The sequence below is a fragment of the Nannospalax galili genome, unplaced genomic scaffold (genome assembly GCF_000622305.1).
Source record: "Nannospalax galili isolate Female #2095 unplaced genomic scaffold, S.galili_v1.0 scaffold944, whole genome shotgun sequence".
Lineage (NCBI taxonomy): Eukaryota > Metazoa > Chordata > Mammalia > Rodentia > Spalacidae > Nannospalax > Nannospalax galili.
In genome coordinates this window covers 1,132,821-1,201,846 of record NW_008352899.1, presented here as the reverse complement: position 1 = coordinate 1,201,846, position 69,026 = coordinate 1,132,821, and the positions used below count along the sequence as shown (strand labels likewise).

The 69,026-nt window shown below is 48.0% G+C and overlaps 3 protein-coding genes across 6 annotated transcripts in view; 2 read left to right on the top strand and 1 right to left on the bottom strand.

The window, feature by feature from the left end:
* The window catches only part of Epha10 (EPH receptor A10), a 43,406-nt gene extending 15,739 nt beyond the window's left edge, over positions 1-27,667 (top strand). Inside the window, exons 5-17 of one of the 4 annotated variants that reach the window (XM_008850213.2) lie at positions 1-167; positions 9,037-9,170; positions 12,856-13,027; positions 16,191-16,299; positions 20,519-20,577; positions 20,696-20,821; positions 21,701-21,886; positions 23,212-23,273; positions 23,500-23,703; positions 24,001-24,150; positions 24,380-24,573; positions 24,962-25,117; positions 25,289-27,667. The exon at positions 1-167 is cut by the window's left edge and continues 202 nt beyond it. In XM_008850213.2, coding sequence (XP_008848435.1) covers positions 1-167; positions 9,037-9,170; positions 12,856-13,027; positions 16,191-16,299; positions 20,519-20,577; positions 20,696-20,821; positions 21,701-21,886; positions 23,212-23,273; positions 23,500-23,703; positions 24,001-24,150; positions 24,380-24,573; positions 24,962-25,117; positions 25,289-25,403 — 1,834 coding nt within the window. In that variant the 3' untranslated portion in view covers positions 25,404-27,667. Of the gene's footprint in view, positions 168-9,036; positions 9,386-12,855; positions 13,028-16,190; positions 16,300-20,518; positions 20,578-20,695; positions 20,822-21,700; positions 21,887-23,211; positions 23,274-23,499; positions 23,704-24,000; positions 24,151-24,379; positions 24,574-24,961; positions 25,118-25,288 lie in introns of those variants that run through there. The other 3 variants (XM_008850211.2, XM_008850210.2, XM_008850212.1) reach the window with 3 other exon arrangements.
* Positions 27,668-33,193: 5,526 nt separating this feature from the next.
* Cdca8 (cell division cycle associated 8) lies at positions 33,194-51,419 on the bottom strand. Its single transcript, XM_008850209.3, has 10 exons — positions 51,063-51,419; positions 50,824-50,952; positions 49,537-49,577; positions 45,988-46,060; positions 41,089-41,174; positions 39,244-39,308; positions 37,206-37,301; positions 35,845-35,971; positions 35,005-35,091; positions 33,194-34,001 (listed from the first exon to the last, which is right to left on the bottom strand). The coding sequence occupies exons 1-10, from the start codon at positions 51,154-51,156 to the stop codon at positions 33,957-33,959; spliced, it is 843 nt and encodes a 280-aa protein (XP_008848431.1). The 5' UTR covers positions 51,157-51,419; the 3' UTR covers positions 33,194-33,956.
* A 153-nt stretch (positions 51,420-51,572) lies between these two features.
* Positions 51,573-60,094, top strand: CUNH1orf109 (chromosome unknown C1orf109 homolog). The gene is made up of 5 exons (XM_017802511.2): positions 51,573-51,754; positions 53,050-53,327; positions 57,389-57,568; positions 58,731-58,849; positions 58,972-60,094. The coding sequence occupies exons 2-5, from the start codon at positions 53,053-53,055 to the stop codon at positions 59,046-59,048; spliced, it is 651 nt and encodes a 216-aa protein (XP_017658000.1). The 5' UTR covers positions 51,573-51,754; positions 53,050-53,052; the 3' UTR covers positions 59,049-60,094.
* The last annotated feature ends 8,932 nt before the right edge of the window (positions 60,095-69,026 follow it).

Below are 69,026 nucleotides of genomic sequence, written 5' to 3'. Positions count from 1 at the left end.
CTTCGTGCCCCGCCAGGCAGGGCTCCGGGAGCGCGCCGCTACGCTGCTGCACCTGCGGCCCGGCGCGCGCTACACCGTGCGCGTGGCCGCGCTCAACGGCGTCTCGGGCCCGGCGGCCGCCGCGGGAGCCACCTACGCGCAGGTCACCGTGTCCACGGGGCCCGGGGGTAAGGAGGCCTCGCGCCCCAGCCGCTGCAGTCCTCTACGCAGCCCGAAGCGCTCCGGGAACCCACGTGACCACCGCCCCTGAGCCTGATGACGCCCTTCCAGGCTCTGCTTGGTCCCCAAAGCCCCGAGGGAGGGACCGAGGATGCAGGCGACCCGTGGGTCCAGAGGATGGGCGTCCACCTGCACACACCTCTACAGTTTGCCATGCCTCTAATTTCCCTAGGAAAAAAAAGAGATGGAAAGTCTTTTGCCTTCCCTTCTCCACAGTTCCAGTAGGAAGCAATCATAGTTCTTTTCTGTCTTGCTGAGAAAGACTGGCCTCGTCCTCCCTCCATCCCTCCTCCATTTCTATAAGCCAAAAGGCTTTGCTGCCTCCACCGATTTCCAGACCCTGGAAAGAGCAGGGACACAGGCAGGGACAGAATGGCGGGGCAACAGAACCTGGAGTTGAATGAAGATTTGCCACCTTTGATACTACACCCTCCTCAACCTTGACGTTTACTTCTGATCTGTCCCTCCCCTGGGGTACACTTTCAGGTAATCCCCCAGTGCCCTTTGCATGGCAGATAAGTGAGCGCTGTGGCTTCTGGGTCTTTTTCCTATCTGAGGAGAAGTAATTGGTCAGTGACCCTCCTTCCCTGCCTTTGTTGGTCCTACATTGTCAGTTGGATTTCCAGAAGAGAAAGCCCAGGCTTGGGTTATTTTCATTCTTTCCTAAGTGCCTTGGGTGTATAGAAGTGTACACACAGAGATGTTTGAATAATTTCATAGCCTACAGATGATAATTAAAATTTAACTGATATGGATTTCTTTTCATTCAGTCTGGTTGGGGAACTGTAAACCTTTTGATCTGCCCTTCCATTTTTTCATTCTTGGGAGTTTTTCTCAGCTATTGCTTTGACTAGAACTTCTGATAGCTCTGGTATCTCTGAAGACGATCTTCAAGCCTTAGGTTGTACAACCATTTTCCGAGTCTCACATCTTGTCATTTCCTTATCGTTTTCCACTTTTAATCCCTTTCCTCTGCCTTTTGAAAGAGAGTCCCCAATCTGGTTTTCTGCAGCAACAGAGCTGTATTGTCTCTTTTGTGATTTAACTCTTGCTATCGCGTTTACATTTTTTAAAAAAATTAAGGACTGGGAAAGTAGCTCAGAGACCCAGCATTTGCCTGGCATGTATGAGGCACAGGGTTTACTCACCAGTACTGTGGAAGGAAGGGAGGGAGGGAGGGAAGGAAGGAAGGAAGGAAGGAAGGAAGGAAGGAAGGAAGGAAAGAAGGAAGGAATCAATCACAGCACTTCGGAGGTGGAGGCAGGAGTATCAGGAGTTCAAGGACATTCCTTAGCTATATAGTGGATTTGAGGCCAACCTGGGCCACATGAGACTTTGTCTTAAAAAGCAAAAGTAAAGGGTTGGAGAGATGGCTCAGCAGTTAAGAGCACTGACTGTTCTTGCAGAAGACTGGGGTTCAAAGCCCAGCACCCACATGGCGGCTACGAACCATCCTTAACTCCAGTTCCAGGGGAATCTGAAGCCCTCTTCTGACCTCTGCAGCATTGCATGACATGGGTTCACTCACATACATGCAGGCAATACACTCATACACATAAAATAAAAATAATAAATAAGCCAGGAGTGATGGTGCAATGCCTTTGATCCCAGCACTCAGGAGGCAGAGGCAGGCGGATCTCTGTGAGTTCAAGGCCAGCCTGGTCTACATAATGAGTTCCAGGACAGCTGGGGCTACAGGGAGACCCTGTCTCAAAAAGACCAAAAAATAAATAAATAAATATAAATAAATAAAATATTAAAAAAACAAAAGTATGTATTGCCAGAATTTTTTCTATTTATGACTATCTACTATAAAATCCCTTTTGGTATATATACGTAGGCAGAGTTTCATACAGTCAAGGCTGGCCTCAAATTCACTATGGAGTTGAGGATGACCTTAAATTGCCTCCTACCTCTATCTCCAGGTGTTAGAATTACAGGGGTACCTCAGTTTATGTGGTACTAAGGGTCAGAGCCTGTATGCTAGGCAAACACTCTACCAATTGAGACACATTTAGCCCCCTCCCTCCTTCCCCCCTTTTAAAAAAAGTTATTTTTATTTTATGTGTATATGTGTATTACCTGCATATAAGTGCACCTGTACCATGCAATGCCTGTGGAGGTCAGAAGAGGCTGTTGGATCCCCTGGGACTGGAGTTATGGATAGTTGTTAGCTGCCATGTAGATGCTGGGATTCAAAACCGGGTCTTCTGCAAGAACAGTGTTCTTAACCGCTTAGCCATCTCTCCAGCTCCCACCCCCCACCTTTTTTTTAAATGAAACTAGGCCATACTCTGAGCCCAGGCTGACTTTGAACTCATGGCAGTTCTCCTGGGGTGCTGGGATTACATTATTTTCTCTGTATAGGTATGGATGGGGTGTGTGTGCTATGGCACTCATATGGAAGTCAGAGGAAAATTTCGGGAAGTCTGTTCTCTCCCTCTGCCATGTGGGTCTTGGGGGTGGAACTCAGGCTTAGTGACGTGCACCTTTACTCTCTAAGCCAACTTGTTGGCCTCTAGTCTAGGAGCTTAGAGCAGTCTGGGCAACATAACAAGACTGTATCATTAAAAAAAAAAAGAAAAAAAAAAAAAGAGTTAGGCATGCTTGTTAATCCCAGGACTTGGGAAGTAGAGGCAGGAGCAACTGGAATTCAAGGCCAGCCTGGGATACATGAGACCCTGCTTCAAAATAACAAAAAAACAGCAGGGTGTAGTGGTGCATGGCTTGATTCCCAGGCAAGTCTTCATGAGATTGAGTCCAGCCTGGTCTGTAATTTCGAGTTCCTGGCCAGTTAAGGCTACAGGGAGATCCAACCCCCATCCCAAACAAAAAGAATCAGAACAAGAAAAAAAACAAAAAAACAAAACAAACAAAAAAAAAACCGAAAAACAACTAAACTTCCATCGACTACGTGCTGTTCTCTAATAGAAACTGTGCAATATGACAAAATAGACAAATCTTGTCTATGCAGTCCAGGCTGGTCTTTAACTCCTGATCCTCCTACCTCAGCTTCCTAAATGCTGGAATTACAGGCAATCACAACCATACCCTGCCTAAATTCATCTTTCAAGTGATGAAATGCAGTTAGACAAGGTCTAGAGAGAATGGTCTTTGAGCCCAAATCTGTCTGCCTCGAGAGCCCTGTGCTTTTAACCCCATGCCACACATGCTTCTGCTTCTCACAAACATCTTTCCAAAAGCCAGGGAGGGTATACACTTTCCAAAGTGCTTCTTCAGCATCTTCCTAGCAATTCTGACCTATTGGAAGGATGATGTTCACCCAGATTCCAGGAAGGCTAGTGAGCTTTTCCAGCTGCACTCCCTACATTCCTGGCTTGCACTCTATTGCACATTAGTATATTACCAATAGCTTGCTGAATTTATTTGATATTTTAAGATCTTACATATGCATTTATAATATTGGGTTATCTTTTCTGATTTATTAATAGAAATATATATATATATATATTTACTTTTTTTTTTTCCTTTTCTGATACTGGGGATCAAGCCCAGAGCCTCATGTATGCTAGGCAGGTACTTTCTGCTGAGCCACATCCTCAGTCCTCCTTTTAAAATTTTGAGACAGATTCTCATTACGTCGGCCAGACTGGCCTTAAACTCACTTTTTCCCAGGTAGGCCTCAAACCTGGCAATTCTCTTCCTTCAGCTTCCCGAGTAGCTAGGATTGACAAACCTGTGACATCAATCACAGCACAATTTCATTTTCAAAGATTGGACAAATTGTTTGATTGGTTTGGTTTGGTTTTAGGTTTTTGAGACAGTGCCTCCCTATAAGCCCACCTGGCCTTGATATCACAGACAGCCACCTTCCTCTGCTTCCTGAGTGCTGAGATTAAAGGTATGCACCACTACACCCAGCCATTTGTGGTTTTTGTTGTTGTTGTTTGTTTTTTTGAAATGTGGTCTCACTATGTAACCCTGGCTGATCTGCAGTTCACTTTGTAGACCTGCCTGGCCCTGAACTCACAGAGATACACCTGGCTTTGCTTCCCAAGTGCTGAGATTAACAGTGTGTGCTACCATATCCAGTCGAGATACACCTGGCTTTGCTTCCCAAGTGCTGAGATTAATACTGTGTGCTACCATATCCAGTCCACTTTTTAAAAGATTTTTATTAGCTTTATTTTCTGTTTTAGAATCAGATAATACTTCTTTGTAAAATAGAATAAGTGGGGGCTGGAGAGATGGCTCATTGGCTAAGAACACTGACTGTTCTTGCAGAAGACCTGGGTTCGAATCCCAGCACCCACATGGCAGCTAACAACTGTCCATAACTCCAGTCCCAGGGGATCTGACAGCCTCTTCTGACCTCTGAGGGCATTGCATGACACAGGTGCGCTTACATGCAGGCAATACACGCATACACATAAAGTAAAAATAAATAAAATTAAAAAAATAGAATAAGTGTTCCCATTGAGTTGAACATAAGTAAGATTTTTAAACAAAGAAGACTGCAAAACAAAACAGAAACAAGAACAAAAATCGAATTGGCCATTTTTTAAAGTTTTTTTGAGACAGGGTCCCCCTGTAGGGTTCAGCTGGCCTGGAACTCACTATGTAGACCAGGCTGGCCTTGAACTCACAGAGATCCTCCTGCCTCTGCCCCCCCCCCAGTGCTGGGATTAAAGGCGTGCACCACCACGCCCAGCTTATCTTTCTACTTTACAAAATATTTTATTATTTTTATTTTTTGCATATGAGTGTATTGCCTACATGTATGTGAGTGCACCTGTGTCATGCAATGCCACAGAGATCAGAAGAGGGCTTCGGATTCCCCTGGAACTAGAGTTGAGAACTGTTTGTAGCCGCCATGTGGGTGTTGGGAATCGAACCTGGGTCCTTTGCAAGAGCAGGCAGTGCTTTTAACCGCTGAACCATCTCTCTAGCCCCTCATCTTTCTATTATTAAAAATATGTTTATTTATTTGGGCATTGAACAGGGTTCTTAGACAGGGTTGTCTCAAAAAGACAAAAAAAATATTTATTTGTACTTTATGTGTATGAGTGTTTTGTCTGCATGTAAGTGTACCTGGGTCCTGTAATACTCTTGGAGGCCAGAAGAGGGTGTTGGATCCCCTGGAACTGAAGTTGGGGACAGTTATTAGCAACCATGTGGGTGCTGGGAACTGAACCTGGGTCCTCTGCAAGAGCAGCCAGTGCTCTTAATTACTGAGCCATCTCTCAAGCCCCATTCCCACAGACATCTTTTTAAAAGCAAGAAACATTTTTCAGCATCTCTACTTTTGACTGACGTCTTTTATTGGCTAGAACTAGATTATAAACCCAATATAAACAAGTATCTTAGAGCAACCAGAATTTAACTGAGTATCAAAAACAGAGCTCAGTCAATAGGGCAAGGGGACCCCGCTGCTGATAGGCTTCTCTTGTGGCTGCTGTTCGAAGCCCAACTTGGACTCCGGCTGGATTTCATCACAGATCAGCTGGACAGCAGGGGCTCAGGCTGAGATTTTTGTTTCATTTTCAGGATTTAAAAACATTTTTTTTGTGTGTATAAGATTTTGGGGGGCACACGTGCCATGCGTATGTGGAGGTCAGAGGATAACCTCTGGTGTCCACCCCTGACCTCTACCTTGTTGAGACATCTACCTGTAAACCAGGCTAACTGGCCAAAGAGCTTCCAGGAACACTGTTTCCTTCTCCCATTTCACATTAGGATTGTCGTCCTGAAGCTTTACATGGATTCTAGAGATTTGAACTCAGGTCCTTATGCTTATATAGCAAGTGTTTTACTCACTGAGCCACCTCCCTAGCCCTTTGTTCTCAGGCTCTATCAGGCTTTCATCTAATGTATCTCTGAGGGGCCAAAATGGAACCACATCCTACTGCGATCCCCTGGTCATTTGATGCTCTTGACTAACGCAGTTCAAAAATGACATTCCTAGTCTCTCCCTGTCTCTGCTCTCATCTAGGTCTACAAAGGGCTGTACCAACTCCTAGGAGGCTTCATCACTCCTCCTGCCTTTGTGCCAGGGCCACGTGAATTTTGCCTGAGGTGCTGCTGGGGGCAGGGGAGAGTACTCTCCTCAGAAGCAGCTGCTCAGAGTGACAGCTGCTATTGTCCAGTTCATAAAGACCTTGCTTTTTTCAAAGGGTCAGGCACTGGGGAAAGGACTAAAGGATTTTTCAAGTTATTTTTAGGATGAGAGGCAATGCCACTCTGTGGGCAGTGTAGCTAAGGGTTCACTACAGCCACACGGAGCCACCCAGTTCCTCTGGCTTTACTGAGGTAAAAATATGTCTCTTACTTCCCGTCCCCCAGTCTGTTCATCAGCTGTCCAACTGTGGGTTTCAGTTCTTTCTGTGTTCATAATCTTCACTGGAATCTGAGAGTGGAGATCAGAGCTACTACATTGGGTTTGCCATGTGCGACCAGAAGCCACATTTAAGCCCTTTCCAAAGAGCTAGCCCCATGTGCCCTGTCTCCATTTCTGCCCCATTGCTCTCTGATGTCTACTTTTCCAAACCCCTTCGTGTCCCAGAACCTGGTGCTGGGAAGCCAGAGGATCTTTTGGACCATCTTACCTGCCTCTTGCCAGCACAGGACACTTGCTAGTCATGAGCTCTCTCGATGGTGAACTTGAATAGAGCTCTTGACCATGTCGGGTCTGGTCCCAAGCCCTTCACATACAATACTTTGTGCAAGTCTTACAGCCAGATTCAGGGCTGGTGCTGTTTCCATTATACAGGTGAACAAAGGGAGACTCAGCAGGGAGCAGCAGCCGGGGGATCAAACCCAGAACCTCTCATGTGCTAGACAAATGCTCTGTCACTGAGTCCCAGCCCCAGCCCCAACTGAGAAACTTTCTTCAGGGTTCTCTTCCCTGGGCTTCTATGGCCTTGTTTACCTTGCTTTTCCTTCTGCCTCTCTGGCTGTTATGTTTGAGAAAGTATTCTACTATGTAGGCCAGGCTGGACTGGAACTCTGGGTCCTCCTGCCCAGTTTACGGGCACTGGGATTATGGTGTGAGTCTCCACAAAGGCTCTGTCTCCTCCGCAAGCTTTTCCTCCCTTCTGGGTCTCTTAGATATTTGTGTTTCCTGGCTTAGCTCCTCTCTCCACTGGTTGTTTCATGCAGGCTTCTTCTATGACCCCTGAGTTTACACCTTTTCCCCAGATTTTGAATCCTCTTTGATTCTGAATCACTTTGACACCAGTTTTTGGAAATGGCCTGGTTCAACACAGGCAAGCGAAGCTTTGCTCCCAGTCACCCCACAATCAGGATCTATGTTTGTGCATGTGACTGTTCACTGGGCATCATCGAGGCTGCTGGTCCACCGGTTCCTCTGCACATTGGAATCACGGAGAAGCTTTGAAAAAATACTACTTAAACTCAAGCCCTGCCCTGCAGAGGCCATGCCTTAATCATTTTGGATTGTGAGCCAGGGATCAGGTTTTCATTTTGTTTTGATTTTTTTACTAGTTTTCGAGACAGAGTCTTGTTATGTAGTTCAGGCTTGGAACACATCATATAGCCCAGGCTGGCTTTGAACTCATGATCCTCCTGCTTCAGCCCCAGAAGTGTTTAGACTGTAGGTGGGCACTACCAAGCCCTGATAGTATTTTTGTTGTTGCTGTTTTTAAATCATGGCAAAAAAGCCCACATTTTTAAAAGCACATGATATAAAATCCAGGTGCTGTGGCACATACTTATAATTCCAGGTCTCAGAGGTTGAGGCAGGAGAATAGTGTGTTTGAAGCCAGCCTGGGCTCCATAGTGAGACCCTGCCTCAAAAACAAAAACGATTTGCCTCAAGGTCTGGTAGCATCAGCTGTGTGTGCCCTGCTGAGCAGCTGATCCACATTTTGTGGAAACTAAACTTCGTCCCAGTTGAGCTCTCCTCTCCCTCCCTCCCCGTCCTCCTCCTCCCCTCGCCCCTCCCATTCTCCTTTCTGTTTCAAGGATTTGACTATTTTAGCGCCTCACATTTTAAGCATGGAATTCTGGAGTCTTTGCCTTTTAGTGACTGGTTTATTTCGGCTTCCTGACCTTAGGGTTCATCTGTGTTGTGTAGCCCGCGGCAGGGGCTCTTCCTCCGAGTGCACGCTGTGTGTATGCACGGCATTTTTCCTCATCAGACATTCAGACTGCTTTGTAGCGTTTTCTGTGTGGGGAGATCATGCCATCTTAGAGCAGAGATGAATTTGCTTATTGCACTTTGGGTGCCTTTTATTTATTTTTTTCTTGCCCAGCTGTTCTGGCTAGAGCTTCAAGTAGTGTGGTGACTAGAGGTGGAGGCAGTGGGCATCCGGGCCTGTCTCCCGATGTTAGAAGAAAGATGCTTTCACCATTGAGCTCGATGCTCACTATGGGCTTCCCCACGCGCGTCCTTTGTCAGGTTGGGGTGAGTTCTTCCATTTTGAGTTTGTTGAGTGTATTGCCCCATTGCCCAGACCATCAGATAAGTTAAGGAGGTGATCTCTCTGATTTCTTATGTCTCCAAGCCACAGAAAGCTGAGAGAGGCCGAGGGATTAGCACTACGTAGGATGAGGGAAGCTGGGGTGAAGGGTAGGCAAGCAAGGCTTTCCCAATTAGGAGGCAACAGAGGTGTGAAGAGCTGTGGCCCGGAATTGCCCTAAGCCTCTGGTCCCCGCAAAGGCTCTGCACCTCAGGCCCCGCCCCGCATCAAGCCCCAGCCCAGCGCAAAGCCACGCCCACTTTTAGCCCGCCCCCACCGTGCATGCCCTACCCTTCCTGCCCCCATCCTCCTGCTGCCCACTCAGGTCCTGTGGGCAGTGGGTCTAGGTGGAGCATCATTCTCTGCTCACTTTCAGCACCTTGGGAGGAGGATGAGATCCGCAGGGACCGCGTAGAGCCCCAGAGCGTGTCCCTGTCCTGGCGAGAGCCAATTCCCGCTGGAACTCTCGGGACCAATGGCACAGAGTACGAGATCCGCTACTATGAGAAGGTGAGTGCGGCCTTATGCCACCTGGAGATCGCCTGCCTCGCTCTGCCCATTCCTCCTTCCTCTTTCCGTTTCAAGCACAGCCCCATCTCCTGAGCGGCCTCCCTGCCTCACCAACTCCGCACCCTTCCTCTCGCCTCCTTCTTCACCCACCTGCAGCTCCATGTCTCCTCTCTGGCCTCTGCAGCTCCATGTCTCCTCTCTGGCCGTTAATCCCAGCACTTGGAAGTCAGAAGTAGGCTGATCGCTGAGAGCGCAAGGCCAGACTGTTCTATATAGTGAGTTCCAGGCCAGCTAGGGCTACAGGGAGACCCTGTCTCAAAAAGACCAAAAAAACAAACAAACAAACAAAAAAAACCTAAAAAAAACCTTGTTCTGGCACAGGTCTGGTTTTGTCTGGCTAAATTTATGCATACTATCTGCAGAACCCTTGTAAGAAAACACAGAGATACATGGTTTCCGATTTTACAGAGATACTCAACTCCTGTTGCCCAGCTGGAAGGTGTGTGTTCCAGAGTGCCAGCATGCATTGCTGTGCTTTAGGATATAAAGGATGTGGGCGGCACATCACTTATAACAGTATTAAAATATGTATACACTCATTATAAAATCCATAGAGCCATTTTTTATTTTTAAGACAGAGTCTTGCTATGTAGTCCTGACTGGTCTTGAACTCCTGGCAATCCTCCTGCCTCAGCCTCCAGAGTGCCAGGATTTTAGGTATGGACCACCCTCCCTGGCTTTCCATGTAGCAAACTGATCCTCACTAAGATACTTTTTGCTTGTTTTGAAACATGGTCTCTCCCTTGAGCCTTGGTTGGTCTGGAACTCAATATGCAGACCTGACTGGCCTTGAACTTTCCATGATCCTATCTGTCTCCCTAGTGCTGGAACTCCACATGTGCCTCACAATGCCTGGATTAGACTTTCATAAGATACTTTTGCTTTTGCAGGGCCTGGTCTCCCTCCCCACTCTAGGCTGGCCTTGAACTCCTGGGCTCAAGCACCCCTCCTGCCTTAACCTCTTGAGTAATGGACTGTAGATGTGCATCACAGTCCTGCCCCTCTTCTTCCTCCTGTTTCATTTGCTCCTTCTTCTCTTTAATCTCCTTCTCCACATCCTCTTCCTCCTCCTCTTTAACCTCTTCCTCCATAACTCTTCTTCCTCCTCTTTCATTTCCTTTTCCTCCTCCTCTTTAATCTCTTCCTCTACATTCTCTTCTTCCTCCTCCACATCCTCTTCCTCCTCCTCTTTAACCTCCTCCACCACCTCCTTTCTTCTGTCTCCTCCTTTTGGTGATTTGTTTGTTTGTTTGTTGTGAGACAAGGTCTAATGTGGCCTAGGCTGACCTCTTGCCTCCACCTCCCAAGTGCTAGGATCACAGATGTGTGCCTCTACTTTTTCTTCTTGTATGCATTTTTAATCTGTGATTACAGTTCAGCCATGATTTGACAAATAGCGTTATCTCCCAATCGATCCTCCCTTTCCCCTTAAATTTATCATCTTTAACTCTGAGATGTAATCTACTGTAAAGCAGTTCCTCACTTTATGCAAATTAGTTCATTAAAGTGGAACTTCTTCCCGTGTCAGAACTCCCCTTGCTCAGTGACGTGCAGGGCTTTGCTGAATCACATAACAGTTTTTGAGTACTAGAAGTCTGTTGAGGGGCTGGGAGATGGCTCAGCAGTTGAGAGCACTGGTTACTCTTGCAGAGGACCTGGGTTCAGTTCCCAGCACTCACATGGCAGCTAACAACTGCCTGTAACTCCAGTTCCAGAGGATCCAATGCCCTCTTCTGGCCTCCATGGGCATTGCACACATGTGGTATACTTAAATAATGCAGGCAAAACATACACATAAAATCAAAATAAATAAATCTTTAAAAAAAGAAGTCTGTTAAGAACTGTAACACTTGGGACAACCAGGAAAGAAAAGATTCACTGAGTCACTTCTTAACTGTATGCCTTAGGTGACCAGAGGACAAGGAACCACTGGCTAAGGTGGAGAACTATGGAGGAGGGGGAGGAGGGGGGGCTGGTATTGTATTCCCGAGGCATGTAGACCATCCAGGTGTATTTCTTGCATCGGGGGTGGGAGTGGGGGGGTGTTTGAGCATAGAGATGATAGCTAAAGGAGGGGTGTAGCCAGGCCAGGGCCCTGACATTTTAGGTGGCAGCAGTGAGGGACACTGGGAGAAAGCAGAGTATGCAACAGGTGCTTAGAAAAGACTCACCGAACTGATACTTGGTGATCAAAACAGAGTCCCAAGAGTCCCAAGGCTGAGCTGCTGGATGCTCCCCAGGTCCTAAATCAGGGAGTCTGAATATGCTGGGAACATAGACCCTGGAAAAGGAGAGCAAGCACCCAAGGTGCTGTATTTGAAGTGCTGCTGGGTCACTAGGATGACACAGGTTGTCTGAGACTCATCTCTGGAGCTATAGTGGTGTCTGTATTGGCCTCCCTCTGTGCCTCAGCCCAGCCCCCTGTGCCAAGAAGCTTGCTCATAGCTCCTGGGGCATCCCACCCCATCTCATCGGTCGTGCAGCCATTGCCTCTGTCTTTCCAGGTGGATCGGTTATTTTTCTTATTGCTTTGGCAGAATGACCTGAGAAAATCAACTTGAAGAAAGGGGTTGTTTTAGCTCACAGTTGGAGGGTACAGTCCACCATGGAGGGAAGGCATGCTGGTGGGAGTGTGTGAGACAGCTGGTGATATTACAGCTGCACTTGGGAAGCAGAGAGGTGAATGCTGGTGCTCAGTTCCCTTTTCTCTTTTCATTCAGTCCAGGACCCCAGTCCATGGGATGATGTCATCCACATTCAGGGTGGGTCTTCCCTCCTCAATTAAGTCTCTCAGGAAACACTCTCACAGACACACCCAGAGTGTGTCTGTGTGTCTGTTAGGGAATTCCAAATCCAGTCAAGCTGACAATAAGGATTAACTATCATGGGATGGGGAGATGGCCCATGCAGTAAAATGCTTGCTGCATGAGTGTGAGGACTTGAGTTCGATTTCCAGCACCCAAATACAAGCAGGGTGGTGATGGCGGTGTGCTTCTGTAACCCCAACACTGGGGAGATGGGGACAAAAGAATCCCCAGAGCTAGCTGGCCAGTCCGTCTAGCCAAATCGGCAGGCTCCAGATTTAGTGACAATACCTGTCTCAAAAAATAAGGTGGAAAGTGATTAAGATTGTTGACATCAACTTTTGGCCTCCGGGTGTATGCACTTGCATCCATGCACATGCACATGAACACACAGAGGGGGGTGGGAGAGAGAGAGAGAGAGAGAGAGTCAGATTTACTGTCATGGCTAAGATCAAAATCAGATGTCAGGTGAGAAGGGGATGGGAAAGCTTTGTGATCATCAAGGGCTTCCAACAGGAGTCAGTGTGAGGACTGCTGGGGTGCTGGGGCTCTGGCCCAGCTCACCCCTGGCAGCATCACCCCAGTGTCTCTGAGAAGGAGGCTCTGGCTCCCTCTTTAAAGTTTTTCAGACGGAGACAATGCAGGAATCCCTAGTGTGGGATGAGACGTGTGATAGAAAGAGGCACTGGGAATCCTGTGGAAGAAATCTCTGCAGTCTTGGGGTCAGGTTCCCTCACCCAACCTAAGGATGCGTCTCTCACTTCCCTTCCATGCTCCTCCTATCTGACTGGGTCTGGGCCTCACTCCTCCATCCTCCCCAGGGTCAGAGTGAGCAGGCATATTCCACAGTGAAGACAGGAACACCTGCAGTCACTGTCACCAACCTGAAGCCTGCTACCCGATACGTCTTCCAGATCCGGACGGCTTCCCCAGGACCATCATGGGAGGCCCAGAGCTTCAACCCCAGCATTGAAGTGCAGACCCCAGGTGAAGGTAAGCATTGTGTGCTTGGAGGGCACTGGGTGTAGGCAGGGGGTAGAGGTGAGGGACTGACGTGTCAGGAAGGGAGCTGTAGAAGAGCTGCATCACAGTACTTAGGTAAAGAATATGAGATCCACCGGCAGTAATTTGACTGGGCACCTGCCCTGGAGGAGTGCAGTGCAGAGGCCTGTGAATCAGCCACAACACCCCTCCCAGCAGGTGCCTCCTTCCCTAGAGGACGTGTTCCATGTCCTGTAAAACATCGTGGGTCCTCTATAAGACCCAGCCGCTCTCCTAGGAGGAGCCTAGAGTCTCCAGGTCACCTCTTTCTCAGTCTTTCTGGACCCTTCCCTCTCTTCCTCTCTGCCATGACAAGAGACTCACCTTGGGGCACTGTCCTTTTCCCTGACCAGGCTTAGTCCATGAAACTGACTTCCCTGAAGGGTAAGGGACGTGGGCAGGGGCAGGAGTTAGCCAACAGCAATTACCAAAAGAAACTGAGCCGTGCACATTTTTCGGTCTTTTTGAGACAGCATCTCCCTGTAAACCCAGCTGGCCTGGAACTCACTATCTGCCTATCACAGATCTGCCTGCCTCTGCCTCCTGAGTGCTGGGATTAAAGGCATGTGCCACCATGCCCTACTTGCACATTTTAAATGAAGGGAATGGAAGCTTGGTATGGTGGCACAGACCTGTAGTCTAGGCACTTGTCAGGCTGAAGTGGGAAGATCAAGAGATGTTCAAAGCCAGGCCTGGCTACCTACAGAGTTCAGAGTTGGCCTGGGCTACATAATGAGATCATGTCTCAAAAATAAATAAATAGGGCTGGAGAGATAAGTCAGCAGTTAAGAGTACTGGCTGTTCTCACAGGGGACTGGGGTTTGGTTCCCAGCACCCGCATAGCCCCTAATAACTGGCTGTAATTCTAGTTCCAGGGAATCTGGCACTGTCTTCTGGCCTCTATGGGCACTGCATGCACATGGTGCACTTACATGTATGCAGGTAAAATACTCATACACATAAAATTGAAATAAAGAAATCAAAATTAATATATAGCCAAGCTTGGTGGTGCAGGCTTATAATCCCAGTAGCTGGGAGGTAGAGGCAAGAGGATCAGGAGTTTGAGGCCAGCCTGGGCTACATGAGACCCTGTATCAAGACACAAAAACAGTAAGGAAAAGACAAAGGAGGAAAGAAGGAAGGGAGGAAGGAAAAGAGAGAGACAGGAAGGTAGGGAGAGAAGTGGTGTGTGAATTACATCTCAATAAAGTTCTTGTAACAACAAAACTAGAAAGCTGAACTTTAGACTTCCCGATCTTAAAATAGCCCTGACACCCTGGTGCTGTGCATCTCTATATGCTGTAGCGTCCCTCCCCTTTGCTACCCTCTCATTCCCTTTCAGGGCAAGTGTCTCCCTCTTTTGTTGCTCTGCCTGCTGCTGCCCCAGCCCTCAGGATCTCACCTCTATCTACTCTGAGCAGCTCATGAAAGTATTTTCCCCAAACAAAGGCAGTTCCCCTCTAAGAGGCATTCTGGCACCAGCTGTCAAGATAAGAATTCTTCCCAACCTGCTACATGACTCTAATCCAAGATAGGAAACACTGGGAGCCCAAAGGGAGGGAAAGATAAAATGTTGAGGGAGCCTGGGTTCTAGGAAGGAAGACAGCACTTCTTGTTGGAAGGCTTGTTGGTACCAGGCCTCTTCCAGCTGCTGGGAAGAGGAGATTAGGGCTGTGTTTTGAAGGCCAGGGGATATTAACAAGTGGAGGTGAGTGAGGAAGGCATTCGTGGAGAGGAGGCCATCTGAGCAAGGCCAGCCTCATACCCACTTCCTGTGTGCCGTGCTGCTCTCTGCCCTGTTGGTCCCCAGGCTCAGGCCATCCTCCTCCTCCCTCCCTCCCCGAAGCTTCTGCAGACCTTTCTTTCTACCCAGTTCAGTCTAGTGCATTTCTTGCTAGTTCTCCCCAACTTTCCATCTCAAGCACCTCCTCTCCATCCTCACTCCCAACTGCACAGGCTGCCCCATCTTTCCCTCTGTAGGCAGGAATCTGGCCTGCCACTCCTGTGAGCCTCAGGGTTAGGGTTCTTTTTCCTTAGCCTGCATTCCAGGCCCTCTAGTTGTGCCCCCAAGTTCCTCCCATGCCTTCACTATCCTGTTATGCTCCTCCTCTATGTAGCCCATCTTCTAGCCTTGAAGGACCACTTGCCATTTCCCAGGTCCCACCTGAGCCTGGGATGCCCCCCACCCCAGCCATTTCAGTCTTCAGGCCCAGGCTGGCCTCCGCAGAGCTTCCTCACTGGCCTCAGGAAGCACTGGCCTCTGCTCTACTACACTCATTTCCCTCTGTTTCTGCTTTGGGTTTTATTTTTCTTACAGCTGAATATTATTCATTTACTTATTTAGTTTTGTCTCCAGTCTTGGCCTGTGCACTTCTCCAGATGGATGGGGTCCTGTGGGCCTCTGTCCAATTTCTAAGATGCATTAGGCATGGTTTGGGGAGGTCACATTCAAATCTTGTGTTCATCCAAATGTGGTAGCCAGCACCTGAGAGATGGAGGCAGGAGAATCAGGAGTTGAGGGTCATCCTTGGCTACATATCGAGTTTGAAGCTAGTCTGGGCTATATGACACTGTTTCAAAAATAAAACAAAATTCCACAAAATCTTGAAGTCTCCACTTACTAGCTACATGACCTTGGACAGATTCGGTAACTTTCCTCGACCTGTGTTTCCCTGGCTATGAACAAGACAGTAATCCCTTACTGAACTGTTATAATGGGCCAGGATGGCATAGCTCAGGCACATAGTATCCTACCATGGATACAGGTGTGCTTAATGTTGGCTGGTATTACTGTTGGTGAATGTTCCAGATTGTGGGGAAGAAACTCCAAGTAGAGGCTGTACCCTGCAGTGCGTCTGTAAGTCTCTTGCCCCCTTGAAAGGCATAAAGGGAAGCAGTTCCAGTTGGCTGGACTCTTGACTCCTCTCAGAGCTGGGCTGCTATGGAGGGGCCCTACCCACAAGCAGAGGAGGTGCTGGGGACTAGTGCCTTTGTCAGCCCTGGTACCACTGTGGTTTCTCTGGGAAGCAGTGCCATGGGGCTGAGAGATCTTCCTATGGGTTGACACAGACGTCTGTCCTGGAGCCTGCCCAAGCCCCTCTGTTTTTCCTCCTAGCTGCCTCAGGCTCCAGGGACCAGAGCCCTGCAGTGGTTGTCACCGTGGTAACCATCTCTGCCCTCTTGGTCCTGGGCTCTGTGATGAGCGTGCTGGCCATCTGGAGGAGGTAGGTAGCTGATTCAATCCTGGTGACCTCTGGTGGGTCCTGTCCCCAAGCATATGAGAATATGTGCACACATGTACCTATCTGTGCACCTGCCTTGTATTCACACAGTTTACACACACAAACACACTGATGCATAGTTACAAATACCTCCACTGGATGTGCTTATGTCTGCGACCCCAGCACTCAGGAGGTGGAGGCAGGGGGATCAGGAGTTCAAGGCCAGCCTTGGCTACATGAGGCCCTGTCTCATCCCCCTTCACACACCAAATAAAAAGATATTCACGTGTCCACTGCAGCCCCTCCCCCATGTGTTGCTCATGCGCCAGCCAGTCCTGCAGCCTGCTCAGCCAGATGAAGGGGATTTAGCTCCTTAACTCATTAAATGTCAGAAGGCATCACAGAGGCTGGAACCAAGCTCCAGCTGCTCCAATGTGATTAGGGTTCTCCTGAGGCCCTTAGAGGCCCCCAGCTCTGGCCCCAGAGGGATCCAGAGGCTTCCCTGAACATAAGCAAAAGGAAGAAAATGTGTGGGAGAGAGGGGGACTGGGAGGGAAACTCATCAGCCTACCTCTCCCCAAGCCCCAGGAAAGAAGCTTGCAGATCAGGCAGGGAAAGGGTGGGAGAGACACAGCTGGAGCCTGGCTGGGTCTCCTGGAAAGAAGAGCTGTTTCCTTTGCACAAAGCAGAGGCGTCAGCAGTATGTCCCCCTTTTCTCCCCAGGGCTGCACTGTGATGATGTGCAGAGGCCCCAGGCAGCTGCAGTCTGGGGCTGTGGTGGGCAGAGCAGGTGGACTGGAGTCAGGAGCCAGGGAGGAGTGGGCTGGCTGTGGAGCCACATCTCAGCTGCCTGTGGGCAGGAGGGACAGCGAGCATCCATTAGATCCTGGCTCTTTGCATGCCTTTGATTGAGGCACGGATAGTGAAAGAGGAGAGGGCAACTCCTGCGGGTTTGGGAGCATTTCTGTCTGGACTAGGCCGGCAGGCTTCTTCCTCATGGCCCTTCACTTTCGGTCCATGCTGTTGGCCTGTTGGAAAAGCCTGGGCAGCTACTGAGAGCATCCCAACCTGGCTCCAGCCGTCAGAGCTGTGGAGGCCGGAGGAAATGGGGGAGAAGCGAGCAGGTTCCACAGCCAGGAGGCAGCTGCCGGGAAGTGCTGCAGAGGCCGGAGTCACTCCCAGTCAAACTGCCCTGAGGTGGGGAGAGCGCAGTGCTGATGGGCAGTGAGGCCCACTGCTGCATGCATCCCCAGGTTTGCCGACTTTGTGGCATCTCTGTGTCCTCTCTCTCCACGTTTCATAGAACCCACTCTGTGTCATGTCCTCACACCAATGGTCTTGGCAGACCTACTTCTCATTAGGGAGCATAGTCCTTTTCAATCCTGAGGCCTCTTAGACTCTGTGTGGTTCTCTCTCTCTCTCTCTCTCTCAATTTTTAAAAATTAGCATACTAAGTAATGGGTTTCAATATAACATTTAAAAAAATATTTATTTTTATGTATGTGTGTGTATACCATGCACATGGGTGCTCTTGGAAGCCAAAAGAGAGTGACAGTCCTCTGGAGTTAGTGTTATAGGTGGTTGTTCAGTGCTGGGAACTGAACTCTGCTCCTCTAGAAGAGTAACAGGTGCTCTTAACCACTGAGCCATCTCTCCAGCCCTCACTATAGCATTTTCATTCAGACTGTTTCATGGTTGGCTCTCAGTCCTACATTGTCTGTCCCTTCTGTGTCCACTTAGCTTCCCCTGTCTCTGTTCCTCTTCTCTGGATGTTCCCATCACTCATCACTCCAGCTAACTTCAGCAGCCACTGGGTGTCTTGCCCTGCTCCTCACCTCTTAGTTCTTTGATGTTTTTGTTCCTAAGGCCCTTCTGCTCTGGTTCACACAGCCTCCTGGCCATTCCCCTTGGGACTGCTTTGCTCGTAGATGCATAATGTGACGCCTGCACTTTGGGCCTGCCAAGACCCTGTCCTTGCAGCTTACTCTCTCAGCCATGTGGCACGCCTCTTCGATAGCTCCTCAATGTCTTATTTCCAAGGCTACAAACCTGCCTGCCTCACAAGCATCATTCTAGGCAGTCTCAGGCCTTCTACCCAAGATGAAGCCCCATCCCTTCTTACCATCTCAGGAACCCATTATTACTTTACCACGCTCCTTTCTTTCCCCCACACAAGAGCAGACATATAATGAGACTTAGTGTGTTAGCTTTCTGTTGCTGTGACAAAATACCCAAGATTGTAAACTTATGAGGAAGAAAAGTTTGAGTCCCAAATTTCAGAGGTTTTGGTCCATGGTCACCTGGCCTTTGGACCTGTGCTGACATAGTACATCATGGTGGGAGCTTGTAGCAGAGGAAGCCACTCACCTCATGGCAGCCAGGAAGCAGAGAGTCAGGAAGGGAGTGGGGTCACAATATTTTCCTCAAGGGCATGCTCCCATGACCCAGCTTCTTTCTCCTAGCCGCACGAACAAAGGTTCTACCACCTCACAGTAACACCAGGGGCTGTGGACCAAGCCTTTTAGCACATGAGACTTGGGGAACAGTCAAGATCTGCACTATACCAGTAGGCTCTACCATGGTGCTGTTAGGCAGGGCTGTCTTTATTCTGATTTTATTCAAGAGAAAACTGAGCCATCCAGTCCCACAGCCACTACTGAATGGAAATGCTTGGAAGCCCCGCAGTCAGACTGCAGGGGGCATGCGTGGGTACCCTTCCATGGCCACGTCTCCTGTGACACACCTGTCTTTTGAAAATTCCTAAACCTCCTCCTGTTACCTTCATGCAACCCCTGCCCCACTTTTTCCTTCCTTGGTTCCCATGACATCCCACCGCCCATTCCCTTCTCTGTTCCCTCTCCCTCGTGGCTTCCCTTTCTCCTAGCCAATCAGACTATTTCCTTTCCCTCCTTGCAGGCTCCCTCATCTCCCTGGGCAAAGTTCAGGGCCCCAGAGTTGATGTGTTTAGAGTAGACCTATCTTCCATGCTCCAGAAACACCCATAGGACTCCCTACTCACCCATTCCCCCTGCATCTCCCAGCATCCCAGTAGCTCAAATGTCTGAACCTGAACTTATTCTGTCTCTACTTGGTAATGGCTCCCCATGAGCTCATTGGGCAGTTCCTCCGTCTTCCTCCCAACCACCCAGCAATCTCCAAGCCCTTCTGGTTTCTGTCGTCTTCCTGTCCCTCCAGTTCTCTTATCTCTATCCAGGATTGGCCACCCCATACCCAAGCCATTGCCACCTCCTGAGGGAATTACTGAGGGGCTTCCTCTCAGCAGCTTGGGTCTTCTTTCTAAACTGCAAGCTGAATCAAAACAATCATAAGATACAGATTGAATTCAGGTACTCCCCAACTCAAGGTCTCCAGGGTCTTTCCTGTGCTCCTAGAACAAAACCAGAGTCTTCATCAGGGCCAGTGAGGCCCTGTCTCAGGTCCCAAAGGGCCTCGGGTCCCAGATGGGCCTCAGGCTGCAGATCCAGCCTGCCATTCTGTTGGTTGTGTTTCTGGTTCGGGAAGCCATCCTTGAGGGCTGGTTTAGGGGTCTGTGGTGGGCCTGCACCTGTGTGTTTGCTTTCCTGAGGGCAGGGTCTGCCTGTCATTCCCAACAGGACAGCATGGGTCTTCCAGCCAGAACTTGAAATCTTTTCATTTGTCTCAAAGTAGGAACACCAGGAAATGAAATGGGTGATGGGGTTGAAGGCTTAGAGATCTGGGCTGAGGGTCGTACATGTGTGGAGGCCACGTGGTGGTGGTGGTGAACTGCAAACTATGGAGAAGGAGCCCAGGCAGCAAAAAGTTGAGAAAAGGAACGAAGGGGAGGAAGGAAAGGAGGGAGGAGAGAAGCGTTCAGTGGAGATGGCTCTGTGGGTAAAGGTGTCTGCCACCAAGCGTGATGGCCTGAGTTCTATCCCCAGGACCCACATTGTGGAGGAGAGAACCAGCTCCTACATGATGTCTTCTATGAAACGAGTGTGGGCATACACATAAACACGCACACACAAGTAAGGGAGTAAATAAATAAGTAAATGTTATAAGAAAGATTACAGTGTTCAAAAAATGAAAAAGTGAAGCTTTTGAGACAGCAGGACAAAAAGGTCCCTCCCCAGGAGGGGTGCTGGCCTCTTCTTTCTGAAGGGACCAAGAGGTGCTGCCCTGGGTGCTGGTGAAATGGGAAGGGCTGGGGTCGCCTACTGAAAGGAGGACTCTGTCCCCACAGGCCCTGCGATGGCAAAGGAAGTGGGGATGCCCACGATGAAGAGGAGCTGTATTTCCACTGTGAGTTGTCTGTGCCGCACCCACCTCTCGCTTGGGCCCCTTCATGGCTGTTGCCTCTGGCCACCCCAGCGACGGAGTCCCCTTTCCTCAGGCTTTCTTTCTCCCTCTGTGTTCTCAGTCAAAGTCCCCACACGTCGCACATTTCTGGATCCCCAGAGCTGCGGGGACCCGCTGCAGGCGGTGCATCTGTTCGCCAAGGAGCTAGATGCCAAAAGCGTCACTCTGGAGAAGAGTTTGGGAGCAGGCAAGCCTGGACTCACCAGGGAGCCCCACCCACTTCATCATCAAGTCTTAAAAGCCCTGCTTCTTGCCATCCCCACCTCTTTCCAGCCAGTTTCCTCCCAAGTCCCCACCCCATGGCTGGAAGCCCCACCTCTGCATTAAGGGCACCTGTCTCAGAAAGCCCCTCGGCCCCCAGAGTAGTCAATGGCTCTACATTTCCTCCTTCTTTGTCCCCAAAGTCACTTTGAGACTCCTGTATTCATGCCCTTTCCCCGTAGCTTCCCCAGGTGGCTCTCAGTTTAGTTCTAGGCCTTCATGGGACAGTGGAGAGGGAGCTTTACAGCTTCATGACCACACACACCTGCAGTCTAGCCATGGACAAGCTGGGTCATGAGGGGCTCATCCTCTTCTGCTCTGAACTGCAGTTGCTTATCATAACGGGGCATGACATCTGCGATTTACAGGGCTGCTGTGGGGATGTCCCAGAGTCAGGACAGGATCTGGCTGGCTCTAGAAGGGTCAGTCCCCTGTCTGCCTTTGCCCATCCACAGCCCTCAGTTCCTTGTGCTCAGAGGAGCTGTCGCTCTTCCTGGGACCCACTGGACAGAAGCCAGAAGGCAGAATAGATGTCGCTGTCACCTGTCTTTTGCTGGGTTTATGGGCTTTTGATGGGCTGGCACATGCAAAGTTCTCTTTAAAGATTTGGAAAAGGAAAATGAGGCCAAGAGGGAGAAAGAGATGACGCCCAAGGTTACATTGCTGGTACTAAGGGTGCTGGGATTCAAACCCAGGAACTTCACACAGCAGGCCAGAAATGACCCAGCCTGCTCCATTTGCTGTGTGTGTGTGTGTGTGTGTGTGTGTGTCTGAGTGTCTGAGGTGCTGTTTCCTCACATCACAGGGCGATTTGGAGACCTCTGCTGTGGCTGCCTCCAGCTGCCAGGCCGCCAGGAGCTGCCAGTGGCTGTGTACACACTGAGGGACGGCTGCTCTGACTCTCAGAGGCTTAGTTTCCTTGCTGAGGCCCTCACCCTAGGCCAGTTCGACCATAGCCACATTGTGCGGCTGGAAGGAGTTGTCACTCGAGGTAGGCCTGGTGCTGTATATTCTCCTGCCCAGCAGGGTGGGAGGTAGGCTATTCCTCCCTTATGGGAAGCCATGAGGGAGATGAGGACACTTAAGTCACTTTCACTTTCTTGCTGACCCAGAACTGGGGGGAGGTAGATCACTTTCACCTTGAGTGATCTTCCTTTTTAAAAAATGTTTATGTGGGTCTGGAGAGATGGCTCAGCAGTTAAGAACACTGGTTTTTCTTGCAGAAGACCTGGGTTCAAATCCCAGCACCTACATGGAAGCTAACAACTGTCCATAACTCTAGTTCCAGGGGATCCGACAGCCTCTTCTGTCCTCCATGGGCATTGCATGACATGGGTGCACTGACCTATATGCGGGCAATACATGCATACACATAAAAATAATAAATAAAATATAAAAAAAATATGTATGAAGCTGGGCATGGTGGCGCATGACTTTAGTCCCAGCAAAGGCAGGTGGATCTCTGTGAGATTGAGGCCAGCCTGGTCTACATAGTGTCAGACTAGCTGTGGCTACAGGGAGACCCTGTCTCAAAAAGCCCAAAAAAAGCCAGGCGTGGTGGCACATGCCTTTAATCCCAGCACTTGGGAGGCAGAGGCAGGTGGATCTTTGTGAATTCAAGGCCAGCCTGGACTACATAGTGAGTTCCAGGACAGCTGGGGCTACAGGGAGACCTGACTTAAAAATGAAAAAAAAAAAAAAGACAAAAAAAATTATGTATGGCCAGGTGTGGTGGTGCATGCCTTTAATCCCAGCACTCGGAAGGCAGAGGCAGGTGTATCTCTGTGAGATCGAGGCTAGCCTGGTCTATGTAGCAAGTTCCAGTTCAGCTGTGGCTACCCTGTCTCAAAAAGACCCCAAATTTTTTTTTATTTATATGTGAGTGTATTGCCTGCATGCATGCAAATACACCCATGTCATATAATGCCCACAGAGGTCAGAAGAGGGAAGCCCCTCTTCTGGGATCTCCTGGAACTGGAGTTACAGACAGTTGTTGGCTGTCATTTGGGTGCTGGGAATTGAACCTGGGTCCTCCATAAGAAAAGCCTGTGCTCCTAAACGCTGAGCTATCTCTCCAGCTCCTTGAGTCATCATTCTTAGCTTATTCATTGCAGCTCTGATCTCGGCCTCTGTCCCTCTACATACAGTTGACTTTTGTGTTCCTCAGGACAGGGGAATGTTGGGCTGGCTAGAGGGTGGCAAGATTAGGAAACTTGGTTTTGACTCTGGCTATCCTGGCCAAGGTGGGGCCTGGTGAGGAAAAGGTGTACACACAGTTCCAGCCAGCAATTTATCGTGTCCCTATCTCTGGCACAGGAAACCCCTTGATGATTGTCACCGAGTACATGAGCCACGGGGCCCTGGATGACTTCCTCAGGGTAAGTGGGCTGAGCCTGGGGGTGGGGATACTAGTGCCTTATTATTCTCAGGCCCTCCTTTTTCTCTTGGAGCTTAGAATTGACATTGCTCTCACTGGCCAAGCTGACCTGGTGCTCACAGGGTACACAGAAGCCCAGAGGGGCCTAGTGGCTTCCTGGGGGCCACAGCACCAGGCGATCTGAATGTGTGGCCCTGGCCTCAGTTCCCTCCACCCCCACCCCACAGCATCACGAGGGACAGCTGGTGGCTGCACAGCTGATGGGATTGCTGCCTGGGCTGGCATCAGCCATGAAGTATCTGTCTGAAATGGGCTACGTTCACCGGGGCCTGGCAGCCCGCCGTGTGCTTGTCGGCAGTGGCCTCATCTGTAAGATCTCTGGCTTTGGGAGGGGGCCCCGGGACCGAGCAGAGGCTGTCTACACCACCATGGTAAGAGACTTCCTTCCCTAGCCCCATCTGCTGCTTCTGTTGTCCAAACCCAGTCAGTCTTCATCTACCTATTTTGCCTCCTTCCCTGATGGTGGTGGTCACTCCCCATCTGGCCCCTCCCTGCTTGGTGGTCCTGAGACATTGCCAGTGGGTACCATCCCAGTGTCAGCTGTCAGTTGGGCTGTCAGATGTGAATCGGGGAGTTGGGGAGGGGGGAGATATGGGGCTGGATGTTGGGGGAGGTGACCTGCCTGTGACTCAGTGCCTTCTTGCCCTGTCCTGCCTGCCCACCCACAGACTGGCCGGAGCCCAGCACTCTGGGCAGCTCCTGAGACACTTCAGTTTGGACACTTCAGTTCTGCTAGTGATGTGTGGAGCTTTGGTGTTGTCATGTGGGAAGTGATGGCCTTTGGGGAGAGGCCCTACTGGGACATGTCTGGACAAGATGTGAGTGGCCTGTGGCTCCAGTTTCCTTACCTTTTCCTGCTGACCCTTGAACTCTTAGCTGCAGACCTGTCTTCCACATTCATCCTGCCTAGACTCTGCATGAGTCTTATTTGGGATGGTGTGTGTGTGTGTGTGTGTGTGTGTGTGTGTGTGTGTGTGTGTGTCCGCCCATGTATGTGTTGGGGGAAGATCTGAAGCCTCCTGTCTACTCCCCATCTCTGGGGCTCAGGTGATTAAGGCCGTGGAGGATGGCTTCCGGCTGCCACCCCCCAGGAACTGCCCCTCCCCCCTGCACCGACTGATGCTTGACTGCTGGCAGAAAGACCCAGGTGAGCGGCCCAGGTTCTCCCAGATCCACAACATCCTGAGCAAGATGGGGCAGGACCCAGAACCCTCCAAGTGTGCCACAACCTCCTGTCCCAGGTACATTCTCACTGACCATATCAGAGTCAGCCAACCTCTCACCTCTCCATAAATGGCTTCCTCAGTGCCTCAAGTGCAACCAACTACCCTATCTGACCTGTCCAAGTACAATGGCCCAGACAGACCTGACCTCTCCATCTACCTCAGGCACATCTCATGTCATGCTATTTTGGTCTGGATTTTGCCCTTTAACTGGTCCAACTCTCCATTTGCTTGAATGTCCTGACTTTCACCTCTTCAGGGCCTGCTGAGTGCCCCATGTCAGCCAGGCTTAGCTCTGGGCTTAGTCACCCTCTCTCCCTTGCCTTTCCTTGAGCCTCTTCTCAGGAAAGTGACAAGGTCTGGTTCTGCATCCTAATGGTTGACTGATTACTGCTTTGCTCCCTAGGCCTCCCACGCCCCTGGCGGACCGTGCCTTCTCCACCTTCCCCTCCTTTGGCTCTGTGGCTGCCTGGCTGGAAGCCCTGGACCTCTGCCGCTATAAGGACAGCTTCTCAGCAGCTGGCTATGGGAGTCTGGAGGCTGTGGCCGAGATGACAGCTCAGTAAGTCTAAGGAGCCACAGCCAAGGACAGGGCTCAGGGAACCGGAGACCCGGATCCTACCTAGATGGGAAAACTGCCTTGTCCTGTCCAGAGAAGGGAAGAAAGAGGGCTAGCCTCCATTGGAGGAGCAGAAGGGCTGGGCTAGCTGAATGTAACTTGTCTTCCTTGCAGGGACCTGGGAAGCCTGGGCATCTCCTCAGCTGAGCATCGCGAGGCCCTCCTGAGTGGGATCAGTGCCCTGCAGGCTCGAGTGCTACAGCTGCAGGGCCAGGGTGTGCAGGTGTGAGCCAGCCTGCCCTGCTCAAGGACCTGCAAGCTGCAACTCCCCTTGAATGGGAGGATGTGCTCTTCTTCCTTGTGGGCCCTGAACTGGTTTGGGGCCATACTATATCCCCATTTCATCTCCCCTCTGAATACCTTGCTGACCTAGTGGTCCTAGAAAAGAGGTTCAGATCCTTGGAGAGGACTCCTGAGAAAACAGCAGGAGGAAGCTTAGAATGTCAAGGGCACAGCTGGGCAGGGGCTCATGCCCCTCTGTCTTCCACACTCACTGGGGGTTGGGCCCACCCAGCAGGCATCCCTTTTCCCTGAAGAACTGTTGGCCTGTCAGACAGTTGGGCAGAGGCTCATGCCCCTCTGTCTTCCACACTCACTGGGGCTTGGGCCCACCCAGTAGGCATCACTTTTCCTTGAAGAGCTGTTGGCCTGTCAGACAGTAAGGGTCCCTGAGAGATGCCCATTGATCCTCACAGGGACCACAACAACCTGGCCACTTGGGTATGGGAGGCCAGGCCAGTGGGTAGTGTTCATAGCTCCCTGTGCCTTGACTGGGTCTGCTGAACCCTAGTCCCAAGACCCAGGCAGGCAAGTGGTGCTGAGCTCAGAGACTGGACTCCCTGTCCAAGACTCCAGAGCTGATGGCTTCCTGCCTTGGGCTGGCAATGAAGGATAAGGGCCAGGCTCCAAGGGGGCCACACAAGGTCTTGGTGCTCCTCTGGGCCTGGTGGTTCCATTTGCTTTTGAACTGACTTGGAAGAGCACAAGGGGGCTTGCTCTGTACCCTGGAGGGTGGTAAGGAGGAGACTCAGGAGTGGGTTCTGACAGGCTGGTCTAACCCCATTATACAGATTGGGGAAGTCAGAGCCTATGGTCTCAGAGCCAGTGTTGGGGTCAAACTGCAATCCAGGGAGGGGGCTGGCTCTAGAGGGTTCTTGGCCTTTGCCATGGTACCAACACTCTTCCCTGGGCATCTCAGTGGGTCTGCCCCTGCACTCCCTGCTGCTTCCATGGAGTGCCTCCAGTGCTGTACAGAGCTCTGGCAGGAGTGTGGTGCTGAGCTGATTCCCAGTTCTGAGCCCTGGCAGCCATGTGGTCTTAAGACCAGGGATGTCCTAGGAGGGCAGGAAGGCTGCTGAATATGAACAGGGCTACCGGGGTTGAGTTTGTCCACATCACCCCTGATAGATGCTTGTTGTGATTTTGCTGTTGTGGGGAAGGGTGGCCCATCTGTTGTGGGGAAGGGTGGCATGGGCTGGGTAGGAGAAGATGGGGATGGAGAGAGGTGAACAGAATAGAGTGGGCCTTTGGAGGGCTCAGATTAGGCAGAGGTAAGCTCCAGCAGTTCCAGGATGGGAGCTGCCTTGGGGAGAGGGAGAGTGGACACAAGAGGCAGGTGGATGGACACTCCTGATGTGTGGGTTGAAGGGTGTCCAGAAAGGCTTCTTAGTTGAAGTAAAAATTGAACAGGGCCTTGAGATGGGGGGGGCATTCTCTCCTTGAGGTGGGTGGTTTTCAGCAGGCTGAAGGGTCCAAGTAGGGCTCTCTGACAAAGAGCCTGGAGACTGGAAGCCACAGTGCATCTTTGGGGAGCACCTCATAGTGGGGGACAGTGACTCCCAGCAGTGCCTTTGGCCTTTTCCTGCCAGTAGCTGCTTCTCCCCTCCTTGGAACTAGCTCCACTCCTGGCTCTCTGCTCCCTGGGCCTCTGCCCAAGCTTGGTGGCTATGGGGATCCTGGGGCAGATGGGAATAGAAAGAGCTGGGGTCTGACAGGCCCCCAGAGGCTCTTCCTTTACCACCCACCCCCTCCAGGGAAACCTGGCTCTGCATCAAGAGCTCATAGGGTGGTCAGAGCCTCATCCTCATATGACTCCAGCCATGTGTCATTCTCACGGACAAAGCGCCCACCACCAGCTGTTCTGCAGAAGGGCCCCTGGCTGTGTTGGCAAGGACTTCGGTGTCCAGGGTAGATCTCCCCTCTGATGAGTGAGGTCCTAGAATCCTGATGGATCCCAGACCTCAGCCCTGCACATGTGCCAGTGTGATGGGGGCGTGCTGAGTTCTGGGGACCTTTCACAGATCTATTTTTATATATGGAATTTGTTCACTGGATAGAGGGAGGTGGCTCGCTAATCCCCATTGCCCAGTCTGAGCCTACCCAGGGAAGGAGGGGCTGGCGGCAGAAGTGGCTCCTTTGGGGAACTCTGGAGATGTTTTTCTATTTCTTGGGTTCTGTATGCAGGACAGTAATAAAAACTTGTCTGTGTTCTGATGCCTCTGTGTGGTATTGTTAAACCACTGAGTAGCTTGTGGGTGTTATGCACACAGACCCTGGGTTTGTGTCTGTGATCTCTCTGAGTGGAGGCAAATCACACCCTGCTCCTACTACAAAGAATGCCACAGTTTAGTGGAGACATAGGAAGTGGGACTGGACATTGTGGCCAGAGGCACATGGGACACAAAGCGCCATGGGGCTGCAGCACAAGTAGTAAACCAAGGAGGATGGACCAGAGGAGCGATGCCCTGCACATATGTGGAGTGGGGACAGGAAATGGCCAGTTGGGTTTGGGATATGAATGTGGGGTGCTTGCATAATGTTGGGGACATGGGTGGATAGCTAATTCTGGAGCTTGGAGCACAGATGTGGGCTAGAGATAGACCTTTGGGGGTCATTACCACATATTAAAACAAGCTATGGTGAGAGGCCATTCAGCTAACATGCATAGAGGGGATCCTGGAGATGTGCCAACCTTATGGAGGAGCCCAGGAGCCATAATGTGAGGAGCAATGGAGAGGCCAAAGCATCGAGCTACTGCAGTCCAAGGAAATGTGAGCTTCAGTGTCAAATACAGAGAAACTGGGTGTTAGTGTGGTGGGGTATGGGCACAGTCTGAATGACATCAGGGACTGCATGCCTTTCAGGCTGCTCTAACAAGGTGCTATACACTGGGTGCTTTTTGCCACAGCTTGGGCTGGAAGGTGAACCGAGGGGAGCACCTGCTTTAGACACCTCTCTGGGCTTGCCCATGGCCGTCTTCTCTGCTTCTGGGTGTCATCTACCTTGGGTGAGTCTGTGTTCCAATGTCTCTAGTGGGACAGCAGTCCACTTAGACTGGTCCATTGCTGGCCAAGCCCAACAGCTTGGTTTAAACTTAATCACCTCTTCAAAGGTGCCATGTGAAAATAGTCACGTTCAGAGTTACTGGGGGTTAGGATTTCAACAGTGGAGTTTGGGGGACCTATTCAACCCCTAACAATGGCTTTAACTTTTAGGGGTGCAGAAGTCACATGAGAGGACTAGGGAGTGGGGAGTCTGCAGGTGTGGTGAAAGGAGGAAGAGTGGCTGTGACGGCGATCCAGGTGAACGGGGGGTAAACTGAGGCACACTGGAGCAGGGTCTGGGCACTAGCACACAGGCACACGCATGCATGAACCACTTGGGTCTTTGTCTCCCTTGGTTGACTTGCTAGGGCTGTGCCTCTTGGCCCAGGCTATTCTGGCTTATAAGGCAGGGAAGGTATTTTGCTCACACTCATTCTAGGCTACAGGAAGTGCTTGGATGGTGATCAATATACCCTTTTCTTTCCCTCCTGGGCTCAAAATTGACTGAATTCTAATTCAGGGAACAGATGGAGATCAACATACCAGCTCTTTGATAAGGCTGATTGGAGAATGCTGCTCACCATGTTTCTTTGAATCTAAGACGCACCACTAAGAAACATTACAGCCACTTAAGCCAGGTCTTGCCATCTGGTTGGAAGGCACATCCCAATTTCAGAGACATTAAAATGTGTGTGGCTTAAGTCTCCAATAAATGTGTGGTATGTCTAAGGCAAAGTCCATTTCTCATCATCCCCTTGACCTATACACACCACCAGGATGGCCTCCCCTGTAGAGCAGAGCTGCCCCACTCAGCTCCCTACCTGATGGAACAGAACAGACAATAAGCACCCCTTTTCTAGTGGTAAGTCTTCTTGCAGAAGCCAGGTGCCACTGGCTCAAGCAGGTTCTTCCTTCTGTCCCCAATTCCATCAAACCAGCCACATTTCCCAAGAGGAGGAGTGGGTTAGAGGTGTGGAGTATTGCTCTGCTGGTTTGTCCCAGAGAGGCATGCAGCCGGGGAACCAGGACCAGCATTAGCGGTGCCTGATCCTCAATGAAGCGTGCCTTCACTTGTGCAGTATTATTACTAGCAAGGTGTGAGATGCCAGGTGGATGTAGTGTATGGTTTAAATGGTTTCTCTGGGCAGTGAACACGATCTGGCTTTATGAGGTAATTGCCCATTCAGCCAATGCATCCAGGACATTTACTAGTGGCCTGCATTGGAAGCTTAATGCTCAGCCAATTAAAAAAAGCCAATTCTGGGTCAGGCGGGCATGGTGGCACATGCCTTTAATTTCAGCAAACTGGAGGCAGAGGCAGGTGGATCTCTGTGATATTGAAGCCAGCCTAGTCTACATAGTGAGTTCTAGGCCAGCTGTGGCTACAGGAAGACCCTGTCTCAAAAAGACTGTCCTAGTTTGTTTCTTCATTGCTGTGACAAAATATTCTGACCAATACCAACTTGGGGAGGAAAGGGTTTATTTAGCGTACATCTCCCAGGTCACAGCTCATCAGGGAGCCCAAGGTAGGAACTCAGGGCAGGAACCTGGAGCACAGGCCATGGAGGAATCTCTTACTGGCCTGCTCCCCTGGCCCCCTGCTCAGCTTGCTTTCTTATACAACACAGGCCACTACAATGGGCTGGGCCCTCCCACATCACTCAGCAATCAAGAAGGTGCCCCATGGACATGGCCACAGGCCAGTCCAATGGAGGCAATTCCCCAGTTGAGGCCTCCCTCTACCCAGGTGTGTCAAGTTGACACTAAAGCTATCCAGCACAAAGACCGAAAAAAAAAAAAAAAAAGGCAAAACAAACAGAGCTAAATCTAGGTGTTGTGGGACTGCATGGGAAGCTCTGCCCGGCCGGGTTCCTGGAAGGGATTCCTAGGGGAAACTGAGCAGTGAGCTCACAGCCTTTGGTAAGTAGTGCCTGAGCTGTTTCTGCAGGTGGTTCCTGAGCTCCTGCCCACAAGTGTGTACTCCTCTGCCATTTAAGTGCACAGGGTCCTGGGGCTACAAAGAGAAGTCAGAGACTGTTCCAGCTTGTGGATGACCTCAAGATGCCTACAGCACAGGGCAGGCAAGGGAGAGGTTTTGACCAAAATCGTTTAAGAAAAACCAGAACCAGACCAAATTTGTTTCCTCATTGCAAACACCCTACACCCTCCCAGGTGTGCTCCCTCATCCTCCCTCTCTTACCCACTCTTTTGAGCACTAGCTGGGGCACTCTGCTGAGTCAAGATGTTTACCACCGTGACCTTTGCAGCCCATGTGGTGTATATCCTTGGAGAGTCTGTTCTCTGTTGTCATGATTCTGGGCATTATTGGGTCACGAGTATTTACAGGCTCTTCTGGGAACTCTGCTGTGGAAGATGCTCACTATGCCTATCACTTGAACTTGAATCAGGAAACACCATCACAGACCCTGATGTCAACTAAGGGAATGGTGATGGCAGAGGACATGAAGTGCAGGCCACAGGCAGCGAGGGGAGAGCATGCTCTGTAGGTGAGATGACACAGGAAGGTAAAGGCTAGAGATGGTGTCTCAGCTGAAGCAAATTGGATTACTCAGTGGGGCACCTCTACTGAGTGGCCCCCAATTCTGATTGAACCTGCTCAATTAGGTCTGTCCTACCTTAAAGCAGCAAAATATGTATGTGTATGGGTATTTTCCCTGCATGTATGTAAGTGCACCCATGTTGTGCAATACCCACAGAGGTTAGGAGATGGCGTCGGATCCCCTGGAACTGGAGTTACAGATGGTTGGTAGTCACCATGTGGGCACCGGGAACTGAACCAGATCCTCTGCAGCGCTCTTTAGAGACAGGGTATTATGCAGCCCAGGCTGGCCTCAAAACTTGTTAATATAGCTAAGGATGACCTTGAACTCCAGATCCCCTTGCTTGTACCTCCCAAGTGCTGGGATTACAGGTATGTACCAGCACACCTAGAAAATTGTCTATTATAAAAACCTTGAGTATGTACTGCACTGAATTTTAGGTGTGGGCCAACAACTATCTCACTGTGTAAAGGAAAGGCAGACTTACCAGAGGGTGTGCATCAAGGCATTAGTTTTGCTTTTTAGGGGTCCTAGGGAGCACCCTGAGGATGTAAGCCCTGCATTGACATGGGACTTCCCCATCTTTGGGAGAGATAGGCCATGAATTCCCTTGAAAGGTTGTGTCTGATGCCTTGAAAGAACAATGCCTTGGTAATGTCCATTCTTTCCCAGAGATTAACTAATTCTTTGGATGAGCTAACTCTCCCTAAGGTAGCACATCTGGGATCTGTCCAGCAGGGAGTTCCTAGTAGGTTGTTTGAAATTCCAGGGGCTCTGGGGCACACAGAAGAAGCTTTTCTTAATAATGTTTTATTGTTTTTATTTTATGTGTATGCATGTAATTCCCTGCATGTAAGTGTACCCATGTCATGCAATGCCCACGGAGGACAGAAGAGGCCATCAGATCCCTTGGGACTGGAGTTACAGACAGCTGGGAATAGACGCTGGAGTTACAGGTGCTGGGAATAGAACCTGGGTCTTCTGCAAGAACAGCCAGTGTTCTTAACCACTGAGCCATCTCTCCAGTCCCCAGGAACCTATTCTTTAGTGGTGTTCTGGGGTTTCTAGAAACTACCTCAGGGGTCCTGGGGAAGGAGGACAGCAAGCTTCAATAGACCCTTCTACCCAGAGGGATGAGGGAAGTCAGGAAAAGTGATTTCAGTGGAACTGCTTTGAACTGGAAAAAGATTTGCTATGGGCCAAGGAAACTGTTCCTCACCTCTAGGTGACTATGGGCTTGGGTTGCCATACCTTATCTGTAGGCTAGCAATCTTTATGGTATCTTTCTGTTTTTAAAATAAGATGTTGGTAACTAATTTAAAATTACAAACAAGGCAAAAACAAAACAAAAATTACTGCCAAACTAACCCAGACACTTAAGGGTGTACTTGTGGGGTGGCAGTAAGATGTCTGTGACTGGTCTAGACTGTACTTTGCAATACTACCTTACAAAGCTGTTCCCTTCCTTAGCACCAAGGATGCCTTAGCTGTATACGATACATGTCCTACAACTGAGCTCATTCTGGAAGTGATGGGAGTGGAGGCCAGCATGCCAGGACAGGCTCCGGGTAGTATTGAATCCTAACTGCTCCCTGACAGCACAACAGTGCCTGAGAGGAGCAAGGGCCAGGTGTAAGCCTCAGGGGTGGCGACTAGGTTACCACCCTGTCTTCCAAATGCCATCACTGACCAGAGGCTTCTCTATGAAGTACACATGCCCAACAGCCTGAATGATCCCTGCTCTCTCCTGGAAGCACCCTCTGCCACCAGAATCCATGTGGTTCATTCAGTGTGGAGAGCTGGAGGGAGACAGAGAGCTGCCTGAGTCTCAGGACTGGAAAGTAAAGAGAAGCAGGATGGGCAGTGCCCTGCCCCTGCCCTTCCTGGCCCGGCCCCATGCTGTGGTTTACCATGATGCCCTACAGTTCATCCTCCTTAGCTCCTGGAATTAAGTGTGGGGAACATGCCTGGCCTGGGTCTTGGGGGTCCCCTTTTTCAGAGGTCAGAAGTTTCCCTACAGCAGAGGTATCCACTCTCCTGAGGAAAGCAGCTGTCCAGGGGTGCCCACTCCAGTGGCTACAGCTCCCATACTACCCAAGTGCACACAGTACAGCTAGACGCCAGGCTGCTGAGTATTGATTAAAAATCCAAACAAACCAGAATTTATTGAAAACAGCTATCTTTCAGTGGGACGAATCAGCTGAGAGATACCACTGCTCAAGAAAACAATGTGTAAAAGCTTCAGCGAGAGAATAAAACAGCTTGAAACACTTCAGCCTTAGAAGACTGAAATAATAACACAGAACATAACAAAGAGCCAGACACAAGAGAGCCGTGCCCTGAGCCTGCAGGGAGCACTCTGTTCCCAAATGCCTGGGGCACAACTCATGATTAAGGGCACAGCTCATGATTAGGGGCACAGAAGTTGCTGGAGCACAGGATCCTGCTGCTGATCCCATGTAGCTGGTCTGTGTCCTAGGCACAGGCAGAACACATGGAAAGAGGTCAGCAGACAAGTCACCCTTCTGGTGACCCCCTACGGGGCAGAATGCTTCTGCAGTCTAAGGACCTGGTGGGACCACAGGACAGCTTACAGTTACTCTGCACCAGGCACACTAAACCCTAGACTGCTGTGAGCCCTATTGTTCTCTTATCCAAATTCCTACTAACTAGAGAGGTAGAGGTAGAAGACACAGGAGCTGATCCCAAACCAATTTTTGGACTTTGATAAACAGAGACAAACACAAAGTACTGTTCCACATGTCAGAACCATTGGGCACAGCAGAAGAAAGACTGTAAGGCCCCACCAAGCACCCCACAGAAGCGGGGAGAGAGAGAGAGACGCATGTGTTCTGCCACCATGGTTGCTGCCACCGCCTGTCCTGCTCCATTGCCTTCTCATTTGTGGGTCCGTATGCTGCTGCAGATTTGGGCAAGACGGCTCTAAAAAGAGGAGACGGGCCATTTAAAGATGTCACTGGGCACACCAGTCAACTGCTTAGTTTAAAATGCACAGGTCTGAGTGAAGCTCCCCACCCCCCATTCTTTATTTGTACAGCACACTAATCAGCCTTTTGGAGATGGTTTCTCATCTGAACATCTTAAATGAGATGGTGAAGGGAGCAGCGGAGTATCTGGGCACAGTAATACTGGAGGGGGACTGTCAGATGTGTGACCTTAATACAGGTTTAGGATCCCAGCCAAACCCTTGTCCCTTCCATGGTGTATACTTCACAGATGTAGAGCAGGTTAAGCCTCCAGCGACCATGTCTGCAACTGTGTTCCCATCCATTCTCAAGATCACACCTGACCACTAGGGCCAGGAAGATCCATTGGACCAGAGCTTTTCTTCTTGAGAATTTAAACTATGAAAATGGCAAAGTGTTGGCATTGGAATAATAAAGTCAGAGCTGGGCTGGGGCTCTACAAAGTCCACAGGCCAATGTCAAGGGAAAGCAGAACCCGAAAGCTTAGAGAGGGCGATGTGCTGAGATGCACAGGAGAAATGAGTGCTCAGGCTCCAGAGCAGAGAGGTGCTCAGGACAGGGCAGGGAAAGTCCACGAACTCTCACGGCTGGAGGTGCTGAGCTCTTTTCTGGATTCTATAAGACTCTAAACATGCCCCTCCTCTCTTTGACTGTTAGGGAGTTTTGGTTCCTGGCAGTGAGTGGGGTCATAGTATGCCCTGGCATCACCTGCCTGGGTAAGGTGAACTTCCACTTTGCTATGGAACTTCACTGGCAAGCAGTTTGGGAGAGATCAAAACTCAACATCAACTTAGGAGCAGAACCACTGCTGTGTAAGTAAGATAAAACCCCTGTGGGAAAGAAGGCAACATGATTCTAAGAATCAACTATTAGCTCAGACCCAAAACACAGTCCTAGAGAAAGTTAAACTAAGAAAGCCTCCAGAGGCTTCTGAATATGGAAGTAAGTCAGAGACTTACTGAGAGCTTCTTAATGTTTCCTAAGGCCTCTGGATCCAGCTGTGCAATGTCGACCCTCCGCAAATCACTCGCTAGCAACCGCATGCTCTGTAAGGAGGGAGGAGGGGTTAAATGGCATGTCTTTCTAGACAGGAACCTCCACCCAGCAGCCAGTGTGCCCAGGGTCCCCTTGACACCCTGTGCATGGTGAGAGGGTATAGCTAGTATAAAGTAATAGTAAGGTAGCTGGGGGGGGGCGGTAATCAGACCTGAGAACACACTAACACCATGAGAGCTGTCACTGGGCCACTGGCTGTATCTCCCGGCACAATGCCACAGAGAGCACATCTGAGATGGATCACGCTTTCCTTACAGAGACTGAGCAGGTTACTCTCTTTTTGCAGCCCAGATGAACCAGGCCAGCTTGTTTCAGAATCTCTCAGTGCTCAGGAGCTGGAGGTACAGCTCATGCTGCCGTCTAGATGAAGTGGGACCCCAGCAGTGCCTTCCTCTGCACGCCTTCTAATATCCCTGTTATTGCACACATCACAGATGTTAACACTGGAGCCCATCTTAGCCAGAGCTGCTTCTCAGGGGCAGGAACACTAACTCCTATGTGAGCTGTCAGCAGGGGGCAGATGACAGCTGGGGCTGACAGAACCCAGGGATGGGTGGGGGTCTTCCCAGTCTGGACCTCGACCCTGGGAAAGAGAATTGGGTTCTGTGCTGAGGAAGTATGGTAGTTAGGACCCACCCCACTGAAGGGACTCTTATGGGGTGGGAAGATGACAGCTCAGGGAAGAAAGAAGTTTCACCCAGCAACCAACTGACTGGTGCCTGGCTTCCAAGGGTGACACTTACCGCACCACCGCCCATAGGCACGGTGAGGGAGATCTCGTTGCTGTCAGCCAGAGGGCTGCCATTGACCGATATGTTGTAGATCTGCTCTCTGGCTGCTGGAGTGCGCAGGCCTGGGGTCTTGAAGACCCTACAAAGTGGAAAACTCTGAAGACGGCTTGGAAGACTGAATAACGACAGCCAAACGACAAGCCCTGCCAACCCCCATCTGGTCTCAAGCTGTAGTTTTCAAATCACACATTTCTAAGAAGGCAAGTTCTAAATTTAGGGAAAACATTTTTTAAGCTGTAATGACTAAACACAGCTGGAGAAAGGAGGTTGTAATTATCAAACATACATCTAGTGAAAGTCAACTTTCACCCATGCAAATTTTAGGGCCAAAGCTCCGTATGGTTGCCTACCATCCACCCATCCAGAGCCAGAAATAAACTGGTTAATGTGCTTCCAAGAGTGGCTAAGTGCTTCCATCAGGAGGAAGTTTCCAGGGTCAGAGGAGGATTCAGAGATTACATCATGCTAGTCCCCAGACCAACCTTCTCAAGACAGAATGCTGTTACCCATTTCCTTCAAAATGGCTTTGGCTACATGCTCAGGTGAAAAACTGTGGAGTGGGAATTAAAAGTGCAAAGTCTTCTTCACCCCAGAGATCACCACTTTTTGCACTACTCTACAGAGGTAGCCAGTCTTAATTTCTCACTTTCCAGAAAATTTCTACACACAAAACCAAGATGCTCAAGCAGTACAAACTGGTCAGCAACCTGCTCCAAGCTGCTACAACAATGAAACTCTTCCCTTGGAGCAAACATCTCCACTATTTCTTTTTGAGACAGGGTCTCAAGTAGCCCAGGCTGGCCTCCAACTTGTTAGGCAACCAAGGATGACTTTGAACTTCCAGTCTTCCTGCCTCTACCTCCTAAGGGTGGGGATTACCACCACCATTCTTTCCTAGGGACTACACAGCATTTCCTACTTGACCAGCTAGCCCCCAGGGAAGATATTAACTTCCCTGTGAACAGTCCTGTTATGTTGCTCTCCTAAAAGGTCTATCATTTTCTTCCTACCAAGAGTATAGGAATAAGCAACTACTCATCTTTAAATAACTTCTACTAGAGTAAGAGAAGGCAGAAAGCAAGGCCTCCTAATCATCTCATGCTGAACACGCTCCTCCTTTTCATAGCAATTGTTTCACCACTGAAAATGGGTGAGCGTGCACTCAAGGGAAAGGGAAACACCGGGAAGCTCAGACAGCTACTGAGACTGAGGTGTCCCAGGCTAAGGCTCAGGAGCATCACATACACACTCCTTCTGAGTGCTACTCACTGCTGGGCTCCTACCCAAATCCAAGTTCGGCTTTCAGTACTCACCTGGAGTCAAACCTGGGTGTCATGCCTGGGGTTGGTTTTACCAAAGACATCTCCAGTCTGCTCAAAGCTGGTGTTACAAAGCTGTCATGGCTTAACCTACAGGTAAGAAATAGCTATGAGGTGTGTCAAGTCATAGGTGCAGTGACATCACAGCCACAGAGGCAAGCAATATGTCAGATACTGCCCTGCACCCCTTAAGTTATGTGACCCTCCATGTCACTCTGGTGGGTGAGTACTGTTTGTAACTTCATTTATGGCTGCCGAAGCTCAGGTACACAAGTTTCAAGAACGTTTCCAAGAACACACAGCTAACTAGGAGCCAGACTGAACCCAGCAGTCTGCTGGCAGCAAGCAATTTCCCAGCCAGGTGGAAGGGGCAGCCTCTTAATAATGCAAAGGCTCCTTGGCACAACTCTGTTCTTTCCCAAGACACCTAGCTCAAGTCTTGTGGTCTCTGCCAGGGAAAGGCAGGCCTAATCTTCAGAGACGTGCAGCCCAAGGCCTACTTCCCTATTTATTTTTCTTTTCCCCCAGAAGGGTTTACAGTAGAATTTGGCATAATCAGTTTGAATCCATGGAGATTCTTTACTTATAGGGACTAGTAGGAACATTTCAAGAAACATGATGGCTCAGTGGTGAGGAGCACTTTCTGCTCTTCCACAGGACCCAAGTTCGTTTCAGTCAGTACTCACAACTGCATGCAACTCCAGCTCCAGATCTTATGCCCTCTTCTGGGTGTACCCACTAACATGTGAGAGACACACACACACACACACACACAAAGAGTCAGTGAGACGCCTCAGCTGGTGGAGGTGCCCGCCACCAAGCCTGATTACATGAATTTGATACTTTTTTGGTCCCCACTGTCCATTTGTGCTTCAAAAGGGTCACTGGACATGGTAGCACAGGCCTTTAATCCCAGCACTCGGGAGGCAGAGGCAGGCCAATCTCTGTGAGTTCAAGGCCACCCTAGTCTATATGATGAGTTCCAGGTCAGCTGGAACTACAGGGAGACCCTGTCTCAAAAAGACAAAAAAAAAGAGAAAGTGATTAAGAGTGAAGGTAGAGAATGGAAGCAGAACTAGAGAAGGTGAGAGGGTGCTGGCTTAGCACACTTCAGAGGACACTGAAGAACATATGACTTTAAGTGCTTGAACACCAGCCACCAAGGCCTTTTATTTCCTTTAATTAAAAAAAAAGTGTGGGGCTAGAGCAATAGTTCCAGGGGACTGACACCTTCTTCTTGCCTCCCCAAGGGTACCACATATAACATACATTCACACAGACACACAATACACTAAATAAACATTAAAAAATTTTCATGTGAACTAGGTGTGGTGGTGCATGCCTTTAATCCCAGCACTCAGGAGGTAGAACTCTGTGAGTTCAAAGTCAGCCCGGTCTACATAGTGAGTTCCAGGGCTACAGGGAGACTCTGTCTCAAAAAGACCCCCCCGCCAAAAAATGTGTGTATATGTGTGTGAGAGCAGGTAGGTATACGTGTGTGGAGGTCAGAGGACAAATTCCAGTGTCATTCTGAGGAATGCTTTTGACCGCCTTTGAAACAGGGACCATCACTGGCTTGGAGCTCACCAGGTAGGCTAAGACTGGTTGGTTAGTGAGTCCAAGGATCTGCCTCTTTCTATCTTCCCAGCATTGGGATTACAAGAATGCACCACCACATTTGGCAGTAAATATTTAGAAAATTTTATTCATTATTGTTATTATTTTGTGTGTGTGTGTGTGTGTGTGTGTGTGTGTGTGTGTGTGGTGCATGTGGACCACAGTATGTATGTGGAGGTCAAAGGACAATATTTAAGAGTCAGTTCTCTCCTTCCACCATGGGATCAGACTCAGGCACCTTTACCTGCTGAGCCACCTTGCTCAGTATTTTTTTAAAGGGTTCTAGGGCTCTAACTCAGGTCCTCATGAGCTATCTCCTCAGTTCCTAAAACCCTCTTTGCCTCTGCATCTGCAATGTTGAATGTTGTCCTCCAACAAAGGCAAAGCCACAAATCAACCTTTTGAAAACCAATACCTTTTGCTTTTCCCTCTTCCTTGTACGGACTGGGTTCTCTTCTTGGATGGAGGACACCTTTTGACCTAAAGGTATAATCAAACAAGTAAGAAGATAAAAAAGGAGGGGAAAGGGCATGAGCTTTAGAAAAGAAATTTAATACTGAATATAAGTAGGTTCATCTCAGTTGGGCATGATGGCACATGCTTGTAATCCTAACACTTGTAAGGCTGAGGCAGGAGGACAGCAAGTTCAAGGCTAGCTTGAGCTACACAATGAGACTGTGTCAAAAACCAAACCCAACAAACATACACAAAGAAGGGCCACTCAGTGATTAAAATATACAAAACCTGAAGACTTCTGTCAGCTCAGTCTTCAATATAGACTAGGCCAAAAGATAAATTTCTTTTTCTCTGTATGTGTATGTGCAGGGTACATGTGGCCATGCACATGCACATGGAGGCCACAGGTTGACACTGGGTGTCTTTCTCCAGTGTATTCTACCTTACTGTTTGAGACAGCCTCTCCCATTGAACATAGAGCTCACTGATTGACTAGACTGGCTGGTCAGCGAGCCCCAAGAATCCTTCTGTCTTTATCTACCAGTGTAGGGATTATTGGTACACACACCCAATGTCTGGCTTTTTATTTTTATGTGGGTGCTGGGGATCTGAACTCAAACCTTCATGCTTGTGCAGTAAGTACTTTACCCATGGAGCCTCCTACCCCCAGCCCCTAAAGTTAAATCTCTTTTGAACTGATTGTATCCTGGCTTGTTCCCACTACTTTCCTTAAAAAAAATGCTACTGTAGGGGTCACTCAGGGCATCTCAGGTGCCCTGTCCAGCGAATCCTCTGCAGTCTTCCTCTTGCTGAGCCCTGGGGGTACCTGACAAGAGACACTATTTACTTCTGGCAGTTCTCTTCCTCTGCTTCTCCCGCATGCCTCTGCTGTCCTCCCTTTCCAGCTGTCTCATGGGAGCTGGCCTCAGGAGTTCCCTCCCACTTTTCATCCAGTGCCCATCTACAGCTTTCCTTCCTACCTGCTCTCCAGCAGTCTTCCCATCCCCACCAAGGAATGAGTGTATAAAGACACAGGGGTCAGCATGTGTCTTATCTCTCCGTCTTGCTGAACACAGGCTAAAATCCCATCTAGCCTAGATGCCTTGAAAAGTACTTAAGAACTTAGCAGGTCAGACAAGTGCTTCCCATCATCCTAACTGGATGCTGTCTCCTGGGCCCTACACTTCACTGGATGGCAGCTGCCTAATCTAGAAACCATTCATCTCTGGTTTCTCCTTTCTCAGAGCAATCACACCCATTCTCCTCTATAGAACTTCTCTCAAAACAATCCCTAATTTTTTCAATAGGTATTACACTTTTATTCATCCTGACTGGGTTCCTTGTCTTCTTTGACCCTCTTCCGTGTATTCTGAATACTGTTTTGAAATATTGACCTGGTGTCATTTAGCATTACCTAGCTGACAGAATGGAAACTTAAGCCGGGCACAGTAGGCCATCCATCATCTGGTTTCTGTTCTCCCTCTACTGTTGCCACCACTTACATCCTAGCAATAACAACCACATCCTGCTCCTTAGATACTTTCTTGGCTTGTCCTGAACTTTTTCACTTTCTGCTTCAGCTGGTAGAACCTCACTCACTTTCAAAGAACTGGCTGTGTACTAACAGGGTAGAGAAGGCTTACTAGCTCCCTCTTCTGAGTCAACAGTGACATTTGTTATCTGCCACCTAAGTGGAATCTTTTAGTGAATCCTGAGCTCTGCCAAGGCAACACTGTATTCCACACATTTCTGTATTTGCTATCTCCTGTCAGCCCTTATCCCCTTAGCTTGAATTCCTACTTACTCTTGTAGATCGAAGATTCTTAAGCTTATTTTCTTCATCTTCTTCTTCTTCTGCTATAATTTCATCCACTTGTATTACCTTTCGCTCTATAAGGAACAGTTTTAAGAGTGTTATTTCTGATGGGAATAAACTTTCACGGGCTTGCGTGTTTTTATAAGGAATGAAAATTTCTTAGGCTGTAGTCAAGTAGACTCAACATAAAAAGCTTGATATATATTTTCAGTGTAGTACTGAGATCAAACTCAAAGCTTCGTATATACTAGGCAAGTGCTCTAAAACTGAATCACACCCCTAGGCCAGGTGATCTTTTTAAAAAGAGGGTTTTAAAGTTGGGCGTGGTGTAATCCCAGCACTTGGGAGGCAGAGGCAGGCAGATCTCTGTGAGATGGAGGCCAGCCTGATCTACATAGTGAGTTCCAGGCCAGCTAGGCGCTATAGGGAGACCCTGTCTCAAAACAAAAACAAATAGAGTTTCAGCTATACATAGTTGTGTTCTAGACTAGCTGGGCTACAGGGAGACCATGTCTCAAAAACAAAGAGTGGGGCTGGAGAGATGGCTCACCAGTTAAAAGCATTGGCTGCTCTTTCAGAGGTCCAGGGTTTGATTCCCAGCATGCACATGGTAGGTAACAACCATTCCTAATTCCAGTTCCAGAAGATCTGATAACCTCTTCTGACCTCCATGGGCATTGCATGAATCAGTGCACTTACATATATGCAAATAATACATTCATACACATAAAATAAAAAAAAAAATAAATATTTTTTAAAAATCAAAGAGGGTGAGGTTGGAGAGATGGCTCAGCAGTCAAGAGTACTGGCTGTTCTTGCAGAAAACCCAGGTTCAAATCCCAGCACCCACATGGTGGTTAACAACTGTCTGTAACTCCAGTTTCAGGGGATCTGACGCCCTCTTCTGTCCTCTGAGGGCACTGCATGATATGGGTGCACTTACACACATGCAGGCAACACACTCAAACATGTAAAATAAAAAACAATAAATAAAATATTTTTTAAAAGTCAAAGAGGGTTTAAACAAAGGGAAATAATCAGAGTGGTAAAGAAACTGTATATAAAGCCAGGCATGGTGGTACACACCTTTAATAGCAGCATTTAAGAGACAGAGATAGACAGATCTCTGTGAGTTCAAGGCCAGCCTGGTCTACATAGTGAGTTCTAGGCCATCTGGGGCCACAGAGAAACCCTGTCAAAAAAAAAGACACCATATATAATATTATTGTGGGGCTAGCCCAGCATTCTGATTAAGACAGACTTGAGCTAGGAGTGGTGGTGCATACCTATAATGCCAGCACTTGGGAGGCTAAAACACAAGAATTCCATGTTTGAGGCCAATTGCTGCCCCTGTACAAGGACGTTATGAGACTTGTAACATGTACTCTAAAGGAACAGGGTTTTTAAATTTCTGTATCCTCGAGCCCTTGAATTCTGCTTTTAAGTATTATTTATGCAAGAATGCACATAAGGCTCACTGGACAGTATGAAACACAAGTTACATGTCTTATTTATTGCTATTTATAAACAATAAAATTACTGTTACAACTATTATCTTAGGAGGAACAAGGAGTAAGAGAGATGTTTAAGCTGAAAGATTCCAGAGGAAATAACGAATTTTCATATTTAAGGGGCTCTGGCATGGCCTCTACAGAACAGAACTACTACAGATGATACAGATACTATAAGGAAACACTGCTTCAATTTTACAAAGAGATGATGAGATGGCTCAGCAGTTAAATGTGTTTTCTGCTCTTCCAGAGGACTCCAGTTTGGTTCTCAGCACTCACATCAGATGGCACACAATTACCTGTACACCAGCTCCAGGGGATCTGATGCCCCTTTCTGGCCTCCATGGGCACATGCACAGGTAGCATTTATTCAGACACACAGAGACATATTAAAAAAAATCAGAGGGGATTGCCAGGAGTCGTGACATACACCTGTAATCTCAGCACTTGGGAGGTAGAAGAAGGAGGATCAAGTCAGTGTTTGCTACATAAGCAAGTTCAAGGTCAGCCCGGTCTATATGACACCCTGACTAAAAAGAATCAAAACAAAAAAATTAGAAGTTTCTAGCCATCACAGTTGTGCAGTGATGAATGGCAGAGTGTCTCACTGCTAAATATGTACAATCCTGAGCAGGGTATATAGAAAAAAAAACAGGTATTTAGTCATGGGGGTGGGGATCAGACTGAAGGACTATAAGTTTTTTTGTTAGTTGTAATCCTGCACATCAAATCCTTGCTGAGGCAAGGTCATGTGGCCCAGGCTGGCCTCAAATATACTATGTAGCTGAGGCTGAGCTTGAACTACTGATCCTCTTGCCTCCACCTTCCAAGTGCTGGGATGATAGTTGCCACCACACATGTTTGTTTTTCTTTTTTTTTTTTTTAAACATTTTATTTTATTGTATATGAGTGTCTGCCTGCACGTGTCTAAGTGCACTCGTGTCCTGCAATGCCCATGGAGGTCAGAAGAAGGTGTTGGAGTCCCTGGAACAGGAGTTAAGGACAGTTGTTAGCTGCCATGTGAATGCTGGGAATCGAATCCAGGTCCTCTGCAAGAGTAGTCAGGGCCCTTAACTATTGAGCCATGTGGTTCAAGTTCATGGTCAAAACGTTATAAAATCATTTTCAAATGCTAGTTGATAATGGACCTCATGTATTCAGTTCTAAGGCATGAAATCACAAGATACAGTCCCATCTGATCACCATGAACTAGGCAAGCCTATGGAGCTTAGAAGAGAAACTGGTATTACTCAAGTATATAAATGACACAAAAGCAGGGCTGGAGAGAGGGCTCAGCGGTTAACAACACTGGTTGTTCTTGCAGAAGGCCCAGGTTCGAATCTCAGCACCCACATGGCAGCTAACAACTGTCCATAACTCCAGTTCCAGGGGATCCAACGGCCTCTTCTGACCTCCGTGGGCACTGCACGACACGGTGCACTTACCTACATGTAGGCAATACACGCATACACATAAAGTAAAAATAATAAATAAAATTTAAAAAAAATGAAACAAAAGCGATCTAACAGACTTAGCATGGAGCTTAGGAACACTCAAGTCCAATTCCGTCTTAAGGTCAGTTAGACAAAAACCTCACCATGTGTGAGGCTCCAAACTGTCCTTAACTCCATTCCAGGGGAATCTGAAGCCACCTTCTAACCTCTGTGGCACTGCACGACATGGGTGAACTCACACACATGCAGACAATACACTTGTACACATAAAATAAAAATTAAAAAATATTTTTTAAAAAAAGTCAACAATTCCGTCTTAAGGTCAGTTAGACAAAAACCTCACCATGTGTGAGGCTCCAAACTGTCCTTAACTCCATTCCAGGGGAATCTGAAGCCACCTTCTAACCTCTGTGGCACTGCACGACATGGGTGAACTCACACACATGCAGACAATACACTTGTACACATAAAATAAAAATTAAAAAATATTTTTTAAAAAAAGTCAAGCAGCCAGGCGTGGTGGTGCACGCCTTTAATCCCAGCACTTGGGAGGCAGAGGCAGGTGGATCCTCTGTTATTTTGATATATCACAGTGAAAGATTTATCGTCCTCTTTTTTTTTTTTTTTTTTTTTTTTTTTTTAAAAAAAAAAAAAAAAAAAAAAAAAAAAAAAAAAAAGTTAAGCAACAAAACAACAGTGCTTCCCACAGAGTGGGGCATAAAGTAAGATGATTCACACAGAAAGATCACTGAACTAAGTCACAGGGACTTCATACTGAGAAAGGTATTTCTTCTGCAGTTCTCTTCAGGTCAGCTGATGAGCCCTAAAACTTGTTTCACCCAGGAGAAAGTGAGTAGGCAGCAAGGCTTTTTTCCAGCACAGCCTTCCCCCTCCTTTCACTCAGCTTAGTTCACACAGCAGTCTTGGAGACTGGGTTGGTGTCAGTCTTGCATACAATTCACTGAATGTAGTGGCTAAAATCAAATTTTTGTTCTTACAGATTAAGAACCAGACATTCTTGGAAGAGAGAGGAACACCAATGAGGCCTGGCCTGGGTGGCCATCAAAGCTCTTTGGACCTCAGCTCCCTGTTGAATAGGAAGGAGTGTTGGAAAGCACTCATACCAGACATGCTGGCACGGGCCGGCAACCCTAGCACTGAGGGAGGAAGATAGCAAGTTCCAGGCTCATTTGGGCTGCAGTGAGATTCTATCTCAAAAAAACATTAAAGGCCTAGGCTGATAGCTCAGCACAAACTGCTTGCCATGCAAGTGTGAGGACCCAGGTAAAAGGCCACCTGCAATCCCGGCCTTCAGGTGCAAAGACAGGATGGGGCAAGCTGGCTAGCCAGACTAGCTCAATTGGCAAGCTCTAAGTTCAGCAAGAGACTGCCTCAGCAGAAGTGGAGCTCATGCAAGGAAGACACCCAATGTCAACCTCTGGCTTCTACACCCATATGCACCCACATATATGACCATAAACAGACACACACATCATAAACACATGTACACCAAAAAATGTTTTTAAAATCTTACTGTTTTTTTTTTTGTTGTTTTTTTTTTTGAGACAGGGTCTCCCTGCAGCCCTAGCTGTCCTGGAACTCACTATGTAGACCAGGTTGGCCTTGAACTCACAGAGATCCACCTGCCTCTGCATCCCAAGTGCTGGGATTAAAGGCGTAAAACAATTTTATTGTTTTTAAATTATGTGTATAAATGTGTGTCTGTGTGTGCGTTTGTGCATGTGCACATAGTGCTGGAGTTATAGGCTGCTGTGAGCTGAGCTGCCTAGACATGGGTGCTGATTGAACCCAGATCCTCGGAAGAGCACCATGTGTTCTTAACCACCGAGCCATCTCTCCAGCCCTTCAAAAACAATTTTTTAAAGAAAAAAAAAAAAAACACAAAAAACCCAAGTACTCACTTTTGGCAGATTTCAGAGGCGTCTGAATAGCTTCTGCTGTTAATTTGTTTATTTCTGTGATATCCACATCGGCCTGTGACAAATAGAAAGTACCAGGCTTAGTTCATCATGTGTAGGAAACAGTAAATTAAGATTTAAATCAACTTTAAAACTTTAATTTGTATATGACAAGATTATTAGATGTTAGTTACAATATGGCGAACATCTATAAACCACCATACCACCCACGACCTAGGACATAACTAGCTTCCAGCTTGGTATTCTTTATCCATTCTACTTACTTCTCTCTCCTCAGAAGTAAGTCACTATTACCCCATTTGCTAAACAGAAAGTTTATAGCCAGGCATGGTGGTGCATGCCTTTAATCCCAGCACTTGGGAGGTAGAGGCAGGCAAATCTCTCTGAGATGGAGGCCAGCCTGGCCTACATAGCTAGTTCTAGGTTAGCCAGGGCAACAGGGAGACCCTGTCTCGAAAAAAAAAAAAAAAGGAGAAAGTTTATGGATATATGACTTGCTCATATACACCTTCGTTTATATGTATACAGATACACAAGCTTTTTCACGATATGAAAAATGCTTTTTAAGAGCTGGATGTGGTGGTGCATGCCATTTTTTTTTTTTTTTTTTGGTCTTTTTGAGACATGGTCTCCCTGTAGCCCCAGCTGTCCTGGATTCACTATGGAGACCAGGCTGGCCTCAAACTCACAGATTCACCTGCCTCTGCCTCCCCGAGTGCTAGGATTAAAGGCATGTGCCACTATGGATGCCTTTAATCCCAGGCTGCAGAAGCAGGTGGATCTCTGTGAGATCGAGGCCAGCCTGGTCTACATACTTTTTCAGTTTTACTTGTGTTTTGGTGATGTTTGTTTTGTTTTAGAGACAGGTTTTTCCGCTATAGCCCAGGCTACCCTAGAACTTTATGAGGCTGGCCTCAAACTCAAGGATCCTTTTGCCTAAGCCCCAAATGCTAGTATTACAGAGGCATTCCACCACATGCAGCTATTTTTGCTCGTTTATTTTGGCCACTATTTATGACTGTGGTTAATTTGTTTTCATTGCTATATAATATCCCATTGTATGGTATCACAGATTTTTACATTGCTATGTTAAGTTTTTCACTATTAAAATCACAACTACTTTGAACTCTCATGCATGTATTTGAAACACTTAAGAATTCAAGTTTTCTTTGGCTATATACTCAGGCTTAATGTTTTGTTAAGATAGGGTCTCAGGTAATCCAGGTTGGCCAGGAACTGATTAAGGCTGAAGGTAACCTTGAACATCTGATCCTCCTGCTGTCCTCTGTAACCCTGGGATTGCAGGCCTGTGTGCCACCAGCCCAGGGGTACTGGGGATGGAACTCAGGCCTTCTGGTGTGCAAAGTCAGTACTCCAGCCACTGAGATAAATCCTTAGCACCACTAACACTCTTGGCTATATACTTAGGAAGGACAGAATGTTACAGAGTCATATATCTTTTAAGTACCAGCCTTGATATCATGGCAAACTGTTTCCCAAAGTGGTTGTACTTTATACATCTCATCTGTAAGCACCAGCTCCTAATGAGCAACCTCCCTTAATACTGTTTTAATACTCCCTTATGCTTTATCAGACTTCCCAATTTTTTGGTAAATCCACAGGGTCTCCTAGACATGGTGGCACATGCCTATTTCTCAGCAGGAAGATCAAAAATTCTAGCCAGTCTGTGCTGCATAGCGAGATCTCTTAAAACAAAACAAACCAAAAACCACTCAAACAACTAAACACAGCTGGGCATGGTAGCGCATGCCTTTAATTCTAGCACTTAGGAGGCAGAGACAGGCAGATCTCTATGAGATCAAAGATAACCTGGTCTACATATCGAATTCCAGGCCAGCCAGGGCCACAGGGAGACTATCTCAAAAAACAAAAACTTTAGGATCAAAGTATCATTTCTTCCTGGTGTTTCAAATCATATTAGTGGAAGTTGGAATTCTCCCAATTTAGTGTGCTAATACTTGGATCTCTCATTTATATCAGGAGGCTTTATTTGCAGTTCTGTATTTCTGACTAATTTAAAATGAGGATGATGTATTAGCTAATGAGTATGATTCATCTAGAGTGTTTTGAAACATGAGATGTGGGTCTTTGCAGGGGAAGAGTAAAATGAGTCATGGGAACTTATAATGAAAAAGAAAGCCTGGACAAAGCCTGCTTTAGTAGCTCTTGACTTTTCTTTGCATATTCCCACTGTTACATAATCATCCCAAACTCTTCTTTTCCCTAACTCAACAACTGCCTCCTAATTACCTTTAACTTCTAAAGTTGATGGATGTCTGCTACTCAGTGAGATTATGAACCCTTGTAGTTGTGTTCCTTTAAACCCAAGATTCCAACTAATTATGAGAACTCACACAAATTACCAGCAAAAAGTATCGCTTCTAGAGTATGGCATGGTAAAGCCAGTCTCTATGTCTCCTGGCAGGCTGGGTCATGACCTAATAACCCACAGATTTAAAGGAACATAAGCCTTAAGGTTTTCTACTTCCTTTGCAAAGTCCAGGGCAAAGGACAAGGAACCTGTCAAAATGGAACTGCTTCCCTCTGACAATTTAGGAAAGACAAATTAACCCACTCTGATGATATTCTGCACAACGTAGAACACATCTGTGATCAAATGTGTGTGGGCTTTCCCCCAAACCAAGCCAGGGATCCTACCGTGGCCATCACTAATCAACTCTGATACTATCTCTGTGAGAATAGCAGCTTATCCTGGGGAACGCCCTCATTACCCCACATTGATTTTGATCTACTTGCTACAAACAGGGTCTCACACTGCCTGCATCTTGAGCTGCTCTCAACTCAGGGAGACATTTACATACATTTGCCAACTTTTTTTTTTAATTTTATTTTTTACATTTTTATTTGTGTGTATGTATTTGGGAGATGGAGGCCAGCCTTTTCTGTGTAGCAAGTTGCCAGCCAGCTGGGGCTACAGAGATGCTGTCTCAGTAACAGTAATAGTAATAATCATTAGTCTGTACATATTTAGTATGGATACAATTTATTTTTTTTCTGATTCGCAGTTTGTTACATTCCCCAGGTGAGAAACTCACAGATGGATGTGAGGGGGACTCAATCACACAGTTTTTTTGAGAACTGAGATCTATTTGGGCTTCCTACATTTGGTGTTTATAAGTTTCCAGTTGACACAGAATACCCTCTCCTCTGATGAAAGCTTTTCTTCTGTTTTTATATTTTTATTATTTTTATGTTATATGTATGAGTGTATTGTCTGCATGTGTTAGTGTACTCATGCTGTGCAAGCCCAAGGACGTCAGAAGATGGCATCAGATTCCCCTGGAACTGGGGCCACAGATGATTGTTAGCTGCCGTGTGGGTGCTGAGAATCAAACCCAGGTCCTCTGCAAGAGCAGCCAGTCCTCCCAACTGCTGAGTCAACTCTCCAGCCCCAATGAAACTTTTCTACAGCATGCACCCAACAGTTGGATTTTATGACCGAATTAAATTTACAAACTAACCAGCTCAAAAACAAGATGGGTCACTTACCGTTGCTGCCTCTTCCAGGGCCTGCTTGTTTCCTCCAAGGGCTTTAAAAAGAATATGGTATTTAGTTATTATCAGGTTTGCAGAATACATAACCTTTCCTAATACTAATTATCTTTCTCAGACTGGACCACTTAAGTCCTCCATCCAGTGCAGACTTTTACAACGTAATCTTTCTTCAAGTTTGACTACTCCTGGTTGTAACCTATTTATTCTATCAAAGTTCTTTTGTTTCCCAAATGTGCCACTGTCCCTCACAACTCAGTGCTCTGGTACTGAGTATTTCTTCTGGTTAAAATACTTCTATGTAGAGCTGGAGAGATAGCTGAGCGATTAAGAGCACTTACTGCTCTTGCAGAGGACTCAGGTTCAGTTCCCAGCACCCATATGGTGACTAACAACTATCCAAAACTCCAGTTCCAGGGATCCAACATACCTCCTCGAGCACCAGGCATGTACATGGTGCACTTACATACATTCAGGCAAAACTCTCATACACATGAAATAATACTAAAAATCTTATAAATCCTTATAGGTACTTCCAAAACTCTGCTTCTGTTTCTATCATAGTAGGTTGCTGCAAACTGTAAGCAAATAATACATAAGTAAACTGCACAGTAAACCACTGAGTTGCTTCTACACAAGTCCAACAACTACTGAAAAGCTACTTAGAAACCAGCCTTGGTGGTGCACAGCTTTAATCCCAGTGCTGAGGAGGCAGAGGCAGGTAGATCTCTTTGAGGCCAGCCTGGTCTACATATTGAGTTCCAGGCCAGTCAGGGATACATAGTAAGACTGAGCAGTAGGGCGGTATTAGATCAGACACTCTAGCTGCCTCTGGCTCTCCCAGAAATTGGGTCACACCCCCCTGCAGTCTCGCTCTGGACAAGTGTGTTGTGCTGTGTGTGACCTTGAGGTTCTCTCTTACTTCTTAGAGCTGTAGGATAACTTCATGATCCTACCCAGTGCCTAAGGCTTGCCTATTTGAACACTCCCACTTCCAGAAGGCCTGTCAGAAACCCCCTCTGTACTCTGGAATTGAAGTCTCTCTCCCTCTCCCTTCAAGACCCCATCACACCGCTTCTGGTATAGTATTTCTCCCAATGCTTTCCTACTCGAAGGAGGATCATGACTACCCCAGGTCGTGAGACTCCCTAATAAAGCTCACCTGAAGGGTAATTCATGTTCGCTTCCTGTCTATAAGTTGTAACAGGTGGCAATTTTCCATCAGAGGTCATGGTAGACCTCATCAGGAAGGCATCTGAACGAGTCCTTCCCAAGAGCTCTTACCGAAGTAGTCGAGCCAGTTCATCTCGCGCAGCGCCTTGGGGAGCCGAAGGATCTCGATGTTGTAGAGGTTCTCCACCTCTTTGAGGAGGTTCTGTCTGTCGGACTCGATTTGCTTGGTGCGTACTTGCACTGCGAGAGGTCGAGGGCGAAGGGTCCCGGGTCAGCAGGCGGGTGAATCTACCCCCCCACCCCCACCCCCGCGTCCTACCCCGCTGGAGCCCCGCGAAGCCGCCGCTTACCTTCGCGGTCGAAGTCCTTCAGGAAGGAGACGAGCTTCCGGCTCCGCAGCGAGTTGGTCTTGGTTCTGCGGCTGCTACCCTTCCTGGGAGCCATGGCGCCGGGGTGCGGGCTGAGCGGACCGAGCCCCGGGGTGAGCAGCGCCGGCGGGGAGCGGGGACGTGAGGGATGGCGGAGCGGCGGAAGGGAACCGTCCTCGGGGACTTGGATGCCAAGAAACCACCAGACACGTACCTGCGGGCCCCGAAACACGCAGAGGAAACCAAACAGCTCCAGCTGAGAGATCGCAACTCAGTGGCTAACCGCCACCCAATTCAAACACAACGGACAGGGGCTGACCAATGAGAAACCGCCATCTTAGGACCGGTCCCACGACAGCCAATCACAGCGAAGTTCTCCACTTGCCGGCACGCCTCATAGAGGACTACAACGCCCAGAAACCATCGCGTTCTGACCCCATCTTTTCACGACTTCGGCGTCGCGCTAAGCGGAGGTGGAAGTAGAAGCAGCCGCTTTTGAGCATGCGCACAGCCCAATGCGGTGTGGGACTTGGTGTGTTCTTTGACTGGTCCGGGTTTAAGTTTTCCTGCTGGTTAGGGAGCAGTTGGCAGTCTCAGAAGCACGGATCCGAGGGGAGACAGGCCTTGTTCAGGAAAAGCCCCTTCGAAGGACGGCCAGGACCCCCCATCCCAAGGTGAGAAGCAAGGGTCCTTCCTACCGAGAGTCGATCCGAAGAACGTCGGAGTAGGAGCGGTGACACGGCAGAGGCACAGCTTCGCCCTGCCACCTGCAGCAGCCTGAGGTGTTCTCTAAGCTTTCAGAGACCGAGACCGAGAGTCAGACCAAAGCGGGCTTGCTGTGAAACAGAGTTGGAGATTTTTTATTAAAGTTGTTTTTGAGACAGGGTCCCCCTATGCAGCCCTGGCTAGCCCGGGACTCTCTGTGTCCCAAGTGTTGGGATTAAAGACGTGTGTCACCGTGCCCTGTCTAAAGATAGGTTTTTTCTGTTTTTTGTTTTGTTTTGTTTTGTTTTGGTCTTTCTGAAGCAGGGTCTCCCTGTAAGCCCCAGCTGTCCTGGAACTCACTATGTAGACCAGGCTGGCCTTACACTCACAGAGATCCGCCTGCCTCTGCCTCCCAAGTACTGGGACTACAGGCGTGTGCTACCACGCCGGGCTAAAGATATGTTTTTTTTTTATTATTATTTTCATTTTGTTATGAATGTATTGCCTGCATGTATGTAAGTGCACCCGTGTCATGCAATGCCCGCGGAGATCAGAGAAGGGTGTTGGATCCCCTGGAACTGGAGTTACAGATGGTTAATAGGCGCCTTGTGGGTGCTGGGAATTGAACCCAAGTCTTTTGCAAGAGCAGCCAATGCTCTTAACCAATGAGCTATCTCTACAGACCGAAAGTATTTTTTAATATAGACTTAAGCACAAACGTTAAGAGAGGCGCTCAGAAGAAAATACAGACATCTCAGAGTTCTTCATAGAGAGTCCTAGAAAGTAAAATGTACCCAAGTGGTTTCAGGGAGAATCAGCAATTAATTGTCTTAGTATTAGTGATATCTTTGATAGGTCTTAAGTTACAACTAAGAAGGCTGCTAATAACACCCCCTTCTCTCTTTTGATAAGAGAAGTAAGGTGGCTTTAGCGATGCCTTGGATAGTATAATCTGATAAGATGAAACAAGAGATTTATTAGTGCCTGTCTTTCCCCGTTAATGGGGTTTATGGTGAGGTTCCTGGAAGGTTGCAAATTGACTACTGGGACGGGGGAACAGCCTTAAGCAGTTGGTAATTGTGCTACTGGAATTCTTGCTTAGTAGTTCGTGAGAGGCCCCTTTTCCTTATGTCCCCCATTCAGGAGGATTTGGAGACGAAGAACCAACCTCCTTACAAGGTCAGATATGATTCGTACTTGACCCAGAACCTCCCCTTCTGGTACCCTTACTCTTTTTGGTTTTGTTTTGTTTTTCCCCCAACAGAAGATGGCTCAAGAGCAGCCTTTGTTGGCTGTGCAGGAGGCTTTGAAGACGTGTTTCCCTGCAGTGGAGGAGCAGCAGGGTCTGTGGCAGAGCACCCTGCAGGACTGCTCACCCCTCCTCTCCTCTCTCAGCAACCTGGCAGAGCAGCTGCAGGCAGTGGAGAGTCTGCGGTTTGAGGATGTGCCAGCCCTTCAGCCCTTTCCAGACTTACAGGAACGGCTGAGGCGCAAGCAGCTGGAGGCTGGCGACACTGTCCTGGACAAGCTAGGCGAGAGGCTGTAAGAGGCTTCATGGCCCATTTCTTAATGGAAAGATCTTAAACCTGGATGGCATCGCCCCATGTCAGGCTAGGCACAGCAGTTGGGAGGCTAAGTAGAAGTCACAAAATGAAGCTGGATATGGACATTCAGGAACCTAAGGTTGAAGGATTGTGAGTTTAAGGCCATCCTGCGCTACATATTGGCTTAACTTCATGCCACTTTTTTTTTTTGAGACAGGGTCTCCCTGTAGCCCCAGCTGGCCTGGAACTCAATTTGTAGACCAGGCTGGCTTTGATCACACAGAGATCTACCTGCTTCTGCCTCCCAAGTGCTGCAATTAAAAGCATGCACCACCATGCTGGGCTTATGAATTACATTTTGCAACTGAGGAAGCAGACTCAAGTTGGTTGCTCTGTTCACGTGGCTAGTGAGTGAAAAATAGAGCTCGATTCCAACAGAGCTTAGGTGCCTAACACCTAAGTTGAGCTCTTTAACCATCACTGGTCTGCTGAGTGTTGGTGACCACCCCCAGCTCTGATTTTTGTGTGATGTCTCATTTGTTCAGAGTACATTGTATTCTGTATATTTGTATAATACAACATTTTAAGTGCCCATGGAATGCCAAGCACAAGGCACTATGGATACAACAATGAGACAGATTTACCCTGTTCTCAATTGAGGGGAAGAGATAAGAAAGCCAATTAAATTATGTCATAAGATAGTGATAGGTACAACATGGACAGGAAGGAAACCTCTGGGAGAAAGTAACATCCCAAAGTAACCCATTGGAATTGAGTTAAGAGGCGGGATGAGCAGTGCCCTGTGGAGACTAGTATGGCTGGAGCAGGGGTGGTGAGAGGTAACCAGAGAGGTAAGCCAGTGCACAAAGTGATGTGTTCTTTCGATCTATGGATGTAGCTCTAGATCTGTCTCTTGTTTCTGGGTTGTTGAGGAATGAAGGCAGGAATCCACAAGAATCTCCTGGATCATCTACACCATTTCTGTACTGGTCAGTTCTTCATCTATAATAGCTGTTTAAGGACTCTGTAGGAGTCAGCATTATATATAATGCCCCAAAGGTGGGATCATACCAAATGTTCATCAAGAGCAAATAAATGAAATGTAGTAGGTCCATGTAATGGACTATTTTCTCGGCCATAAAAAGGAATTGCAATACATCCCACAATGTGGATGAACTTTGAAAACATGCTGTGGAAAAGAACAAGACACAGAAAACTATATTTCTAATGGCCAGGCATGGTGGTGCACACCTTTAATCCCAGCATTGGGGAGGCAGAGGCAGGTGATCTCTGAGAGTTCAAGGCCAGCCTGGTCTACGTAGTAAGTTCCAGGCCAGCTGGGAGCGGGAGGACTGCTACAGGGAGACCCTGTCTCAAAAACACAAAAACAAACAGAAAATATATATATATATATTTCTATGAACTGCCCAGAATTGGCAAATCTATAGGGACAAAAAATAGATGCATGGGAGGCTGGGCATAGTGGCACACATCTTTAATCCCAGTACTTGGGTATCAAAGGCAGATGGATCTCTGTGAGATTGAGGCCAGTTTGGTCTGTATAAGGAGTTCCAAGTCAGCTGAGGCTACAGGAAAACCCTGTCTCAAAAGCCGAAACAAATGAAAAAAAAATAGGTACACGGGGCTGGAGAAATGGCTCAGCAGTTAAGAGTAACATTCTTGCAGTTCCCAGCACCCACATCAGGCGGCTTACAGCTGTTTGTAACTCCAGCTCCAAGAAGAGCAAGGGTGTAGGCTTCTCAAGGAAGAGTCACAAAAATTAAGACACACCCAAGTGGATTCAGGCTTCTTAGGAGAAAGTGGCCAAGAACTCTAATTTTTAGAGCCATTTTGAATGGGAAGTTTGAGCACTTTTTTACACTCTTCCCCCCAAATAACCTCCACTGCTGTCCACATCCTGCATCTCGGGGCACACTCAATGTCTCTGATGAGTCGGTGTGACATATTCCCTGAAAATTCAGTTTGCATTGGACTCCCTTTGTTTTTGTATGTTCTGAGGGCTTGGACAAATGAGAACGACACCACTGTACTGTGTGTGCAGAGTAGTTCCATTGTAAGCTGTGTACTCTATGTGTGTGTGTGGGGGGGGACAGGGTCTTGCTATATAGCCTAGGCTGGCCTCATGTTCCTCCTGCCTTGGCCTCTCAATCTTCACTTGGGACTGCAGGTGTGGGCTGCAGTTGTATACTTTAAAAGGGTGAATTTTATGGTATATGAATTGTATCTTAGTGGGTTTTTGTTTTTGTTTTTTTTAATTAAGAGGCGGGGATGTGGCTCAGTGGAAAAATGTCTGCCTAGAATGTGTGAAGCAGTAAATTCAGTCCCCAGTACTGTAAACAGAACTATGTGACAGCTTCCATCCTAGGATGTACCTGGTATCCTTTAGCCTAGTGGCTTTCAGACTTTTTGTTCGTTTGTTGAGAAAGGGTCTCACTATGCAACCTTAACTGGTCCTGAAACTCACTTTATAGACCAGGCTGGCCTCAGTCTCACAGAGATCCACCTGCCTCTGCCTCCCAAATTCTGGGATTAAAGGTTTATGCCACCACACCCAGATGCATTTTGTGAGTTTCATTTCCATTGTTTATTGTATTTGGGTTTTGGATTGTTTTTCTGTTTTTTTAAAAAATATTTAATTATTTTTATTTTATGTGTATGAGTGTATTGCCTGCATGTATGTGAGTGCACCCGTGTCGTGCAGTGCCACAGAGATCAGAAGAGGGCTTTGGATTCCCCTGGAACTGGAGTTAAGGACATTTCGTAGCCGCCATGTGGGTGCTGGGAATCGAACCCGGGTCCTCTGCAAGAGCAATCAGTGCTCTTAACCGCTGAGCCATCTCTCCAGCCCCATGTTTTTCTGTTCGTTTCACTGTGATCATGGTCAGACATTTTTGAAATCCAGAGTTCTGGGCTAGGGAATGCTTTTGTCCTTTGGGAAGTTACAGCCTTTGTATTGGTGGTAGGTCTCTTACAGTAAGTATGAAAATAATAATAATAATAATACCATAAGCCAGGGCCTGCCAGAAGCACTTTGAACACCATTGTGTTTCCTTTTTTTGCCTATAAGGATTTTTATGTTTATGAATGTTTGCCTATGTTTATGTATGTGTACCACATGCATGCCTTGTGACCATCTGAATTTGATCCCCAGAACCTGTGGGAAGGTGGAGAACTGAATCCACAGAGTTGTTTCCTGACCTCCACACATGTGCTGTGGCATGTATGTGCCCCCTCCCATACACATACAAATTAAGTAAAAAAGTGCTAAAGAATTTGCCAAATGTGGCTGGGGTGCAGCTCAGTGGTAGATCACTTCCCTAGCATGTCTGCCTGAGTTCCAACATACTACAGAAATAAAGATGGTTGTTTCTTGCATAGATTTAACAAAAAGAGAGGGAGGATCATGAATTACAAGCCAGCCTGGGCCATAGAATTTAGCAATCTAGTTTGGCCCTGGCTCAAACTAATAGAGCCAGGTATGGTGATATACACCTGTGATCTTAGCACACAGGAGGGAGAGGCAGGATTTCAAGTTGAAGGCCATTCTCATCTACACAGTGAGTTTTGAAACCCTATCTACCCCCTCCCCTTTTGGGGGGGAATGTCTTTTTTTTTCTTTTTTTGGTCTTTTTGAGACAGGGTTTCCCTGTAGCCCCAGCTGGCCTGGAACTCACTATGTAGACCAGGCTGGCCTGGAACTCACAAAGCTCCACCTGCCTCTGCCTCCCAAGTGCTGAGAGTAAAGGCATGAGCCACCATGCCCGGCTGTTGCAGGGGGCGGTCTTTTTGAGACAGGGTCTCCCTATAGTCCCAGCTGACCTGGAACTCAATATTGTAGACCAGGCTGGCCTCAAACTCACAAGAGATCTGCCTACCTCTACCTCCCAAGTTCTGGGATCAAAGGCGTGCACTACCATGCCCGGCTTTTTGAGACCCTGTCTCAAAACAAAAAACTCTGTATGCCAATAGTGCCAGGTTTGAGGCATCTTACTGCCTACCATTCTGGAGATACTACCTAACGCCACTCTTTTCCCACAGAACTATCCTCCTCAAGGTTCGGGACACCGTCAGCAGCCATGTGGAGCATGTGTTTAAGACTTATGAGCAGCATGCGGCCATGCTTGGCATAGATGCTGTCCTGCAGCCCTCAGCTGTGAGCCCCTCTGTGGCCGACATGTTGGAGTGGCTGCAAGACATCGATAGACACTACCGAAACTCATATCCTTGGCGTGTTCCTGACTGTGCAGAGCTGTTCCAAGTAGCTTTGGATTCATGGGCCTAGAAAACTAGAGTTTAGTACTGTTCTCTTTGGTTCTTGGACTTGGATTCTTTTTGCATTTTTAAAAATAGTAACTCCTCATGATTTACTTGCTAGGCACTGCTATAGGTGCTGAGAAACAGGCATAAGAAAAGGGAAATATAGAGAGTATTGTTTGCTGTAAGTGGCATGGAGAATAAAGCAGGGAATGTAAAGTGTGGGTGGGGTTGTGATTTTATTGGGGTATCAGGGCAGGCATCATGAGGCAGAGATGTCACCAGGCAGCAAGCCCTTTTATCTGCTGAGTCATCTTGCCAGCTCCTGACATGGCTCTTTGGTTGGCTTGCAACAGAGTCTCCCTGTAGCCCCAGTTGTCCTGGAACTTGATATATAGACCAGGCTGGCCATAATCTTATAGAGATCTGCCTGCTTTTGCCTCCCGAGTGCTGGGACCAAAGGCATGTGCCACCACTCCTAGCCTGACATGGCCTTTTAATCCCACATAGCCTTGCTCAGGCTCCATATTGCCATAGTGCTAGCTTTCTGTCTGTAAGCTGACTGCAGTTAAGGAGCATAGCCAATCATCCTTGAGTCTAATTTGATCAGCTAGGGATTGTCCGCAGCTTCTGTTGCTGGTGGGATAAGGCTCAGAGTTCCTGCCTTGGTCCTCTATGCTGTCTCTGTTCTGGCTAAAGCTTCCGTTCTACCACTTTCCTGCTGTTCCTGCCATGTCAGGACACTAGGAAGTCAGCTTTCTAGTCCAACTCAAGCTTCCCCACTCCTCATTGGGCTTCTGCCAATGAGCTGTCCCTGCCTTCCTCTGATATGGTTCTGTTGCTCCTTTGAACCACCACTGGGTTGTCTTTCATGTCACTTTGTTCCTTTTTGGTGTCTAGCTCCGTCCTCACCATGGTGAGGTCCTGAGTCGCAGGTGAGTGACATGAGTCCTCTTTCCTGGTAGCATCAAGTGTGCTGGTAGAGGTGCTCAGAGATCCTTGTGGCACAGGGAACCCTGCCTACCTGCGTCAAGGTGGAGCAATGGCTGCACTTTAACTTTAACTCCCTATACTTCTCCCCAGCAGATTGCATTTTCTTTCAGATCAGTCCTTAACTTCTGGGAAGGTACCTGAAGAGAAAGTACCTCCTCTCCTCCATCCACTGGGGCGACTTGGCCAGCATCCAAGCACTGCCCAAGGCCTGGGACCAGATTTCAGAGGAGGAGCACCAAGACCTTGTGCAAGGTGCCTGTAGTTCCTGTGCCTTCTTTCCCGGGGGCTTGCTGTGGACGTGTTAGAGAGCTGCCCCTGCAGTGCTGGTTTATCTTTCTAAGCCTGATGTTTTGTATTCTCTCTTCCCGTTCCAGATATCCTGTTGAATGTTTCCTTTTTCCTGGAGGAGCGAGGAGGCTGCACAGTGTCTGACCTGGAGCAGCACAGCTAAGGACTGACTGTCACCACTCTGTTATCTCTGAGGAGGCAGCAGCACTGTACCTGACATACCTGAATGTCAATGCCTGGAACCTCAGGCCTGGAGGGTTGAGTGGATGCCCTGGGACTTCTCCATAGTAGGTCATGGCCAAGGGCGCATGGGCTCTGCTCTTGTGATTCTGGGAAGTGGATGGAGACAGAGAGAAAACAGGAAAGGTAGCACTGATAAGCATAGTGCCATCTCCGTCAATAGGCCCCAAGTGATAGGAAGGACAGGACAGGAGGGAAGGGGCCGTAACCGCCTCTGCATCACATGAAGCACCTAGTCTGTCTGCCTCAGGTCCTGACTCTCTGTCTGGCTCCTTGAAACGAGTAGACCTGGGACTGCAGGGTGGTGGCAGTGTGTGTTTGGCACACATAAGGCCATGGTTCATTCCTCATCACACACAAAAGCCAGGGACGAAAGGAGAGCATTTAAAATGTTTACTCCATCACACTGTTGCATCAAACCAAAGTCCATTTCCAGAGCAGGCCACCAGGGGGCAATGGTGCAACACAAACAGTTCTGGATGCTTTGTCCTTGAGAGGTTCCCTGTTTCTCTTAGCATCTGAGAGGAAGTAACTATGAATAATGAGACCCCGCCCTCCCAAAGGACAAGGCTCAGACTCCCGTGGCCTTGCATTGGCCACATTCTTCCAAGCTTGGAGTGGAGTTTGTCCTGGGTGTGAGAACTCTCACTGTGATTGTTAGCTTTGTCCACTTGACACAATGTAGAGTCATCTGGGAAGGAGTCACAGTAAAGAATTTTCTAGATTTGGTTGGCCTGTGGGCAGGCCTATGAGAGTTTCTCAGTTGGGCCCATCCTGAATGTGGACAGCACCATCTTGTGGGCTGGGCCTGACTGGCTGTATAGGAGCGAGTCAGCCAAGCATCAGCTTTCGTGTATTAATCCATTGCTCTTACTGTTGATTGTGGATGTCGTGAGTCCAGCTGCTGTCACATTCCTGCTGCCTGGACTGTCCCACAGTGACGGACTGTATCCTGGAATCCTGAGTTAATAAATCCTTTCTCCCTTAGGTAGCTTTTGTCAGGGTATTTAATCACAGCAACAGAAAAGACACTAAGACACCAGCCCTGAGTCAGTGGTCAGAGCAGGTGCTTGAGGCCTTGCCATCTGTACAGTGGCCACAAAGCTTCAGAGCCCCGGCTTCCCACATGTCACCACATAAGGGACTTAATGCAGAGAATGGTTTCAAATGAAAGTGACTTTGCTTTTTCTTACTACTTTTTTAGGCAGGGTCTCACTATGTAGCCCTGACTGACCTGGAACTCTGTATAAACCAGGCTGGCATCCAATTCAAGACATCTGCCTGCCTCTGCCTCTACATCTTGAGATTAAAGGTACATGCCACCACATCAGCTCTTACTACATTTATTTTTATTTATTTATTTTTTTGTCTTTTTGAGACAGGGTCTCCCAGTAGCCCCAGCTGGCCTGGAACTTGCTACGTAGACCAGGCTACCCTCGAACTCACAGAGATCTGCCTGCCTCTGCCTCCTGAGTGCTGGTATTAAAGGTGTGTGCCATCACACCGGGCTCCTTCACAGACTCTTAAAAAGATTCATATATTGATACAAACTGATCTTTTAAAAGCTCTGCATATAGCATGGCCATCTTTCATATCTGTAAACTTTAGTACACTATATGCCATATATACTGTATGCCATTTGGTGTTTGTATTAATAGCTTTTTAAAATGTGTGTGTGTTTTGCCTGCATATATGTAAGTGTACCATGTGTGCAATGCCTGTGGAGGCTAGAGGAGGGTGTCGAATCCCCTGGAACTGGAGTTATAATTTTTAGTTACCATGTGGATGCTGGAAACCAAACCTTGATTCTCTGCAAGAGCAGTGGGTGCTCTAAACTGATGACCCATCTCTCCAGCCAGCTTTTGTTTTTTGGGGTTTTTTTTGTTTGTTTGTTTGGTTTTTTTTTTGGCCTTTTTGAGACAGGGTCTCCCTGTAGCCCCAGCTGGCCTGGAACTCACTATGTAGACCAGGCTGGCTTCTGCCTCCCAAGTGCTGGGATTAAAGGTGTGTGCCACCGCCAGACAAGCTTTTGTTTTTTAATACCTGTGTGTTTGCATGTATGTCTATATATGCATGTGGAGATGAGAGGACAGCTTAGGGTGTCATTGTCAGGAGTGTAGTCCACCTCCTTTCAGACAGGGTCTCATTGGCCTAGAACTTGCCAATTAAATTACACTGGCTGGCCAGTGAGCCCTAGGGACCCTCAGCCCAGCTTCCCCAGCACTGGGTGACAAGCTTGCCACAATAACCAGCATTTTATGCCTATGCTGGGAATCTAACTCAGGTCTTCATGCTTGCAAGGCAGGGACTTTACCAACTGAGCTGTCTCCTCAGTCCTGTTGGTTGGTTTATTGGTCTCATGTAGCCCAGCCTGGCCAGAAACTCACTATGCACCTGAAGATGACCTTGAATTCTCATCTTCCTGCCTCTGCCTCCTGAGTGCTGGCATTACATGAACCACGCCTGGTGTGGAATTATTATATTTTACATTTTATTTTATTAAAACAATTTTATATTTATTTGGCGGTGGGGCGGTGGGAGACAGGGACACATGTGGACACGTGGGTCCCAGGGATTGAAAGACTGTCAGGCTTGGCAGCAAATGCCTTTACCTGCTGAGCCATCTGGCCAGCCTGTTTTTTGTCTTTATATTCGTGTGTGTATATGATGTACAGTTTTCCAGGTCTTCATGTTTTTAGTCTATAAAGCTATTCTGATTGTGATATTTTGCATGTAAATGAAAGTCTACAAAGCAGGGTGTATTCCAGGAACTTTAAAAAAACTATCATATAGGCCGGGTGTGGTGGTGCATGCCTTTAATCCCTTGGGAGGCAGAGGCAGGTGGATCTTTGTGAGTTCAAGGCCAGCCTTGTCTACATAGTGAGTTCCAGGATAGCTGGGGCTACAGGGAGATCTTGTCTCAAAAAGACAAAAACAAACAAACAAACAAACAAAAAACTATCATGTATAATTATTACAAATGAAACAACTCAGCTGGGTGTGGTGCATTCTGGAGGCTGAGGCAGGTGGATCTCTCTGAGTTCCAGGCCAGCTGGGATTACAGGGAGACCCTGTCTCAAAAACCAACAAAATAAAACAACTCAGAGGAAGACATTTAGGTATCAAGTTTTTATTATTTTCCTTTTTTCCCCCCTCTCTCAGCATTGGGAAGTGAATCCAGGGCCTTGCTTATGCTAGGTAAATGCTCTACCACTGAGCTATACCAGCCTTTTTTTTTCGTTTTTCACCAAAGTCTCACTATGTAGCCCAGGCTAGCCTCATAGTCCTCCTGTTTCAACCTCCCAAATGCCAGGTTACAGATATGTGCTACCATGCTCACCATGGGTCCTGAGTTTTATGAAGGGCTCCCAGGACAGAGGTGGAAGAAAGCCATTGGAAGGTTTATAGTCCAGGCAGTTATAAACCAGTGTTTCTCAAGCCTAAATGTGCATATAAACCTAGTATCTTGTTAAGCTTTAGAATCTTGCTTGCCCTGTAGATCTTAGAGGGCCCAGTCTTTGTTTCTAATGAGGTCCCAGGTAGTGTTAATGCTGATGGTCTAGGAATCAAATTACAGAGTTGTGGAGATTCAGATAGTAATAAAGTAATAGAAGAGTTATAGTTGAGGTCAAAAGCATTGTGGGAAAAAAGGCACTGACTAACAACTGTGGAACTACTTGATAGTGACAGTGATATCTGAGTTAGCCTTGGAAGAATTTAACTTAGGACTGGAAGAGGGAGAGGGGAGCAAGCATTCCGTGCTCTGGCACAGTCTGGGCAAAGGCAGCGTTAGCTTGACGGTGAGAACTTACTGAAAGTTTGCTGTTACTCCCAGAGCTCGGCACACTAAGAAAGGTCAGAATGGTGAGTAGGGTTCGTGGAAGGTTGGAGTGGCAAGAGCCATCTGAGGGGCAGCCTGGGCCAGAGGGGCCAAGAGTCTTGAACCTTTTTGCTCAAGAACTTAGATTTTAGTCATAATGAAACCTATCATTTTGTACACTAAACAATTAGATACTGGTTTTTTTTGTTTGTTTGTTTTTTAATTGTATTTTGAGGCTGGAGGAATGGCTCAGCCAGTGAAGTACTTAGCCATACATGCATGAGGACCTGAGTTTGATCCTCAGTACCCATGTAAAATCCAGGTATAGTGAGGTGTGCCTGTAATCTCAGCGCTGGGGAGGTGAAGGCAAGGAGGAACCTCAGGGTTTGCTGCCAGCCAGGACAGCAGAACTGGTGAGCTCCAGGTTCAGTGAGAGACCCTGCCTCAAAAACTAAGGTGGCCTGTCATAGAAGATACCCATCTACCTCTGGCCTACACACACATGCACATATCTTTGAATACACATATACCACATGCACAAAAAGTTTGTATTTTGTTTGTATATGTGTGCATGCATGTGTAATTGCTTATTAAATAACACTTCAGCCAATGAAGGACCCTGTCTCTAAGGGTGGCCCCTAAGATACATTGCTAGTGACTTCCTAGGCATCTTTGTATAAATACACTCTGAAGGTTTGAACAACAAAATCACTAATGATGCATTTCTTGGAATGTGTCCCCATTATTAAATGACAATTGTAAATGTCTTGTGTTTGCATAATAAAACTTAAGCTTCCCACATTGAAACAAATAATGACTAAAAGGAAAATATGTTGATGGGGTTTAGTAATAACTTATTTACATATAATTGTTTTCATTTTCTTCTATTGAAAATGCCATTTTGTTTTTTTTTTAACTTTTAAAAAATTTTATTTTTATTTTATGTGTATGCCTGTATTGCCTGCGTGTAGGTAAGTGCACCCCTGTCTTGCAATGCCCAGGGAGGTCAGAAGACACTGTCGGATCCCCTGGGACTGGAGTTAGCTGCCATGTGGGTGCTGGGATTCGAACCCTGGTCTTCTGTAAGAACAACCAGTGTTCTTAACTGCTGAGCCATCTCTCCAGCCCCTTTAATTGTTCTTTTTAAATTGAAAGTTTGATCGACTTGTTGAGTAAGATACAGGTTGTATAAACGTAAAAAGGTACAGAGGCAAATGCAGTGAAAATTCTCCTCCCTCATTTGCCCAGTTCCCTTCTCTGCAAGCAGCCAGTGTGAAGTGCTTCTAGTGCACCCTGTGTGGCGGGGATCTTCTAGGGTGGCCCCTGGTGTCCCCACCTCTAACACTTAATACCCTTTGGTACTCCCTACCCTTCCATGTGTGCAGATTGACTTCTAATGACTAGAATGGAGAAATTACTTCCTGGAAATAGGTTGTAGGACAGCACCACTTCATCTTGGATGCGGCCTCTCAGTCTCACATCACCCACCTTGGGGGAAGTCAGCTGGGATGCTATGAGGTCACCCTGTAGAGAGACACATGTGAGAGGTCTGTGCCTGCCAATACCATGTGAGGGAGCTTGGAAACATCCTCCCACCCCCACAGAAGTTGAACCTTTAGATGGGTCCACAACCCCAAATGACAGTCTGACCACAGCCTCATGGGGACCTGAGCAGCAGACACCAGCAAAGCTGTGTTTGCACTGCTGACGCATGCAAGGGGAAGACTTTAAATCATTACACTTAAATAACTTTTCCCTTAGGGCAACAGATAGCTAACGTAGTGAAAAAAATAGTTCTGTGTCTTTTCATTTTAGTGAGTGTAGTAACATCATACTACATACCCAGTTTGACCCTTTTCCCCCCGCTTAACTGTACCTTGGGGTTCATTCTGTATAATTACATAGCTTCCTTACATTTTTCTTTTTTGGTCCTTTTTGACATAGGGTCTCCCTGTAGCCCCAGCTGGCCTGGGACTCACTAGGTAGACCAGGCTGGCCTTGAACTCTCAGAGATCTGCCTGCTTCTGTCTTCCGAGTGCTGGAATTAAAGGTGTGTGCCACCATGCCCAACTCCTTATATTTTTCTTGAAGTTAATGGAGGCTAAGGAGATGGGTAGCTTGTGAAATGCCTGCTGTACAAACATGAGGATCTGTGTTCAGATCCCCAACATCCACAGTAAAAGCTGGGCATGGTGGCACACACCAGTCTAGCCCATTGATAAGCTCCAGGTTCAGAGTGAGATCCTGTCTCAATAAGGTAGAGCACCGTAAAGACACCTAATATAGATCTCTGTCCTCCACAGGCACACACAACAGGTATACACACCCACACACATGTATACAACACTCAGAGCAGTTATATGGTTTGGGATTGTGTGAATACAACATAATTTATTGAATTTAGGGGCATTCAGGGTGGTTTCCACAATCATGATCTGTTAGGTTTTGGTAGCTCTCAACTCCCACATCTTCCCACATCTACTCATTACTCTATTTGTTCCCCCATAATTGGCAGGTGGGTGGGCGAGGAGGCAGTGTTGGGAATTGAAGACGTGGCCTGACACATACTAGGCAAGTGTTCTACCACAGAGCAACATCCTCAGTCCAGAATTTTCTAGTTAGCTAATCCTATGCCCCTAATTCTGCTGATGGGTTTATTGGAATCATCAAATGTACAAAATAATTTGGGGAGAATCACTGTGTGCAAGTCCCTCTACAGCTCCTCATTTGGGCTCACTGCTGGTTTATGGAGAGTTCAATTCTGTGTCTCTTAGTTGGGTCAGTCCCTTCCCTACCACTATGAGCCATAGTCTGATCAGTAAAATGAAGGATGTTGACTTCTTTCCTGTCCCTACCCCACCAAACATTCAGAAATTGGCCTTAAGATTCTTTGGGGGATGAGGAGATGGCTCAGTGGGCAAGGCTTTTGTTGCACAAGAATGAAGACATGAGTTCAGTCCCCAGCTGAGCCCGGCAGTGGGCGTCTATAACCCCAGCACTAGGAGGTTGAAACAGGAGGACACTGGGGTCATGCTGGTCAGCCAGTCTAGAGCCAGTTGCTGAACTCCAGGTTCAGCGAGAGACCCTGTTTCAGATAGAGTGACCTCTGGCTTCCACATGTGCACATAGGCACTGCAAATTCACACCCTTTCATCCCCACACCCACATACAAGGATTCTTCCTTTATGACTGGAGATGTGGCTTAGTGGTAGAGAGCTTGCCTAGCATGTATGAGACTCTTGGTTCCATCCCTAGCACTAGAAAACAGGGAAAAGATTCTGCTGTTAAAGTTAGCATTGTCCCAAGCCAGTGAGCTGCTTAGGCTCTGAAGAGAAGGCACTCTGTCTGCCCAGGGAAGAGTTCAGGTTTGACTGCTGTGTCTGACACTCAGGAAGATGAGAGAAGCCAGGTACTTTCCCAACCTGCCCAGGCATTGGGTCCTTCAGAGTTCCTTTTTTCCTGAGAGAAGAGGGCTTGCTTGTCATATATCTGAAGCAGCTTCAGGGAAGAGGGGAGGAAGTGTACTGCTCAGCCTGGCACCTAGACCTGTGGTCAAGTTGCAGTTTAACCTCTAACTACCGGCGTGGTCTTGAGCAGTGATTTCCCCTTGTTGAATATCAGTTGCCCCGTCTGCATAATAGAGAGGATGCTATGTCCTTATGGGGTCCTGCAAGAAAAAAGATATGTGACAGCGTTGGGGAAACTCATCAACAATGAAGGGATCAGAATGCAGCTGACATCTATTAGTTGCCCACTCAGTGCAAAGCTCTGCCCTTTAATAGCTCCCTCCTCTGGTGTTTGTTTGACTTTGAGATGGTTTCACTCACTCTGTGACCTCGTCTGGCTTTGAACTCACAGCAATCCTCCTGCTGGGATTGACAGGTGTGCCTGACTTATTTTATATTTTGCAATATATTTTTAAACCTGGACAAGCATTGAAACAAGTGGACAAGTGAAGAGACTGAGCCACGGACACAGTGAGTTTCTAAGTGCCCACTGCTGGCCAGGGACATGGCAGCATTTATACCAGGATCTTCTTGGCTCTGGTGAAAGGGTCTTTCCCACACTTCACTGTCCTCTTTCTGCCACAGAGGGCAAGAACATACCTAACACCGAGTTGGGTTCTCTGAGTCCTGGAATTTGACTTGGCAGCGGTACATGGAGTGTCCTGGCCTCTTCCAGGGCAACTGAAGCCTTGCCAGTTGCCCTCCCCTCTGATCCCATAGCCAAGAGGGTTGGAGTGGGTCCTGGGGCTGTCTGCCAGAGCCTTACATTTTGCCCTTTATGCCAAGGGCTGAGAGGAGAATGCCAGTCTTTCTTAGGGATGATGGGGTGACACCTTCCAGGCACTTGACCTCTCCATCATTCCTGGAAAGTTCCTGGGTTTCTGCAAAGTGTAGAAGGCATGTGGTTTTCCTGAGCCTTCTGCTAGGGCCATGCATTAGAGCTTCAGAGCCTGTGATCAGCATGTGCAGGGAGAGGGTTCACTCTTGGCCTAACAAGCACCCCTCATTCTCTTGCAGAGCTACTCTTTTCCAGAGGAAAAACAGTGCAGACAGGGATGGCAGAGTAGCATAGACCCAAAGATGAACGAACCTTCCTGATATCCACGTTGTACATTTCTTTATTATGCTTCCAGCCCCCACCTAGTCTTCAGTTCTAACAGGCAGCTCGGCATTGCTTTCAGAGCCCCTGTTTGTATGCGTGAGAGTGAGGCAATAATGATATAGGTCTGCCACATCCACGTATGTCTACCCCAAGGCCTCCCTGTGGGTCTAGCACAGCACCAGTCAGCACCATACAAACGTAAATAAGAGAAGTCTGTGCAAGTCTGCTGTGAGCTGGGCTGTCATGAAGAAATGTGCGGAGTGCAGAGGGTGGAGGTAGTGGCTGATTCTTTCTGTGGGAGGTGAGCACAGGGAATGTGAGTCTAGATCTTGAGTGAAAGTCTTCCCTTCTGATCTCCGTTAGGGTAAGTCACGGGACTGGGGGCAACACCGTCCATTTGCCGTGAGGTGAGCAGGCAGCAACCTCTGTGTTCCGACTCCTCTTCTGTTTCAAACATGCGAAGTCATTCTTCATTTGCACAGAGAGGCCAGACCAATAAATTCACTACTCAATTGCAGTCCCCACAGTGTCTTTATAGGCAGCAGCTGACTTTTATCAGCTAGTTTGTTCTTTCATATAAGCAGAGTTTTATGAGGGTCTCCTGAGCTGGCTTATAACGTGATGAAATGTCTGCAAAACTCAACCATAAATCCCTGGCACCTGCCAAGCAGGAGGTGCTGTTTTCCAGGCACATTCTGTCCAGCTGGAGGCTCTGTCCCCTTGCCCAGTTTGCATTCTTGCACTTGTCTCTTTAAACTTGGATTTGTTTTTCAGCTCTCTGCGGCTTCTTTAAAGGCAATTGAAAAATGAGGGGTAGGAAAAAGGAACTAGAAAGTTACATCTGTGCTAAAAATTCCCCCTGGCTTGTGTCACTCTGAGAGCTGGTTTGGATCTCACTTCCAAAACAGAGACATCAGGCTTCCCAGCCACACAAAGCCAGGGCTGACCCAGCCCATCATTATTACTGGGATACTTTTCTGGGCCATCACCCTTTGTACTCTCCAGAGGCTCCTACCCTCACTTGTCAGTTCTGTAAAAGGAAGGAAAGGCTCCAGAGGCCACCTCAACTCCAGATGGTCCCCAAGTGTGACATCCCTTTCCCAGCAGAGTTCCCTCAACTCAGAGATGAAATGTAATACCCTTTTCCAAATCAGGCAAGACTTGAGCTCTGCAAGGAAGCCAGGTCCCCATGGAGGTGGCCAGAACCTCCAGGGCACACACCATCCATCTAGGAAAGGTGGACTGGGGCTCTCGCCTGTGACACTGGGTTATTAGCCTTCATGTTTATGGGTTTTCTTCCTTTTGGTTAGAAGCCCCTTAGACCAGAAGACTCCTGGGGCAGCCTTCCACATGGCCACATCCCTTGCTTGCTTTAAGAGCTGGCTTCATGAGCACATGACCTGTGCTTAAAAGGATCCTCAGGCTTGTTTGTAATTCCTAATAGTTCCTTCCCTCTCTCTCTCACCCCTCCCC

Excerpts from the sequence above, each read along its gene's own strand:
- CUNH1orf109 (XM_017802511.2), top strand. The coding sequence starts at position 53,053 with ATGGCTCAAGAGCAGCCTTTGTTGGCTGTGCAGGAGGCTTTGAAGACG. Across the intron at positions 53,328-57,388 it reads GACAAGCTAGGCGAGAGGCT|AACTATCCTCCTCAAGGTTC; the intron begins GTAAGAGGCTTC and ends CTTTTCCCACAG. Across the intron at positions 58,850-58,971 it reads GCACCAAGACCTTGTGCAAG|ATATCCTGTTGAATGTTTCC; the intron begins GTGCCTGTAGTT and ends TTCCCGTTCCAG.
- Cdca8 (XM_008850209.3), bottom strand. The coding sequence starts at position 51,156 with ATGGCTCCCAGGAAGGGTAGCAGCCGCAGAACCAAGACCAACTCGCTG. Across the intron at positions 41,175-45,987 it reads GCCTCTGAAATCTGCCAAAA|AGCGAAAGGTAATACAAGTG; the intron begins GTGAGTACTTGG and ends TGTTCCTTATAG. Across the intron at positions 35,972-37,205 it reads ACACCCAGGTTTGACTCCAG|GGTCTTCAAGACCCCAGGCC; the intron begins GTGAGTACTGAA and ends TCCACTTTGTAG.